The 72,089-nt window shown below is 51.0% G+C and overlaps 1 long non-coding RNA gene across 1 annotated transcript; it reads left to right on the top strand.

Moving 5' to 3' along the window:
* Positions 1-9,746: 9,746 nt before the first annotated feature.
* Positions 9,747-16,314, top strand: LOC140391387 (uncharacterized). The gene is made up of 3 exons (XR_011935036.1): positions 9,747-9,807; positions 10,636-10,698; positions 14,376-16,314. It is a non-coding gene; the product is annotated as an uncharacterized lncRNA (long non-coding RNA).
* Positions 16,315-72,089: the final 55,775 nt, after the last annotated feature.

Below are 72,089 nucleotides of genomic sequence, written 5' to 3' on the forward strand. Positions count from 1 at the left end.
GCGCACCACAAATATGCTCCAGTATAAGGTGGAGGTAGGAACTCCCAAGGGGGCGGAGGGTCGGAGGGCGGGCCAACCTCAGGGTCAAGCTGTCTTCCAGATGGGTTTTGGGCTTCTCGAACGGACAATCCCATTGATTGTAATAATAATAATAATAACAACAACAATAATAATCTTTATTGTCACAAGTAGGTTACATTAACACTGCAATGAAGTCACTGTGAAAAGCGCCTGGCCACCACATTCCGGCTCCTGTTCGGGTACAGTGAGGGAGAATTCAGAATGACCAATTCACCTAACAGCACGTCTTTAGGGACTTGTGGGAGGAAACCGGAGCACCCGGAGGAAATCCACGCTGCCACGGGGAGAACGTGCAGACTCCACACAGACAGTAACCCAAGCCGGGAATCGAACCTGGGACCCTGGAGCTGTGAAGCAACTGGACTAACATCTGTGCTACATTGCTGCCTCGTAGAGATACAGTCACAGAGCCAGGGACTACATGAGGGGTTGTCGTCGTGCATCCAGCACCACACAGGCCAACACTGCATGGGTGGTGTCCGCGATGGAGGCCTTGGGGGGCAAGGGTTTTGGCAATGGAGCAGCATGTCCAAGGCCTGGGGCACTCTGTGCACATGCTGGCTGAGGCCCAGGAGAGGGCTGCCCTCTCACAGGCAGCCGTGTGGCAGAACAACCTAGATATTGCTTTGGCGCTTCTGAGCATGGCTCACTCACAGCCGGCCATAGCTGAGAACAGTAGCAGCATTGCCCAGACGCTGGCCGGCGTGGCACGGACACAGATGGAGATGGCACAGTCACTGCCTAAATGTGTCACAAATTCAGAAAGTGGTGGCACAGTCGCAGCATGATGTGGCGCAGTCCCAGACAGTGATGGTGCACTCCCTGTGCTCCATAGCCGCGGGTATACAGACCTTGGTCAAGACTAGAGCGTACCTCCAGGACTGGCAGTGCCAGGTGGCGGGGGTGCCTCAGGGAATAGCTCCGCTTGCACTTCTATCCCATGGAGTAGTCCAGGGACCATTGGGCAGCCCGAAGGAGGAGAAGGCAATGGGACCCGTGCCGGTGACACCCGCAGGCAAGGTGCCTGAACACCGCAGCATCCCAGACTCCCTCCCACTCCTGTCCCTGGAGCATCTGGTGGGCAGCAGGCAGAATAAGGCAGCACCACGCCACCTGGGACACCCAAGCAATAGCCGGGCCCATCCAGGCCCAGTCGCCTCAGAAGACAGCCATCAACAGGGATCCAGGTCACAGTGCGGGAATTACAGCAGGCTGCCTCCACTCCTAATGTACAGTTTAGGGATCCACCTATTCATAGCGTTAGGCCCGTAAGGCCAGAAAGTTAGGCACCAGTTAAGTTGGCACGGGTGCAGGGCACAGATTAGTTATAGGGGCGAGGGCATGTTTATGTATATATTTATGCACATTAAACACCTGTTGTAACTGTCCTGGGTGCTCTGTCAGATGGGTGTGAGGGGTGCGCTGGTCTGGCCAGAGAGGGGGGGGTCGGAATGGGCGGATGTTGTGGGTGGGCTGGGCTCCCCAGGCTGGGCTCCCCAGCCTCACCCCAACTGTCCCCACCATCACCCTGGCAATCGATGGCACCGTGTGATGGAATGGCCAGCTCGCATGCAGGGCTCACCCAGGTGGATGGTGGAAAGTGCTACAGTGGGCAGGAGTCTGACGTTGTCAAACGATGTGGAGCACCAGAGCTCATCGCAGAGCAGGTTGGCATCATTACCCATCCCATGGGGCAGACCCACTGTAACTGCCAACCCAGGGCTCGCACCCCGCAGTGTGGCAGGCAAGTATCACAGAGGGGGTTGCAGGTGGGGAGGGTGGCCGGGTTTGGGGGGGGGGTCAGAGGGAGGGAATGCGGTGACCGTGCCCCTGGCCAGTTCCCCCCTAGGTCGGTGAACCTGGAGACGATCAGAGCATCCCATGCGCATTGGCGCAGGCGCACATATCATAAGGCCTCCCATGCCTGCCTGTGCCCCATGCCCTGATCATCCTCACCCCATCTCCTGCATTTTCCTCATTAGATGAGGACTGGTGTTCACCTTCTCCTCCAGCATGTCACCCCTCTGCTGCAGTGCTGTGGAGAACGCAGTAGGCCGCCACGATGCGGACAACCCTCTCAGCGTCATACTGAAGGGACCCTCCAGACCGGTCCAGGTACCTGAACTGCATCTTCAGGAGGCCGAAGTACCGCTCCGCCACGCCCCGATCGCTGCAATAGCGGTCGTTGCATCAGGTATCGGGGGGGCATCTCAAAGAGGCCGGGAATCGGCGAGTGTGCCAGGATAAGTGCGTCGTGCACACTGCCCGGGTATCGGGTGCAGACGTGTATGATGCACAGCTGATAATGACATATCATCTACATGTTCATCGAGTGGAACCCCTTTCAGTTGGTGTAGAGTGGCGTGTCACCTGCAGGTGCTCGTAGGGGGACATGCGCCCCATCGATCACCCCCTGGGTCTGGGGCAGCTCTCCGATGGTGGCGAACCCCGCTGCCCGGACATCCTGGTGGGCCCGTCTCTATTGAAATGGATGTATTGTGCTGACTGGACATATAGGGCTCCGTGATGGCACGGATGCACCTTTGCACCGAGTCTGTGAGATTCCGGACAGGACCCCACTTGGCACCTGGAAGGAGCCAGAAACTTAAGTTCAGAACGACGTCACCTTGATGGTCACTGGGAGCGGGTGTCATCCTCCATTCCCCCGCGGTGCCAGGTGTGCCATGATCCAGAACTGTCTCCCTGCTCAACCGGAGTCTTTGACAGCAAGCCCGATCTGGCAGGTCCTCAAATGACAGGCACTGCCGGTACACATAAGGCTTAATGCGGCGCCTCCTTGACACCTCCTCCTCCTCGGCCTCTTGGGCGTCCAGCTCTCCATCCTGAGTGGCAGGATGACAGTGACATGCTCCGCTGCTGCATGCTCCGCTGCTGCATGCTCCGCTGCTGCATGCTCCGCTGCTGCATGCTCCGCTGCTGCATGCTCCACTGCTGCAGCTTCCTCCTCTTTGAGCAGCTCCAGCTCATACAGCCGCAGGGCTTCTCCCAGGGCTGCGGCGACTAGGTGGAAGGCCACTATTGCTGGGTGTATTCCAATATCAATTGCCTGCAGGGGGCCCGACATGTCAGCATGGTGCGTACCCCCGTGTCCGACCAGGTTCACCGGGCTACATGGTGGTCCCGGCTGGCACTGGGGACCCTGCTCCCACATGTCCCCCTACTACCCTCCTCTCCACACCCGGGACCCGTCAGTTCCTAGCACCATGTGGGCCACTGGCCCTGGCGCCGTCCCTGGGGGTACCGTCGGCTGGTGCTGCCCTTGCCATCAGTATGCTACGCGCCCCCTGTCAGCACCCACATGGGGGCTACAATGGACATTGTCCTTGGGTGGGCTGCTTGATGCCCAGCTGGTGGGTACGGCAGGCGATGGAGTGCGGGGGTGGGGGAACCCATAAACCTGGTGTCACTCTGCAGAACCAAGGCCAAGGTGCGTGGTCAGTGCATTGTGTAGCAAGATGGCTGCCTTATGAGCCGCAGCAATGGCGGTCCGTGCCTGGACACCACCCTAGTCCAGTGGGGGCCACCTTAGCCCCACGGCCCTTCCCCCCGCCGGCACTAACCCTCACCCCCAGGCAGTGTCAGGACCAGCAGCCTACGGTCGCACCTCTCCGTGTCCCACCTCCTCTCCCTCCCTCATCGCAAGGACATCAGATTCACGACATTTAAAAGCACAATTGTACCTCGCCATCAGGAATTCGGTCCATCGACTTCCGGGTGCGGCTATGCAGAGCTAGGTCGCATATTCGGCAGCTCCCGCTTGGAACGGACTTTTGGGCTCTTTTACAGGGCCCCCACGGCATTTGTTTGACATTTCCCGGTGTGGAAAGAAGACTGCAGCATTCCCCTGACAGTGTCCCCCAGGAGTGTTGTGTCTTTTGGCTACCAGACCCGGCAGCAACAGTAAAGATTTGGCTTGAGCTGCAGCAATAGACGAGGGCCTCTTCCAGTATGCAGGCGGGGGAAAGGCAAGCTTAAAGCTGCAATCTGGCTTGACTCTATCAAAGGTGAATTCTAGCAGCAGAGGGAACAACTGTGAAAAGATCTACCAGGGCCATTGAAGAAGCAGGGACGAGGCTTCTGGTGGCGGCCATGTAGGAGTATGTCGCGCATTCGGCAGCTCCCGTCTGGAGCCGACTCTCAGACCTTTTTCAGGAGTTTCCAGAGACTTTTTGGGGCAGACTGGTGGAGCAAACACTGCCAACTTCTATGAAACGGACCAGAAGTGTAACGGCCAAAGGAGCGGCACTGGAGCAACGGGAGAAGCGAGGGAAAGAAAACAAAATGGCGGCGGCCAGGGACAAAGGGGAGTTCATCAAGCGCTGCTTCGAGGAGCAGCGCGAGGAGATGCGCAAAGAGATGTTGGCGCCTATGCTTTCGGCAATTGAAGGTCTCGGGATCACGCAGAAGGCCCACGAAGCTAAGATCCAGGAGGTACAGAAAAGAGTCAGTCAGAACGAGGACGAGCTTGTGGGCCTGGTGGTGAGAGTGGAGCAGAACGAGGCGCTACACAAGAAGTGGGTGGGAAGACTCGAAGACCTGGAGATCAGGTCGAGGAGAAAGAATCTGCGAATCCTGGGTCTCCCTGAGGTAGTGGAGGGGGCTGATGCCGGGGCATACGCGAGCACGATGCTCGAGACGATGATGGGCACGAAGGCCCCTTCGAGGCCGCTGGAGTTGGACGGGGCACATCGGGTGCTGGCGAAGAAGCCCCAGGTAAATGAGCCGCCAAGGGCGATGGTGGTGAGGTTCCACCGGTTCACGGACAGAGAGTGGGTCCTGAGATGGGCCAAGAAGGAGCGGAGCAGTAAGTGGGACAATGCAGAGATCCGAATATACCCGGACTGGAGCACGGAGGTTGCAAAGCGGAGAGCAGGTTTCAACCGGGCAAAAGCGGCGTTGTACCGGAAAGAAGTGAAATTCGGAATGCTGCAGCCAGCACGACTGTGGGTCACATACAAGGGCCAACACTATTACTTCAAAACGCCTGAAGAGGCGTGGACCTATGTACAAGCTGAAAAGTTGGACTCTAACTGAGGGTTTGTGAGGGTGGGGGGGATGTTTTGGGGTTTGGTGTGTGATGGTTGTTGTATATAGGGGGTCAATCACGCGCAGGAAATGTTACATGGGCTGGGGGAGAGAGACAGGAGCTGCGCCAGAGGGGGCGGAGCGGGCTTTGGAAAGCGCGGGGTTTATTCCCACGCGCGGGAAGAAAGGCGGGAAGGGAAACAAAGGAATGCATATGGATTGGGAGACTCCCACGCAGGGAGGTCAATGGGACGGCGGGGGAAGCCGGGGTCAGCAGGCGTCAGCTGACTTACGGGAGTGACATGGGGGGAGCAAAAAAGCTAGACAGGGGTCTAGCGGGGGGGGGGGGGGAGGGGAGGGGGGGGGGGGAAAAAGGGTTGCTGCTGCACTGGCCGAAAGGGAATGGGACACAGAAGAGGTGGTCGGGATGGGGGTCCCCCCTCTGGGGGACTGGAGGGTGAGGGAAGCGTGGACACGGGACTGGCCCAGAAAAGGAGATGGCTAGTCGGTGGGGCGTGGTGGGGGTGAGAGCCCCTCCAATCCGGCTGATAACGTGGAATGTGAGGGGCCTGAATGGGCCGGTGAAGAGGGCTCGAGTGTTTGCGCACTTAAAGGGGCTGAAGGCGGACGTGGCCATGCTCCAAGAGACACATCTGAAGGTGGCGGACCAGGTCAGGTTAAGAAAGGGATGGGTAGGACAGGTATTCCACTCGGGACTGGACGCGAAGAATAGAGGGGTGGCAATATTGGTGGGAAAGCGGGTGTCATTTGAGGCCAAGACTATTGCAGCGGACAATGGAGGGCGATATGTAATGGTGAGCAGTAGGCTGAAAGGGACGTGGGTGGTGTTGGTAAACGTATATGCCCCGAACTGGGATGATGCAGGATTCATGAAGCGCATGTTGGGGCACATTCCGGACCTGGAGATAGGAGGCCTGATAATGGGAGGGGACTTCAATACAGTGTTGGATCCAGCACTGGACCGCTCCAAATCAAGGACTGGAAAGAGGCCGGCGGCGGCCAAGGTACTTAGGGGGTTTATGGATCAGATGGGGGGAGTGGACCCATGGCGGTTTGCAAGGCCGCAGGCCAGGGAATTTTCTTTCTTCTCCCATGTACACAAAGCCTACTCCCGGATAGATTTCTTTGTTCTGGGTAGGGCGCTCATCCCGTGGGTGGAGGGGACGGAGTATTAGTCTATAGCCGTTTCGGACCATGCCCCGCACTGGGTGGAACTGGAGCTGGGAGAGGAGAGGGACCAACGCCCGTTGTGGCGGCTGGATGTGGGACTGCTGGTGGATGAGGTGGTGTGTGGGAAGGTGAGGGGTGTATCGAAAGGTACTTGGAGGCCAACGACAACGGGGAGGTGCGGGTGGGGGTGGTATGGGAGGCGTTGAAGGCGGTGATCAGGGGAGATCTAATTTCCATTAGGGCTCATACGGAGAAGACAGAGGGTATGGAAAGGGAGAGGTTAGTGGGGGAGATTTTGAGGGTGGACAGGAGATACGCAGAGGCCCCGGAGGAAAGATTACTTGGGGAAAGACAACGGCTCCAGACGGAGTTTGACCTGTTGACCACAGGGAAGGCGGAGGCACAGTGGAGGAAAGCGCAGGGGGCGACCTACGAGTATGGGGAAAAGGCTAGTCGGATGCTGGCACACCAGCTCCGTAAGAGGATGGCAGCGAGGGAAATAGAGGGAGTTAAAGATGGAAGGGGAGCCACGGTTCGGAGTGCAACGAAAATAAATGAGGTATTCAAGGCCTTTTATGAAGAGCTGTACAGATCCCAGCCCCCAGCGGGGGAAGAGGGGATGAGACGATTCCTAGATCAGCTGAGATTCCCGAGGGTGGAGGAGCAAGAGGTGGCTGGTTTGGGGGCACCAATTGGGTTGGAGGAGCTGAGCAAGGGTTTGGGGAGCATGCAGGCGGGGAAGGCCCCGGGACCGGATGGATTCCCGGTGGAGTTCTACAGGAAGTACGCAGACCTGTTGGCCCCGCTACTGGTGAGGACCTTTAATGAGGCAATAGAAGAGGGGACCCTGCCCCCGACAATGTCGGAAGCGACAATTTCTTTGATCCTAAAGCGGGACAAGGACCCACTGCAATGTGGATCGTACAGGCCGATCTCACTCCTCAATGTGGATGCAAAGTTGCTGGCAAAAGTGCTGGCCACGAGGATCGAGGACTGTGTCCCGGGGGTAATCCACGAGGACCAGATGGGATTTGTAAAGGGCAGGCAACCAATGTGCGGCGGCTCTTAAACGTGATAATGATGCTATCGGAGGAGGGAGAGGCAGAGATAGTGGCAGCTATGGACGCGGAGAAGGCCTTTGACCGAGTAGAGTGGGAGTTCCTCTGGGAGGTGCTGCGTAGGTTTGGGTTCGGGGTAGGGTTTATCAATTGGGTTAAGCTCCTTTACAGAGCCCCGATGGCGAGTGTAGTGACGAACCGGCGGAGGTCGGAGTACTTTCGACTGTACCGAGGGATGAGGCAGGGGTGCCCCCTGTCCCCCCTGTTGTTCGCATTGGCGATCGAACCATTGGCCATGTCATTGAGGGAGTCTAATAAATGGAGGGGGGTGGTCCGAGGGGGAGAAGAGCATCGGGTGTCGCTATATGCGGATGACCTGTTGCTGTACGTGGCGGATCCAATGGAGGGGATGGTGGAGGTCATGCAGACTCTAAGGGAGTTTGGGGAGTTTTCGGGCTGTAAGCTCAATGTAGGGAAGAGTGAGCTCTTTGTATTACAGGCGGGGGACCAAGAAAGAGGGATAGGGGACCTACCGCTGAGGAGGGCGGAGGGGAGCTTTCGGTATCTGGGGATCCAGATAGCCAGGAGTTGGGGGACCCTACATAAACTGAATCTGACGAGGTTGGTGGAGCAAATGGAGGAGGATTTCAAAAGATGGGACATGTTACTGCTCTCGCTGGCGGGTAGAGTGCAGTCGGTCAAAATGGTGGTCCTTCCGAGGTTTCTGTTTGTGTTTCACTGCCTTCCCATGGTGATCACTGAGGCCTTTTTTAAGAGAGTAGGCGGGAGTATTATGGGGTTTGTGTGGGCGAATAAGACCCCGAGAGTAAGGAGAGGGTTCCTGGAACGCAGTCGGGACCGAGGAGGGTTGGCGCTGCCAAACCTGGGGAGCTACTACTGGGCAGCAAATGTGGCGATGATCCGCAAGTGGGTTATGGAGGGAGAGGGGGAGGCATGGAAGAGGATGGAGATGGCGTCCTGTAAAGGAACGAGCCTGGGGGGCGTTAGTGACGGCACCGCTGCTGCTCTCGCCGACAAAGTATACCACGAGCCCGGTGGTGGCGGCAACGCTAAGGATCTGGGGCCAGTGGAGACTGCACCGGGTGCAATGGGAGCATCGGTGTGGTCCCCGATCAGGGGTAACCACCGGTTTGTCCCGGGGAAGATGGACGGGGGGTTCCAGAGCTGGCATCGGGCGGGGATTGGAAGAATGGGGGACCTGTTCATTGATGGGACGTTTGCGAGCCTAGGGGCACTGGAGGAGAAGTTCGAGTTACCCCAGGAAATGCCTTTAGATATATGCAGGTGGGGGCTTTTGTGAGGTGACAGGTGAGGGAATTCCCGTTGCTCCCGGCACAAGAAGTTCAAGATAGGGTGATCTCGGGTGTATGGGTCGGGGAGGGCAAGGTGTCGGAAATACACCAGGAGTTGAAAGAAGAGGGGGTAGCGGTGGTAGAAGGGTTGAAGGGTAAATGAGAGGAGGAGCTGGAGGAGGAGATCGAGGAAGGTCTGTGGGCTGATGCCCTAGGTAGGGCTAATTCTTCCTCCTCGTGTGCCAGGCTCAGCCTGATACAATTTCAGGTGGTCCACAGAGCGCACTTGACGGGGGCGAGGTTGAGTAGGTTCTTTGGGGTAGAGGACAGATGTGGAAGGTGTTCAGGGAGCCCGGTGAACCATGGCCATATGTTTTGGTCATGCCGGGCACTGGAGGGGTTCTGGAGAGGAGTGGCGGGAGCAATATCTCAGGTGGTGAAAGTCCGGGTCAAGCCAAGCTGGGGGCTAGCAATATTTGGAGTAGTGGATGAACCGGGAGTGCAGGAGGCGAAAGAGGCCGGCATTCTGGCCATTGCGTCCCTAGTAGCCCGGCGAAGGATCTTGCTAATGTGGAAGGAGGCGAAGCCCCCCAGCCTGGAGGCCTGGATAAATGATATGGCTGGGTTCATAAAGTTGGAGAGGATTAAGTTCGCCTTGAGAGGGTCTGCTCAGGGGTTCTACAGGCGGTGGCAACCGTTCCTAGACTATCTCGCGGAGCGTTAGAGGAAGGTCGGTCAGCAGCAGCAGCAACCTTGGGGGGGGGGGGGGGGGGGTGGGGGGGTGGGGGGGGGTGGAGGGGACGTCCTGGGAGGGGGGGGAGGGGGGGGGGAAAGGGGGGACTGCCTGGGGGTGTGGATGAGCAAGAGATAACATGAAGGGTTGGGGAAACTGGCACGTACGGGTGAGGGCCAGTGTACAAAGCTGTGTAAATATATCATTTTGCCATGTTTATATCTTGCTCTGCGCGATTTCTCGTTTTTTTTTGTTATGGGGGGGGGTGGTTATTGTTTGTAAGGGAGAAAAATTGTGTTAAAAAACTTTAATAAATATATTCTTTTTTAAAAAGGAATTCGGTTCATCGGAGGTGGAGAATCACAGAGGCCCTGGAGAATACCAGGTCAGACCCGCTAATGATATGCCAATGGCGTTTACTGTACATGCGTTCTGGAACGCATTGGCGTCGCTGTCGAGGCGACGGAGAATTGCGATTTGGCGTGAAATTGACGCCCGCCACCATTTTGGCATCAGAACCAATTCGTCGCCGGATTCGCGCCGCTGCCAATTGCAATTCCCATTGAAGCCACCCACACTGCCTTGATACCCGCAGGCGGGGTGCGCTGCCAGCGGAACCAGAGAATCCCGCCACCAGCAAACGGCCGGAGAATTCCGGCCCAGATTGGCGGCGTATAACTGATATAAAATGCTTTATTATATATTATTTATATATTGGGTTGTTTTCTGTTGTTATTATTACTCGTTTTATTATTATCGACCATGGCGATCATTATTCTTTCAGTTTTCCAATGGATGGGTTTGTTCAAAAAAATGTGTTAGAAAGAGAAACTTGGCCAATTATTCATTTTGTGTTTCTCTCGTAGCTCTACATCACCAAACAGTCACATTTCAGAAACATCTGTGTTTCTATTGTTGAATTAATTACAGCTCAGTGAATGCGATCATTCCGATGCAGCTGTTTAAACTTCCTCAAAGCAAAAACTACCCCACCTTTCGATGAAAATTACCTAACTAGGCCTCAACAAAAAAACACTTTTAAACATAAACTTCAGTTGCCACGGCTTCCATCAGCTGTCCCAACATTTCTGTGACGTCTCACCAGAATATGACAACGATTCTCAACGTGAGCACACGCCAAGGTGAACATGCTTGCACAAGTGGAGGGCATAAGGGCAACATGATGTGACAGTGTATCCTCTATGTCTTCCAGGACCTCATTCTCAGAAGTGGACTGCAGAGAAATGGATGACGGAGCAGGACATTCCTCTGAAATGTGAGAACCTGCATCGGAGAACACAAAGGGCGTCATTCTCCGACCCCCCGCCGGGTCGGAGAATCGCCGGGGGCTGGCGTGAATCCCGCCCCCGCCAGTTGCCGAAGTCTCCGGCACCGGATATTCGGCGGGGGCGGGAATCGGGCTGCGCCGGTTGGCGGGCCCCCCCCCGCTGGATTCTCCGGCCCGGATGGGCCGAAGTCCCGCCGATAAATTGCCTGTTCCGCCGGCGTGGATTAAACCACCTTTTGAACGGCGGGATCAGGCGGTGTGAGTATGCGGGGTGATCTGACCCCGGGGGGTGCCCCCACGGTGACCTGGCCCACGATCGGGGCCCACCGATCCGCGGGCGGGCCTGTGCCGTGGGGGCACTCTTTCCGTTCCGCCTCCGCCACGGTCTCCACCATGGCAGAGGTGGAAGAGACTCCCTCCACTGCGCATGCGTGGGAAACTGTCAGCGGCCGCTGACACTCCCGCGCATGCGCCGCCCCGAGATGTCATTTCCGTGCCAGCTGGCGGGGCAACAAAGGCCGTTTCCGCCAGCTGGCGGGGCGGAAATTCCTCCGGCGCCGGCCTAGCCCCTCAATGTTGGGGCTCGGCCCCCAAAGATGCGGAGCATTCCGCACCTTTGGGGCGGCGCGATGCCCGTCTGATTAGCGCCGTTTTGGGTGCCAGTCGGCGGACATTGCGCCGTTTCGGGAGAATTTCGCCCAAAGAGTTAACTGCACAGACGGTATTCTCCGTTCCCTGTTGGTAAAATCGGGAATCCCGATCGGCTGTAGAATCCCGTATTGACCCAAAAACAGGGGGCAGGATTCTCCAATAATGGGTCTATGTCCCCACTCCAGCGTCAAACAAATCCAGAGTGATTCTCCTGTCTGAAGGGGGCTAGCAGGACCCCGGAGTACTCCTGGCAACTCTGGCTGCCGATACGGGGCCCTGCACTTCCGGTCGGGAGTCCGTGCATGTGCATGGCGGTGGCCTTTGGTGGCCGCCACGTGCGACTCAGACTGTGGACCGGCCCCAAAAATATAGGCCCCCCCCAAGATCGCGCGTCCGCGGAACGGTGGCCCCCAATTGCTAGCCTGGCCGTCCGTGAGGCCGTGAAGGATCCCCCACCAGGGTGGCCGCGGATTGACTCCGCAGTCGCCACTGGCCGTTCCCGACAGACAAAACTTGGTTAGAACCACGCCTTCAGGAACTCGCCCAGTTTTCGCCAGTGAATCGCAGGGGGCGGGGGGGACCGGACAATCGCGTGAGCGGCATCACGCCAGTTTGCGGCGTCAATGCCCATTCTCCGCCCCATGCCGATCGTGATTTTGGCATGGAGACTCGGAGAATCCCGCCCTTGATCGGTGCTGAGCAGCAGACCCATCCCCAATCTCCGGCCCTGCTCCACCGGCCAGAGCAGACTACCCGCCCTGACTGGCAGAACATGCAAACAGCTGATATGCATTTGTTTGAATGCAATTATTGGGCTGGAAGCCCGAATCTACATGCCCCGTTATGTTCTGACACCCAGTACAGGGACTCCATGGAAGGGGTTTAGTGCAGGTATAGACAAATGCTGTCCTGGCGCAATGGACCCCAAGGGGGGGGTCAAGGGGGTTAGCCGTTACTCATCTGCCCCTTTGCCGCTGCCATGCTGCAGAGGGAGGGTCCCCCAAGGGTCCTCGGTGTTGAGTAGGCTCGGCTGTGAGCAAGGAGTTTACTCCAGGACTCTCCCCCTGGATGGGGGTCCCCCCCTTCCAGTCCTGGAAACCTGAAGATCACTTTTGGCGTGGTGATCTCATCTGATGTCCCCTCCATCATTTCCTAATAGCAATGATTATAATCATTCTTGTTCTGATTGACAGCTGCTGGCCATTTCAACTATGGTAAGTACTTTCTGCGGTTAGAAAAGAGGAAGCAAAATCACTGAGCTGCTTTGAAGTGGCCAGCATCTGTCAATCTGTGGGTGGCACGGTAACACAGTGGTTAGCACTGCTGCCTCACAGCACCAGGGACCGGGTTTGATTCTGACCTTGATTGACTGTGTGGAGTTTGCACATTCTTCCCATGTCTGCGTGGGCTTCCTCCGGGTGCACCAGTTTCCTCCCGCAGCCCAAAGGATTTGCAGGTAAGGTGGATTGGCCATGCTAAATTGCCCCTTAGTGGAGAAGGGGTTGCAGGTTAGTGGGATTACAGGGATAGGGCAGGGGCAATGGGCCTAGGTAGGGTTCTGTCAGATGGTCGGTGCAGACTCAATGGGCCAAATAGCTTCCTTCTGCACTTCAGGGGTTCTATGGATAACTAAACAAACCTCCTGGCAGCTTTGTTTAAACCTTTCAGCTGCCAATCAAATGATTTTTAAAGGTACTGCACTGTGGAATTGAATGAACGTTTAGCATTTCAAAGGATCTCTGGGGATTTCAAGGCTTTTCAAGTGTTGTTGGCTTCCTAGGAAGGCTCTGACACTTCAAAAGCAGCAGTTTTAAAACATTGGGCTGAGGGAGTAGATGTGAGGAAAGGGAAAGTCTTCTTGACTTGAATCTTCAATGATCTGTCTGATCTGCTCATCAGTTGTCAGGCAGAGCATTTCAAAGTGAAAAGGCCATTTCAGAGTTTTAACAGGTCAGACCAGGACGATGATGTTGCCTGAGATCACCGTGCCAAGAGTGATCTTCAGGTGCCAGGGCTGGGAGGGACAGTCCAGACGCGGGACCCCCATTCCGGGGGAGAGTCACGGGGTTAATCTCTTACCCACAACCTGAGCCCATCCAACCCCCAGGGCCCTTGAGGAACCCTCCCTCTGAGTTTGGCAGCGGCAGAGGGGCAGATGACCAATGGGCTAATCCTCTTGGTCCACCTCAGAGTCCAGCTGGTCAGGCCAGGGTGTCAGTGCCATGGTTGGATGGAATTGTGCACCACTGGACATGCCAGGGGCAGGGACTGAAGTGGGTGACTGAAGTGGGGGGGGCGGAAGGAAGGGCCTGGGGGGAGGTGGGAGAGTGGCTGAAGCAGGGTTTGGATGGCTGAAGGAGGAGGTTGGTTGAAAGGGGATTGAGGTCACCCTCCTGTGTACATGATGGGGTGGGGTGACCCTGTTATTCCTGTGGTAGGGGGGAGGATGCCCCTCCATGATAAGGGTTGGGGGTGCTCCCCATGCCAGCTTTGTGAGTGGGGGGAGGGGGAGGCATGTTTCTGGATGCTGGGATTGGGGCGCCCGTTCACAATGGCGGCTGGACACCAGTAAATGCTGGGAAATGTAATGTTTGCCACAATGTATTATTTTGCACCGCAAATATCTGAAATTTCCACCTCAGCGGTGCTCCTAGCACCAGCGAGACACCCGATTAGTCTCTGGAATGGAGAATCCCGCCCTTGTTATTAACAATATCACTTCCCATTGTTATGATCCTCATCGACATTAATAACCTGAAAGAACTGAAATTACCAAATGTCCCCAATGGAAGACACAGAGGAACAAGATGTCACCTTTTATACTTTAATAATCAGGCCAAAATCAACAAAACGTAAACATAAATTACCAGGCAAATTGTGTTCAATGGAGCTATAAATCAAACCATAAGTAGCCATGGCAACATCGATGGGTCTCAGATATTTGCTGGCAGTTCTCTTAATACAAATGTCACCACACTCAGTGAGAAAGTCATTCATAATTCTTTCCTCCACAGGAGGAGTTCCACACCTTTTCTTCACGCAGGGTTCGGTTATCCAGTCACCTCCGACAGCAGCTTTCACACATCCAAGTTGCATGGAGACAGTCATCATCAAAAAGAGACATTTCTGCAGAACCTCTTTTGCTCGGCTCATGACAACATTGATGGCAGGGATTTCCCAGAGGGACCTTCATCTGATTACTCAGTCACACCCTGGCGCACTATATGGCCAGTTCTGGTAAAACAACTGAAGGAATGGTGGTCACTTGGTTTCACTTCCCTGCTGCTAAATTCAGCCTTCAGATTTTCATCTTTTTCCCTGTCCCACGTGCACACGGTCCTCAACCTGCCTGTACTGGACCTCATGACTCCTAACTTCAGTTGCAATCTCTGTTCAGGCTTCCTTGGTCAGGCAGGACAGTCTCCTGTTCTCATTGGTGGGACCCAGCAAACCCTGCCATTCCCAGAGAGCCTGGCTGAGAACCTGCAGGGAGGTATCAAAGGAGCGGGTCAGGCTCATGGGGCAGGGCCTGGTGTTACGATGATGGTGGATAAGAAGGGAGGGGGGGGACGAGAGACCGCTGGTTAGGATAGTTACGTGGAACGCGAGGGGATTGGGTGGCCCAATCAAGAGATCAAGAGTGCTGGTGCATCTGAAAGGTTTGAAGGCCGATGTGGCGATGCTGCAGGGGACTCACTTGAGGGTGAAGGACCGGGTGACGCTTAGGAAGGGTTGGGTCAGCCAGGTATTTCATTCAGGATTTGATTTGATTATCACAGAATTCTCGGGCTCCCAACAGCCCCAGATCTAATCTCCACCCCGGCAGGGCTCGAGGGGTAGTGATCCTGGTTAGCAAAAGAGTACGGTTCCAGATGGAGAAAGTGGTTGCAGACCAGGGAGGCAGGTATGTTACAGTGACAGGGGCATTGGAGGGGAGGCTGGTGGCGCTGGTAAGCGTGTATGGTCCCAACTGGAATGATGTAGGATTTGTGAAGGTGTGTGGGGCCATCCCCGACTTGGATTCACGCAAATTGATAGTGGGTGGAGACTGGAACCTGTTGCAGGAGCCGAGATTGGACAGGTCATGGCCGCGCTCACTTGTCCCTTCAGGGGGGTGAAGGCATTGGCTGGACTGATGGCGGATATGGGAAATTTAAAGATAAGTTGGCGCCGCTGATGGTGGGGATGTTTGAGAAGGTGATAAGGAAGGGGGTGTAGCCACAGACTTTGGGGCAGGCGTCGATCTCCCTGTTGCACAAGAAGGATAAGGGTCCGACAGAATGTGGGTCATAAAGGCCCATATTACTTTTGAATGTGGACGCAAAGGTGTTGCCAAAGGTATTGGCGGGTAGATTGGAGGAGTGCCTCCCGAAGGTGATAGGGGAAGATCGGACAGGATTTGTGAAGGGGAGACAGCTTTTTTCGAACATTAGGAGGGTATTGAACGTGGTTATGATGCCGGGGAGGGGAGGGAGACAGGTGGTTGTGGCATTGGATGCCGAGAAGGCATTTGACCGAGTAGAGTGGCGGTATTTGATCGCAGTTCTGGGGCGGTTTGTGATTGGGCCACGATTTGTAGATTGGGTAAGGCTGCTGTACAGGGAGCCAAGGGCGGGTGTCCGCACGAATAACATGAATTCAGGATATTTTGCTCTGAACCATGGGTCAAGGCAGGGACGTTGGATGTAATAATCCTCCCTGTTGTTCGTGCTTGCGATTGAGCAGTTGGCCATCACATCTTTTATCTCCTGCTCCGCTATCGGCACATCCAATATTTCCCTATCGCATTGAGGCATTTGGAGGTGTGGAAAGGGATTGTACATGGGGGGACGGGGGTGTAGAGCATAGGGTATCTTTGTAAGCGGATGACTTGCTGTTGTATGCATCGGAAACGAGTGGGTCGATGGGGAGCATATTGGAGCTGCTTCGAGTATTTGGGTCTTTTTCAGGATATAAACTTAATTTAGAGAAAAGTGAATACTTAGTGGTGTCTTGGCCAAGGGTGGGGGCATGGGTCGGGGGGGGGGGGCTACCATTCCGTAGGGCGGAGACTCACTTCAGATATCTTGAGGTGCAGGTGGCACGGGATTGTGGGAGGGGGCTCCATAGGTATAACATTACTAGTTTGGTGGGGAGAGTGAAAGCAGATCTGATATGGTGGGATGGTCTCCGTCTGTCACTGGCAGGTCAGGTACAGGCAATTAAAATCGTGTTGCCGCGATATTTGTTTATTTTTCAGTGCCTGCCGATCTTCCTGCCAACGGCATTTTTGAGAGAGGTTGAAAAGATGATTACCTCATTATATGGAAGGAAGGTGGCTAGGATTAGGAAGGTGCTGTTGCAGAGAGGACAACAGTCAGGGGGGTTGGGTCTTCCGAATTTACTGTATTATTACTGGGCAGCGAACGCAGAGAAGGTGAGGAGCTGTGTTAGAGGGGGGTTAGAATGAAGGGGAGTCTGTGCAGGGGGGTTGGGGCTGAGGGCGTTGGCCTCTCCCGATGGGCCCAGGGAAATACTCAGGGAGTCCGGTAGTAGTGGCGACGTTGAAAATCTGGAGGCAGTTGCGCCAGCACATTCGACTGGGGGGCAGGGTCAAGAGAAATGCCGATTCGGGGGAATCACAAATTTGAGCCAGGGAAGTGGGATGGAGTTTTCGGAGATGGGAGGTGAAGGGAATTAGGGCACAAAATAATTTGTTTCTGGATGGCCGGTTTGCGGGAATAAAAGAGCTGGAGGCGAAATATGTGTGGGGGCAGGGGAAATGTTTAGGTATATGCAAACAAAGAACAAAGAACAAAGAAATGTACAGCACAGGAACAGGCCCTTCGGCCCTCCAAGCCCGTCCCGACCATGCTGCCCGACTAAACTACAATCTTCTACACTTCCTGGGTCCGTATCCTTCTATTCCCATCCTGTTCATATATTTGTCAAGATGCCCCTTAAATGTCACTATCGTCCCTGCTTCCACCACCTCCTCCGGTAGCGAGTTCCAGGCACCCACTACCCTCTGCGTAAAAAACTTGCCTCGTACATCTACTCTAAACCTTGCCCCTCTCACCTTAAACCTATGCCCCCTAGTAATTGACCCCTCTACCCTGGGGAAAAGCCTCTGACTATACACTCTGTCTATGCCCCTCATAATTTTGTATACCTCTATCAGGTCTCCCCTCAACCTCCTTCGTTCCAGTGAGAACAAACCGAGTTTATTCAACCGCTCCTCATAGCTAATGCCCTCCATACCAGGCAACATTCTGGTAAATCTCTTCTGCACCCTCTCTAAAGCCTCCACATCCTTCTGGTAGTGTGGCGACCAGAATTGAACACTATACTCCAAGTGTGGCCTAACTAAGGTTCTATACAGCTGCAACATGACTTGCCAATTCTTATACTCAATGCCCCGGCCAATGAAGGCAAGCATGCCGTATGCCTTCTTGACTACCTTCTCCACCTGTGTTGCCCCTTTCAATGACCTGTGGACCTGTACTCCTAGATCTCTTTGACTTTCAATACTCTTGAGGGTTCTACCATTCACTGTATATTCCCTACCTGCATTAGACCTTCCAAAATGCATTACCTCACATTTGTCCGGATTAAACTCCATCTGCCATCTCTCCGCCCAAGTCTCCAGACAATCTAAATCCTGCTGTATCCTCCGACAGTCCTCATCGCTATCCGCAATTCCACCAACCTTTGTGTCGTCTGCAAACTTACTAATCAGACCAGTTACATTTTCCTCCAAATCATTTATATATACTACAAAGAGCAAAGGTCCCAGCACTGATCCCTGTGGAACACCACTGGTCACAGCCCTCCAATTAGAAAAGCATCCCTCCATTGCTACTCTCTGCCTTCTATGGCCTAGCCAGTTCTGTATCCACCTTGCCAGCTCACCCCTGATCCCATGTGACTTCACCTTTTGTACTAGTCTACCATGAGGGACCTTGTCAAAGGCCTGACTGAAGTCCATATAGACCACATCTACTGCCCTACCTGCATCAATCATCTTAGTGACCTCCTCGAAAAACTCTATCAAGTTAGTGAGACACGACCTTCCCTTCACAAAACCGTGCTGCCTCTCACTAATACGTCCATTTACTTCCAAATGGGAGTAGATCCTGTCTCGAAGAATTCTCTCCAGTAATTTCCCTACCACTGAAGTAAGGCTCACCGGCCTGTAGTTCCCGGGATTATCCTTGCTACCCTTCTTAAACAGAGGAACAACATTGGCTATTCTCCAGTCCTCTGGGACATCCCCTGAAGACAGCGAGGATCCAAAGATTTCTGTCAAGGCCTCAGCAATTTCCTCTCCAGCCTCCTTCAGTATTCTGGGGTAGATCCCATCAGGCCCTGGGGACTTATCTACCTTAATATTTTTTAAGACACCCAACACCTCGTCTTTTTGGATCACAATGTGACCCAGGCTATCTACACCCCCTTCTCCAGACTCAATATCTACCAATTCCTTCTCTTTGGTGAATACTGATGCAAAGTATTCATTTAGTACCTCGCCCATTTCCTCTGGCTCCACACATAGATTCCCTTGCCTATCCTTCAGTGGGCCAACCCTTTCCCTGGCTACCCTCTTGCTTTTTATGTACGTGTAAAAAGCCTTGGGATTTTCCTTAACCCTATTTGCCAATGACTTTTCGTGACCCCTTCTCGCCCTCCTGACTCCTTGCTTAAGTTCTTTCCTACTTTCCTTATATTCCACGCAGGCTTCGTCTGTTCCCAGCCTTTTAGCCCTGACAAATGCCTCCTTTTTCTTTTTGACGAGGCCTACAATATCACTCGTCATCCAAGGTTCCCGAAAATTGCCGTATTTATCTTTCTTCCTCACAGGAACATGCCGGTCCTGTATTCCTTTCAACTGCCACTTGAAAGCCTCCCACATGTCAGATGTTGATTTGCCCTCAAACATCCGCCCCCAATCTATGTTCTTCAGTTCCCGCCTAATATTGTTATGATTAGCCTTCCCCCAATTTAGCACATTCACCCTCGGACCACTCTTATCCTTGTCCACCAGTACTTTAAAACTTACTGAATTGTGGTCACTGTTGCCGAAATGCTCCCCTACTGAAACATCTACCACCTGGCCGGGCTCATTCCCCAATACCAGGTCCAGTACCGTCCCTTCCCTAGTTGGACTGTCTACATATTGTTTTAAGAAGCCCTCCTGGATGCTCCTTACAAACTCCGCCCCGTCTAAGCCCCTGGCACTAAGTGAGTCCCAGTCAATATTGGGGAAGTTGAAGTCTCCCATCACCACAACCCTGTTGTTTTTACTCTTTTCCAAAATCTGTCTACCTATCTGCTCCTCTATCTCCCGCTGGCTGTTGGGAGGCCTGTAGTATACCCCCAACATTGTGACTGCACCCTTCTTATTCCTGATCTCTACCCATATAGCCTCATTGCCCTCTGAGGTGTCCTCTAGCAGTACAGCTGTGATATTCTCCCGAACAAGTAGCGCAACTCCGCCTCCCCTTTTACATCCCCCTCTATCCCGCCTGAAACATCTAAATCCTGGAACGTTTAGCTGCCAATCCTGCCCTTCCCTCAACCAGGTCTCTGTAATGGCAACAACAACATAGTTCCAAGTACTAATCCAAGCTCTAAGTTCATCTGCCTTACCCGTAATGCTCCTTGCATTAAAACATATGCACTTCAGGCCACCAGACCCGCTGTGTTCAGCAACTTCTCCCTGTCTGCTCTGCCTCAGAGCCCCACTGTCCCTATTCCCTAGTTCTCCCTCAATGCTCTCACCTTCTGACCTATTGCTCCCGTGCCCACCCCCCTGCCATACTAGTTTAAACCCTCCCGTAATGCAGGTCCAAGATTTTGCTAAGAAGGAGATACAGAGCTTTCCAGTGGCGCCGGCCTCCACACTGTTGGAGGAGGTTCTGACAACAGAGGGAGGGGAGACGGGGGTGGTGTCAGCGATTTATGGGATGATTCTGGAAGAGAAGGCTCCGCTGGAGGGGATAAAGACAAGGTGGGAGGAGGAGTTGGGAGAGGGCATGGAGGAGGGGTTGTGGTGTGAGGTGCTCCAGAGGGTGAATGCCTCAACTTCGTGTGTGAGGTTGGAGCTGATAAGGCTGAGGGTGGTGTATAGGGCACACCTGACAAAGGCGACTGTGTATGTTGTTGATGACTATGTATGGGTGGATGGTGGATTCCTGATTCCTCTTCTTTGATCTTTGTATTTAAAATGTAGGAGGCTGTTTGTGGGTTGGTGGGAGGAGGGGATTGTTGACCAGGGGTTTCTCATTGTATTTGTTATTGTTGATTGTTTGTTTAAATTTGGATGAAAATGTGAAAAAGGAGGAGAAATAAATATACTTTTTTAAAAAAGGATAGGAGAACCTTCCATGGTTGGGGAAGGTGGCATTGTTTTTGCAAGCCATATTGGCTGGGGTTTGTTAGTTATCATAGATTATCATAGAATTTACAGTGCAGAAGGAGGCCATTCGGTCCATCGAGTCTGCACCGGCTCTTGACCCTACCCAAGCCCGCACCTCCACCCTATCCCCATAACCCAGTAACCCCACCCAACACTAAGGGCAATTTTGGACACTAAGGGCAATTTAGCATGGTCAATCCACCTAACCTGCACATCTTTGGACTGTGGGAGGAAACCAGATGCACCCGGAGGAAACCCACACACACACGGGGAGGATGTGCAGACTCCGGGCAGACAGTGACCCAAGCCGGAATCGAACCTGGGATCCTGGAGCTGTGAAGCAATTGTGCTAACCACAATCATAGGGGCTGGTTTAGCACACTGGGCTAAATAGCTGGCTTGTTCAGCAGAACAATGACAGCAGCGCAGGTTCAATTCCTGTACCAGCCTCCCCGAACAGGTGCCGGAATGTAGCGACTAGGGCCTGTTCACAGTAACGTCATTGAAGCCTACTTGTGACAATTATTGTTGTGTTTTTGTTTTTGTTGAAATTTGATGTTTAAAATTGTCAAAGTTATAAATGCCTCAATAAAATATTTTCTAGAAAAAAAAGGAAGGCTAATGGAATGTTGGTTCTTATTTCAAGGGGGTTGGAGTATAACATTTAGGAAGTCTTGCTGAAACTGTACAAAGTACTGGTGAGAACACATCTGGAGCAATGTGAGCAGTTTTGGTCCCTTTATTTCAGGAAAGATATTATTTCATTGGATGCGGTTCAGAGAAGTTTCACTAGGATGATCCCTGGCAAGAAGTAATTGTCTTATGTGTAAGGATCCTCCTGTTTAAACCCTGTTTTCTTCTTTTAATTTCTGACATTTATGCTACTACAATTTTTGTCCATGGATGATTAATGACTTTAAGCAAATTGGTTTACCTTCAATTCGAGCACAAGCCTGGGTTAGGTTGGGTAAACTGAAGATTGACCTGTGATCTCATGGCAAAGCAGTCTCCATGAAGCCGTCTGCTTTTCAATCTGGCAGATTCCAGAACGATTTGACTGGCACCAGTGCTGACTCATCTTGATGGACTTGGCTGGCGACCAATGGATTGGCTCAAATTGCTGGGCTTATCTAATAGCCTGTGCTGATTGGTTCTGATTTCTCCAGAAAAGGAAGGCTGGTTTCTTCTTTCAGTTTCGCTTTGAGTTCAGGGCTAGGAGCTGCTTCTCTGATTTTCTCTCTCTGAGAATCCCGTGTGGGGACTCTGTTCTTTTCTCAGTAAGGCTTGAGGTCATTTTGGTGAAAATGAAAACAATTAAGGTCAAAACTCAGGTTGGAGACTGGTTTGAGGTGAGACAAAGAATCTTAAGAAAGGAACAGGCCTGAAGCTGATCCTTTGAGTGAAGGCCCAGTTTAATAAATGTTAAAGTGACTCTCCAGAGGAAATCCTACTGCCTGGGAATATTGAATGAATGTTCGTAAAAGAAAACCATCACTGGCAGTACACCAATAGCTTTGATTACTTGTGACAGCCTACTACAAAGTATTCAACATCGAAAGCAAGGACCCTTATCTTTTTTTTACCTTATTCCCAATTATTTCCATTCCTTCCCAATCCTCTATGTCTGTCTGTCTTGTGTGTGTGTGGGTAGAGGATGGATTGCCAAAAGGGGGGTAGTAGGTTAGCTGGCCATTATTCCATTGTAAATACTACATTTTCCAACATGATTTCTGTTACAAATAAACAATTAGTGTTTCATAAAACAAACCTGGTGACTGGACATTGTTGGGCAGCCAAGGGCCAAAGATTTGGGGAATTTCGGGAATTTTATACAGATTATCAGTTAATTCATTGTGTTGGGACTCGGGGTCTGTGGGGCTGGAATTGACTGCGCAGTAGCGCAGGGTGTAGTAACACATGAGCAAAGATTAAACATGTTGGGACTCTACTCATTGGAATTTAGAAGGATGAGGAATGATCTGATTAAAACATAGGATTCTTCAGGCAATTGACAGGGTAAATGCTGAGAGGACCCAGGTAGTTGTCTGCATGCTTTACTGATGGGGTAAGAGTTGGCTCCTATTCATCTCTTTCAAAGCAACTGTTCCAAGCACCTTTGCAGACAGGCTATCTCCATTTCAATCAGCATGGAATGCAGAAGGTACAGTGATGTAAATGTGCAGCCATCTGTGACTGATCCCCAGTCACTGGAATGCGACTTTAGTTCTTCTTTAAAATAAATTGATTAAGGGTTTCCAGCCTGTATATCCCCAAAAAACATTTCTTGATAGAAAGCAAGGTCTCTTGTTGGGAAGAATGGGCTGTTTGCTCAAGTGAATACGAAGACTATGATCTTCAGCAGCTTGTGTGTAGTTTGAGCTGCTCAAGCCAAAATGTAAAGTATTTCTCGTTCCACATATCAAAATATATATATTGCATTAGGATTAGAATTGGGACTGAACCTCCCTGTTTAACCCAGCTAGTGCAACATTTATAAAATGAGGAATTTTGCACTGAATTGTGTCATGCACCTAACTTGCCCCTTGCTGCTGTTCTATCTAGTTCACAAACACCACCAAATTTATGTTGTGGCTGGTATTTTAGAAACTGGAATGAATTCTGGCGCTCACAGGTGAGCACACCAAAGGGCTGTAGAGCAATCTAACAAACATGTTAGTTTTGTTCACAAGATAGGATAATAGCATCTCAGGTGCACACCCAGTGCCAACAATATAATCCTCAAATGCAAGCTTCACTCGGATGGCGCATCTCCATGCAGAGACACAACACTGAAAAACAACTTGGATGTCAGATCAACCAAAGCATATTCACTAGGAGCAGCCTTCTTACTGATGCTGTGGGTTGCACCAGGATTTTCACAGGCCTCTCAATCTGCTCAGGGATTTCTGTTAAATCATATTTAATATATCAAATGCAAAGCACAAAATCTGATAGAAATGTGTCAGAACTGTTGACAGCATGACGCACAAATAATTGCAATTGAGTTCAAGCGGTGCTTATTGTTTCAGTAGCTGCAAATGAGTCGGTTTTCAATCGGATTGGACCAGTCTGAAATCCTTCCCAGCTTCTTGCTAGAATGATCCGGACAAAGTGAGGTTTGCAAATAACAAACCTGCATCTCCGTGACTGAAAATCGACTGACAGCCAGAAAAACAAGATGCAACCCATCTGCAATCTTTCTCATGATTGTAGCTTTGCACAGAATCGTTGGAGCAATGGTGGCCTCACTTAAATAGATTATTAATGATGTGGAGATGCCGGCGTTGGACTGGGGTGAGCACAGTACGAAGTCTTACAACACCAGGTTAAAGTCCAACAGGTTTGTTTCGATGTCACTAGCTTTCGGAGCGCTGCTCCTTCCTCAGGTGAATGAAGAGGTCTGTTCAGGAAACACATATATAGACAAATTCAAAGATGCCAAACAATGCTAGGAATGCGAGCATTAGCAGGTGATTAAATCTTTACAGATCCAGAGATGGGGTAACCCCAGGTTAAAGAGGTGTGAATTGTCTCAAGCCAGGACAGTTGGTAGGATTTCGCAGGCCAGATGGTGGGGGATGAATGTAATGTGACATGAATCCCAGGTCCCGGTTGAGGCCGCACTCATGTGTGCGGAACTTGGCTATAAGTTTCTGCTCGGCGATTCTGCGTTGTCGCGGGTCCTGAAGGCCGCCTTGGAGAACGCTTACCCGGAGATCAGAGGCTGAATGCCCTTGACTGCTGAAGTGTTCCCCGACTGGAAGGGAACATTCCTGCCTGGTGATTGTTGCGCGATGTCCGTTCATTCATTGTCGCAGCGTCTGCATGGTCTCGCCAATGTACCACGCTTCGGGACATCCTTTTCTGCAGCGTATGAGGTAGACAACGTTGGCCGAGTCGCACGAGTATGTACCGTGTACCTGGTGGGTGGTGTTCTCACGTGTAATAGTGGTATCCATGTCGATGATCTGGCACGTCTTGCAGAGATTGCCATGACAGGGTTGTGTGGTGTCGTGGTCACTGTTCTGAAGACTGGGTAGTTTGCTGCACACAATGGTTCGTTTGAGGTTGTGCGGTTGTTTGAAGGCAAGTAGTGGGGGTGTGGGGATGACCTTGGCAATGTTCATCATCATCAATGACGTGTTGAAGGCTGTGAAGAAGATGACGTAGTTTCTCCGCTCCGGGGAAGTACTGGACGACGAAGGGTATTCTGTCGGTTGTGTCCCATGTTTGTCTTCTGAGGAGGTCGGTCCGGTTTTTCGCTGTGGCGCGTTGGAACTGTCGATCGATGAGTCGAGTGCCATATCCCGTTCGTACGAGGGCATCTTTCAACGTCTGTAGATGTCTGTTACGCTCCTCCTCGTCTGAGCAGATCCTGTGTATACGGAGCGCTTGTCCATAGGGGATGGCTTCTTTAATGTGTTTAGGGTGGAAGCTGGAGAAGTGGAGCATCATGAGGTTATCCGTGGGTTTGCGGTAAAGCGAAGTGCTGAGGTGACCGTCCTTGATGGAGACGAGTGTGTCCAAGAATGCAACTGATTTTGGAGAGTAGTCCATGGTGAGTCTGATGGTTGGATGGAACTTATTAATGTCATCGTGTAGTCGTTTCAGTGATTCGTCGCCGTGGGTCCAAAGGAAAAAAATGTCATCGATGTATCTGGTGTATAACATCGGTTGAAGGTCCTGTGCGGTGAGTAGGTCCTGTTCAAACTTGTGCATGAAGATGTTGGCGTATTGGGGTGCGAATTTGGTCCCCATGGCTGTTCCGTGCGTCTGGATGAAGAACTTGTTGTCGAAGGTGAAGACGTTGTGATCCAGAATGAAGCGGATGAGTTGCAGAATTGCGTCTGGAGATTGGCAGTTGTCGGTGTTGAGTACTGAGGCTGTTGCAGCAATGCCGTCGTCATGGGGGATGCTGGTGTAGAGTGCAGAGACGTCCATTGTGACGAGGAATGTTCCTGGTTCAACTGGTCCATGGGTGCTGAGTTTCTGTAGGAAGTCCGTCGTGTCGCGACAGAAGCTGGGTGTACCTTGTACGATGGGTTTCAAGATGCCCTCGATGTAGACAGAGAGGTTCTCACACAGGGTCCCATTGCCTGAAACGATAGGGCGGCCTGGTGTGTTGGCCTTATGTATTTTTGGGAGACAGTAGAGATCTCCAATGCAGGGAGTACGTGGGATGAGAGCACGTAGGGTGCTCTGAAGATCTGGATCCAAGGTCTTGATCAGTCTGTTAAGTTGGCGGATGTGTTCCTTGGTCGGATCTGCGGGTAACTGTCTGTAGTGTTCTTGGTTGTTCAGTTGTCGGTATACTTCTTTGCAGTAATCCGTTCTGTTCAGTACGACAGTGGCCCCCCCTTTGTCTGCTGGTTTGATGACGATGCTGTGGTTGGTCTTGAGAGCGCGGATGGCATTGCGTTGTGCTTGGGTGACGTTCGGGGTTGTCTTGTGAATGCGACTGATGAATCTGGCATTGACACGACTCCTGACGGCTTGAGCATACATGTCGAGTCTAAGGCAGCGGCCTTCCGGAGGGGTCCAATTCGACTCTTTCCTCTTCGGTTGCCGCACCGCAGATCTCTCGGTCTGCTGTTCCGGTTCATTGGTAGTCTGCTTGGGTTCGCTGTTGGCCTCTTGGGGTCTGTGGAAGAATTCCCGGAGCCTCATTCGCCTGATGAATTCCTCCGTGTCTGCCGCGAGACTGGTGGGGTCCATTTTGGTGGTGGTGCAGAAAGTAAGCCCTCTGCTGAGGACTTCGATTTCGTCTGGTTGAAGGGTGTAGTCTGACAAGTTGACAATAGATTTCCCTGTATTGTTTTCTACTGTGACACCGGGGGTGGCTTGGTTGCTGCCGGTGGTGATGCCAAGTTTCTCAAGCTTTCTGTTCTTGGTATGCATATAGGTGGCATAGTATTGTTGTCTCATCTGTTTGGCGGTGTTCCGCAGCTGGTCTGCTGCATCCTGAGCGCAAGTTGAGAATATGGCCTCTATCTTGGTTTCCAGGTTGCGTCGTCTGCTGTAGAGCTGGCGGACGAGGTGGTCGAGGAGTGTGAGAGAGGTGCGACGGCATAGATTATTAAGGTGCGCAACCACCAGCCCTGGCAACTTTTGGAATTCTTGATGCTCAGAAAACTTTGATGGAGTCGAATCTGCTCCGGGAAAGAATTGTTTCCATTTTTATTCTGGCAATAGTACAAGGGCCTTCGGCCCTCCAAGCCTGCGCCAACCATACTGCCCGTCCAACCCAAAACCTTCTACACTTCCAGTGTCCGTATCCTTTTTCCCCATCCTATTCATGTATTTGTCAAGACGCCCCTTAAACGTAACTATCGTACCTACTTCCACTACCTTCCCCGGCAGCGAGTTCCAGGCACCCAAACCTAAATGTGATCAAAAGTGTCTATAAAGCACCCCAGCTGTGAAGTGCTCGCCCAACTAACCAAGCCAATTCTTTATTAGCAATAGCCTTTAGCTGTGAAGCTAGAGGGTGCTCACAGTCAGAGGGAGTTAAAGTGACCGCCAGCATATCACTAAGAACTGGGTGCTGCCCTGGAAGTGTTTGGTGGACAGACATGAAGCAGCTGTAGTTGCCCCTGTTTTGGGGAATCCACAATATTTAAAGATGGGTTGAAGGTCCCACAGACGAAAAGCCCCTCACCCTCTCCCACAGGAACGACCCCCAACCTGGAACACTTCAATCCCCCAACCACACCCAATTCCTCACCCCCCCCCACACCCCTACCGCCCCCCCCCCCCCCCCATGTCCCCCCACCCCCACCTAGCCTCCACCCCACCCCCATCCCCCGAGAACTGGCTCAGCAGCTCCAGTGTCCTTGAGCTGCATGTCCGAAAATGGAAATGGCTACTCACCTCCTCACTTCCCCTGAGCAGCCACTGCACCAGCTTCATGTTTTTAAAAAGGAATACCAAACGACACCCACACGATTTCTCGCTGGGAAGCCGTTTAATTCCCAGGAGGCGATTACAATCGACTTCAATCTCGCCAATGAGATTGAAATCGATGCAAATTGGGGTTCATGATATCTTTGCCATATTCGGGCGAGATCTGGAACTCACCATCGGGAGGGTTAGATGGCAAACTGTTTTCCGGCTGGCGTGAATCTTGATTTTGGTCTTTCCCGCTATTTAACCGGAGCATCCAGATCCGCAGCAGACACAATGCGGTGGTTAAATCACATCCCCTGTCACACTGTGCGCCCTCTAGTGACCTGATAGTGAACTTCTCTGACCAACTAAATTAGCAGAGGTTGAGAGAGGAAAAAAAGCCAGTCATCCTCTGGTATGAAAACAATCAGATAGTTTACTTACCGACGACATTCCTCCCAATATTCTTAATTTGTTCTTTTCTCTTCCCTTACCTTCCCTTACCAATGCCCCCCAGGGCATTTCTTTGGTCAATAGAATGACTGCTACCGGCTCTCCATTCTTTCCCAGTACTACACTCAATGGCATGTGCAGTCCATGAAAACAAAGATGTTTGACTTAATCTTTCTCCCACAATGAAGCTCTTCACTTGTATTTGCTACCTGCCCTGTACAGTTCAGATAAGAATGAAATCTCACTGTGAATTCAGCAGGCCTACACTGCATTACAAGAATGCTACATCCAGACAATCAGTCCATTTATATTTTTTAAAAAGCTTCTATTTTCCGTGCCTTTAATGTCGTTGCCGCTTAAGTCCATCTAAAATACCACTATTACTTTTTTATTTATCTGTCATGATTGGTTACAAGGGGCGTCATTCTCCGACCCCCGCCGGGTCGGAGAATGGCCGTTGGCCGCCGTGAATCCCGCCCCCGCCGAAGTCTCCGGTACCGGAGATTGGGCGGGGGCGGGAATCGGGCCGCGCCGGTTGGCGGGACCCCCCCGCTCAATTCTCCGGCCCAGATGGGCCGAAGTCCCGCCCAGAAATTGCCTGTCCCGCCGGCGTAAATCAAAGCTGGTATTTACCGGCGGGACCAAGCGGCGTGGGCGGGCTCCGGGGTCCTGGGGGGGGCACGGGGTGATCTGACCCCGGGGGGTGCCCCCACGGTGGCCTGGCCCGCGATCGGGGCCCACCGTTCCGCGGGCGGGCCTGTGCCGTGGGGGCACTCTTTCCCTTCTGACTCTCCCCACTGCGCATGCGCAGGAAACTGTTGGCGGCCGCTGACGCTCCCACGCATGCGCCACATTTCCGTGCCAGCTGGCGGGGCAACAAACGCCATTTCCGCCAGCTGGCGGGGCGGAAATCCCTCCGGCGCCAGCCTAGTCCCTCAATGTTGGGGCTCGGCCCCCAAAGATGCGCCGATTTGGGCGCCAGTCGGCGGACATCGTGCCGTTGGGGAAGAATTTTGCCCCTGATTTCATTTTATTTTTTGCCGCTGATAATTCTACCCACGATCTTTCATTCGGATCAGCTCCACTCTGAAAGAAAAATGCAGTCGTGAGCGTTTTGTTCACCTCTATAGTATAGACTAGTGCCGGGCGTTTGCGGCACGGTGGCGCAGTGGTTAGCACTACTGCCTCACGCACCGAGAACTCAGGTTCAATCCCGGCCCTGGGTCACTGTCTGTGTGGTGTTTGTACGTCTTTCCCGTGTCAGCGTGGGTCTCACCCCACAACCCAAAGATATGCAGGATAGGTGGATTGGCCACACTAAATTGGCCCTTAATTAAAAAACAATTATAGACAAGTGCCAAAAGCAAAATACATGGTTAAAAAATGAACATATTTTGGAAGGTACAATGAATACATTTTTGATTGATAAAGTTATCTTGCAACATGACTAAAGTCTTGCTTCTCATTCATATCTGTGTGATATTGTTCCTCCAAAGTCCCCTTGAGTATAATAAATATGATTGGCTTAAATCGCCCACTGATTAGCAAAACATGACAAATCTATTTAAGTGAAATTTTTTTTTTTTTTAATAAATATTTTATTGAGAATTTTTGGTCAACCAACACAGTACATTGTGCATCCTTTACACAACATTATAACAATACAGATAACAATGACCTATTTTATATAAACAAAAAACAAAAAATAAATAAATATTAAATAACAAAAATAAAAACTAGCCCTAATTGGCAACTGCCTTGTCACAAGCTACACCCCCCCCGCCCACCCCCCCCCCCCCAAATCCTGGGCTGCTGCTGCTGCCTTCTTTTTTCCCCCATCTATCTGTCCGCAAGATATTCGACGAACGGTTGCCACCGCCTGGTGAACCCTTGAGCCGACCCCCTTAGGACGAACTTAATCCGCTCTAGCTTTATGAACCCCGCCATGTCATTTATCCAGGTCTCCACCCCCGGGGGCTTGGCTTCTTTCCACATTAACAATATCCTGCGCCGGACTACTAGGGACGCAAAGGCCAAAACATCGGCCTCTCTCGCCTCCTGCACTCCCGGCTCTTGTGCAACCCCAAATATAGCCAACCCCCAGCTTGGTTCGACCCGGACTCCTACTACTTTTGAAAGCGCCTTTGTCACCCCCATCCAAAACCCCTGTAGTGCCGGGCATGACCAAAACATATGGGTATGATTCGCTGGGCTTCTCGAGCACCTCGCACACCTATCCTCCACCCCAAAAAATTTACTGAGCCGTGTTCCAGTCATATGCGCCCTGTGTATTACCTTAAACTGAATCAGGCTTAGCCTGGCACACGAGGACGACGAGTTTACCCTGCTTAGGGCATCTGCCCACAGCCCCTCCTCGATCTCCTCCCCTAGCTCTTCTTCCCATTTCCCTTTTAGTTCATCCACCATAGTCTCCCCTTCGTCCCTCATTTCCCTATATATATCTGACACCTTACCATCCCCCACCCATTTCTTCGAGATCACTCTGTCCTGCACCTCTTGTGTCGGGAGCTGCGGGAATTCCCTCACCTGTTGCCTCGCAAAAGCCCTCGGTTGCACATACCTGAATGCATTCCCTTGGGGCAACCCATATTTCTCGGTCAGCGCTCCCAGACTTGCGAACTTCCCATCCACAAATAGATCTTTCAGTTGCGTTATTCCCGCTCTTTGCCACATTCCATATCCCCCATCCATTCCCCCCAGGGCAAACCTATGGTTGTTTCTTATCGGGGACCCCCCCAATGCTCCAGTCTTTCCCCTATGTCGTCTCCACTGTCCCCAAATCTTCAGTGTAGCTACCACCACCGGGCTTGTGGCGTAGTTCCTCGGTGAGAACGGCAATGGGGCTGTCACCATAGCCTGCAGGCTAGTCCCCCTACAAGACGCCCTCTCTAATCTCTTCCACGCCGCTCCCTCCTCCTCTCCCATCCACTTACTCACCATTGAAATATTAGCGGCCCAATAGTACTCACTTAGGCTCGGTAGTGCCAGCCCCCCCCTATCCCTACTACGCTGTAAGAATCCCTTCCTCACTCTCGGAGTCTTCCCGGCCCAAACAAAACCCATGATGCTCTTTTCTATCCTTTTAAAAAAAGCCTTCGTGACCACCACCGGGAGGCACTGAAACACAAAGAGGAATCTCGGGAGGACCACCATCTTAACCGCCTGCACCCTCCCTGCCATTGACAGGGCTACCATATCCCATCTCTTGAAATCTTCCTCCATCTGTTCCACCAACCGTGTTAAATTTAGCCTGTGCAATGTGCCCCAGTTCTTAGCTATCTGGATCCCCAGGTAACGAAAGTCTCTTGTTACCTTCCTCAACGGTAGGTCCTCTATTTCTCTACTCTGCTCCCCTGGATGCACCACAAACAGCTCACTCTTCCCCATGTTCAATTTATACCCTGAAAAATCCCCAAACTCCCCAAGTATCCGCATTATTTCTGGCATCCCCTCCGCCGGATCCGCCACATATAGTAGCAAATCATCCGCATACAAAGATACCCGGTGTTCTTCTCCTCCCCTACGTACTCCCCTCCATCTCTTGGAACCCCTCAGCGCTATCGCCAGTGGCTCAATCGCCAGTGCAAACAGTAATGGGGACAGAGGACATCCCTGCCTTGTCCCTCTATGGAGCCGAAAATATGCCGATCCCCGTCCATTCGTGACCACACTCGCCACTGGGGCCCTATACAATAGCTGCACCCATCTAACATACCCCTCTCCAAAACCAAATCTCCTCAACACCTCCCACAAATAATCCCATTCCACTCTATCAAATGCTTTCTCGGCGTCCATCGCCACTACTATCTCCGTTTCACCCTCTGGTGGGGCCATCATCATTACCCCTAACAGCCTCCGTATATTCGTGTTCAGCTGTCTCCCCTTCACAAACCCAGTTTGGTCCTCGTGAACCACCCCCGGGACACATTCCTCTATTCTCATTGCCATTACCTTGGCCAGGACCTTGGCATCCACATTTAGGAGGGAAATTGGTCTGTAGGACCCGCATTGTAGCGGGTCCTTTTCCTTCTTTAAGAGAAGCGATATCGTTGCTTCAGACATAGTCGGGGGCAGTTGTCCCCTTTCCTTTGCCTCGTTAAAGGTCCTCGTCAGTACCGGGGCGAGCAAGTCCAAATATTTTCTGTAGAATTCAACTGGGAATCCGTCCGGTCCCGGGGCCTTTCCCGTCTGCATGTTCCTAATTCCTTTCACCACTTCTTCTACCTCGATCTGTGCTCCCAGTCCCACCCTTTCCTGCTCTTTCACCTTGGGAATTTCCAGCCGATCCAAAAAGTCCATCATTCTCTCCCTCCCATCCGGGGGTTGAGCTTCATATAGTTTTTTACAAAATGTCCTGAACACTTCATTCACTCTCTCCGCTCCCCGCTCCATCTCTCCATCCTCGTCCCTCACTCCCCCTATTTCCCTCGCTGCTCCCCTTTTCCTCAATTGGTGTGCCAGCAATCTGCTCGCCTTCTCCCCATATTCATACTGTACACCCTGCGCCTTCCTCCATTGTGCCTCTGCAGTGCCTGTAGTCAGCAAGTCAAATTCCACATGCAGCCTTTGCCTTTCCCTGTACAATCCCTCCTCCGGTGCTTCCGCATATTGTCTGTCCACCCTCAAAAGTTCTTGCAGCAACCGCTCCCGTTCCTTACTCTCCTGCTTCCCTTTATGTGCCCTTATTGATATCAGCTCCCCCCTAACCACCGCCTTCAACGCCTCCCAGACCACTGCCACCTGGACCTCCCCATTGTCATTGAGTTCCAAGTACTTTTCAATACATCCCCTCACCCTTAGACACACCCCCTCATCCGCCATTAGTCCCATGTCCATTCTCCAGGGTGGGCGCCCTCCTGTTTCCTCCCCTATCTCCAAGTCCACCCAATGTGGGGCATGATCCGAAATGGCTATAGCCGTATATTCCGTTCCCCTCACCTTCGGGATCAATGCCCTACCCAGCACAAAAAAGTCTATGCGCGATTAGACTTTATGGACATAGGAGAAAAACGAGAACTCCTTACTCCTAGGTCTACTGAATCTCCACGGGTCCACACCTCCCATCTGCTCCATAAAATCTTTAAGCACCTTGGCTGCTGCCGGCCTCCTACCAGTCCTGGACTTCGACCTATCCAGCCCTGGTTCCAACACCGTGTTAAAGTCTCCCCCCATTATCAGCTTTCCCGTCTCTAGGTCCGGAATGCGTCCTAGCATTCGCCTCATAAAATTGGCATCATCCCAGTTCGGGGCATACACGTTTACCAAAACCACCATCTCTCCCTGTAGTTTGCCACTCACCATCACGTATCTGCCCCCGTTATCCGCCACTATAGTCTTTGCCTCGAACATTACCCGCTTCCCCACGAATATAGCCACCCCCCTGTTTTTCGCATCCAGCCCCGAATGGAACACCTGCCCCACCCATCCTTTGCGCAGCCTAACCTGGTCTATCAGTTTCAGGTGCGTTTCCTGTAACATAACCACATCTGCTTTAAGTTTCTTAAGGTGTGCGAGTACCCGTGCCCTCTTTATCGGCCCGTTGAGCCCTCTCACGTTCCACGTGATCAGCCGAGTTGGGGGGCTTCCCACCCCCCCCCCTTGCCGATTAGCCATCATCTTTTTCCAGCTTCTCACCCAGTTCCCACGCAGCTGTATCTCCCCCAGGCGGTGCCCCCCCGCCCATCCTCTCCCGTACCCACTCCCCCCTTTCCCCAGCAGCAGCAACCCAGTAATTCCCCCCTCCCACCCCCCCCCCCGCTAGACCCCCCGCTAGCGTAATTACTCCCCCCATGTTGCTCCCAGAAGTCAGCAAACTCTGGCTGACCTCGGCTTCCCCCCGTGACCACGGCTCGCACCGTGCGACGCCCCCTCCTTCCTGCTTCTCTATTCCCGCCATAATTATCATAGCGCGGGAACCAAGCCCGCGCTTCTCCCTTGGCCCCGCCCCCCATGGCCAACGCCCCATCTCCTCTCCCTCCCCACCTCCCCCATCACCACCTGTGGGAGAGAGAAAAGTTACCATACCGCAGGATTAGAACATAAAACCCCTCTTCGCCCCCCACATTCGCCCCACCACTTTGTCCAAACGTTCTTTTTAATAGTCCACTCATTCCAGTTTTTCTTCTACAATAAAAGTCCACGCTTCATCCGCCGTCTCAAAGTAGTGGTGCCTCCCTTGATATGTGACCCACAGTCTTGCCGGTTGCAGCATTCCAAATTTTATCTTCCTTTTATGAAGCACCGCCTTGGCCCGATTAAAGCTCGCCCTCCTTCTCACCACCTCCGCACTCCAGTCTTGATAAACGCGGATCACCGCGTTCTCCCATTTACTGCACCGAGTTCTCTTCGCCCATCCAAGGACCATTTCTCTATCCTTAAAACGGAGGAATCTCACCACTATGGCTCTGGGAGTTTCTCCTGCTCTCGATCCTCGCACCATAACTCGGTACGCTCCCTCCACCTCCAACGGACCCGTCAGGGCCTCCGCTCCCATTAACGAGTGCAGCATCGTGCTCACATATGCCCCGACGTCCGCCCCCTCCACACCTTCAGGAAGACCAAGAATCCTCAGGTTGTTCCTCCTTGCGTTGTTTTCCAGTGCCTCCAACCTCTCCACACATCGTTTCTGATGTGCCTCCTGTATCTCCGTCTTCACCACCAGGCCCTGTATATCGTCCTCATTCTCGGCTGCCTTCGCCTTCACGACCCGAAGCTCCTGCTCCTGGGTCTTTTGTTCCTCCTTTAGCCCTTCGATCGCCTGTAGTATCGGGGCCAACAGCTCTTTCTTCATTTCCTTTTTTATCTCCTCCACGCAGCATTTCAAGAACTCTTGTTGTTCAGGGCCCCATATGAAACTGCCACCTTCCGACGCCATCTTGGTTTTTGCTTGCCTTCCTTGCCGCTGTTCCAAAGGATCCGCTGCAATCCGGCCACTTTCCTCTCCTTTTTCCATCCGTGTCCAGGGGGAATTCCCTTCTGGTTTACCGCACGGTGTTTTTAGCCGTTAAAATTGCCGTTGGGGCTCCTATCAAGAGCCCAAAAGTCCGTTCCACCGGGAGCTGCCGAAACGTGCGACTTAGCTGGTCATCGCCGCACCCGGAAGTCCCTATTTAAGTGAAATTGACTGAAAGTGCCCTATTCACTTAAAACATTGAAAACTCCTTTTAATTTAAAACAAAACCTCTTGACAAACACTTGTTTTATCCAGAAGTAATGGAAGAAGATTTATTTTTCATTAGCGGTGTGCCTAATGTGCTTGGGAGCTCAGCACAACACATTAAGTGTTTATAAATGAAGCTACTGAGAAATCCACACTAGTAAATGTTCTGCTAACCTGTTAATCAGTACACACCCTCAGAGGGACAATCCTCAATTACTTAAATTCAGACAGTGTATGTACAGGTAGACAGAGTGTAGTCTTAACCCGTTAAGTAAGAGGCATTGCTCGAGTTTAACCAGCTAAAACTAGTCAATTTACCATTTTGGAACATTGATAAGTGTAGTTCCACTTGTCCAGCTCAGATTATCCTATTAATGATTGACTTGCAGAGTTATCTGGAGGGGAGTAGGAAATACCTCCAGGTCACCCCGATTCAGAGTTGCCAAACTCAAATACCAACCTTTCTGCAATCGCTTTCTGTGTCCCCAAAACAATAAATTCAAAGGTTTGTTGCAAAGCTGACACATTCTACGAGCCACATTCAATTTGGCCCATATTCTGAGTTAATTCCTCAGCAGTTCAAAAGCCGTTTCCTGAAGTCCAGTGCAGCTACAGCCCCTACTTTTCTCCACTGCTACCAAACATTAAGTAGCTAACTCTAACCCGCTAAATCTCACAAATCATCTGCAGTGCATACTAGACTTTTCAGAAGGCAAGGGATAGAAATGAAGAACAGAAAAGAATGTACAACAACAACCAAGGCCACGCATCGTTAGCTGTCATTGAAAATGGACAGATGCACAATTTGAGATTCAACGCATTGCTAAAAAGCACAGAATACAATAAGAATGTAAGTATTAAGAACAGAATTTGACTTATTTTTTCACCCTAAGTAAATGGCCTTGACTATGGCATTGTGTGTATTTCTCGGCATTAAACATCTGTTACAAACCAGCATTTCCTCCAACTTATTGTGAACAGCACTCGAATACCATTCTGAACATAAATCTAAACATTAATTGGTTTATTTGCAAATATAAGGAACGTGTGAAAACCTCTATTCATGCAGATAGATGTACAGTAAAATAGATGCACAGAATTCCATACATACATGATTTCAAAAATGTAAATGAAATGTGTGGAAATGTACAAACATTGTGCATTATATTGCAAAGAATTATAGAGTCAGAGAATCTTACATCGCAGAAAGAGATGTTTCAACCCTTCATGCCTCAGTCAAGTGCTTTGATGAAATTTAGTCCCACAGTCCAGCTTTTCCCCACAACCCTGCAAGTTAGTCCATGTAAAGCACAAGTTCAATTGCCTTTTGAAAGTTTCTATGCAACTTGATTCCTCCACACTTTCACATGGTGCATTCCAGATCCTAAAACCCTTCCATGTGAAGATATTTCTCCTCATTCTTCCAGAGGAGCAGGGAGAGAGGGGAGTGATTTTTTGGTAAGGAGAGCGGAGGGTAAGCTGAATTTTTATTTTTAACTAACTTTTTTTCGGAGTGGTTTTTGTTTCAGAGCAGCAGGAAACCGGAAGTCGGCCGTGGGGTGATGCGACCATCAATTCCCTCGAGACAAGAGTAGAAATAAACTGTGGCTTTAATCAACTAGAACAGTGCCTTCCTGCGACTGATCTAACACTGAGAGCCGCCTACAGGTTGACTGCTCTTTATACCTCCCTTCAAGGGGAGGAGCCATGGGCGGAGCCCATACAGGCCCCAACATGTTACCTTATGGATAATGCCATACACTGGCCCATAGGTGAAGCCCACAAGGACAACAGCATAGCACAGATACAAATGGTAGATTATTAATATAATACACTCACCACATTCACCTCCTGTTAAAAAATGAAGTCCGGCGGGGGTGACGGGTTCATACGTTCAGCCGGTCCAGCGCACGGATTGTGCGCTGTGATCGCCGAAGCTCTGGCATTTTTGCTAGCCCGGCTGTCGAACTCGTCCGTGCTGGCATCGGTAGTGAAGGCGCCGGTGAGGGTACAGATATGGACTCCGGGAGTGTCTCTTCTGGAGCTTCATTCCTGTGGATCGGTGAAAGGGGTATGGCGGGCGGGAGGGGGTGCGGGAGCCATATAGGGGCAGGGGTGCTGGTCATGGTAGGTTGGGCGGAATAGGGTGGAGTGGCGGTGGTGGTGGTGGTCGAACCGGCGGGTGCCAGGTCCCGGAGGGAGACCGTATCCTGTCGGCCATCGGTTCGATGTATGCGTACTGGGGGTTGGAGTGTAGGAGCTGGACCCTCTCTACCAGAGGGTCGGACTTATGGCTCCTGACGTGTTTTCTGAGTAGGACTGGCCCCGGTGTCTTCAGCCAGGACGGAAGTGAGGCCCCTGAGGTGGATCTCCAGGGGAAAACGAATAGGCGGTCATGAGGGGTATCGTTTGTGGCCGTGCAAAGTAGGGACCTAATAGAGTGGAGCGCATCGGGGAGGACCTCCTGCCAGTGGGGAACTGGGAGATTCCTGGACCTCAGGGTCAGTAGGACGGTCTTCCAGACCGTCGCGTTCTCCCTCTCCACCTGCCCGTTTCCCTGGGGTTATAACTGGTAGTCCTGCTCGAGGCGATGCCCTTGCTGAGCAGGTACTGACACAGTTCGTCGCTCATGAACGATGAGCCCCGGTCACTGTGGACATAATTGGGGAAACCAAACAGGGTGAAGACACTATGTCGGGCTTTAATGACGATGGCCGTGGTCATGTCGGGGTAAGGGATTGAAAAGGGGAAGCGGGAGAACTCATCGTTAATGTTGAGAAAATATGTATTGCGGTTGTTGGAGGGGAGAGGCCCTTTGAAATCGATACTGAGGCGCTCAAAGGGCCGGGATGCCTTCACCAGCTGGGCCTTATCTGGTCAATAGAAGTGCGGTTTACACTCCGCACAGATCTGGCAGTCCCTGGTCATGGCCCTGACCTCCTCGGTGGAGTAGGGCAGGTTGCGGGCCTTGATGTAGTGGGATAAGCTGGGTGACCCCTGGGTGGCAGAGGTCATCGTGGATAGCACGTAGTCGGTCATCTTGCGCGCTGGTGCATGTGTCGCGAGACAGGGCATCTGGGGGTTCGTTGAGCTTCCCAGGATGAAATACTATATCGTAATTATAGGTGGAGAGTTCGATCCTCCACCTCAAGATCTTATCGATCATGATTTTGCCCCAATGCGTATTATCAAACATGAAGGCTACCGATCGTTGGTCAGTGACAAGGGTAAAACTCCTACCAGCGAGGTAGTGCCTCCAGTGCTGCACGGCTTCCACGATGGGTTGGGCCTCCTTTTCGACTGAGGAGTGCCGAATTTCGGAGGTGGTGAGGGTGCGTAAAAAAAACGCTACTGGTCTGCCTGTTTGATTGAGGGTAGCAGCGAGAGTGACCTCTGATGCGTCGCTCTCCACCTGGAAGGGGACGGACTCGTCAACTGTGCATCGCGGCTTTGGCGATGTCCGCCTTGATGCAGCTGAAGGCCTGGCGGGCTTCAGCTGCCAGTGGGAAGATGGTGGCCTTGATTAGTGGGCGGGCTTTGTCCGCATAGTTGGGGACCCACTGGGCATAATATGAAAAAAACCAGAGGCACCTTTACAGGGCCTTGGGGCAGTTGGGGAGGGGGAGTTGCAGGAGGGGGAAGCATACGGTCGAGATCGGGTCCGTTTTCTACGACGTAGCCGAGGATGGCTAGTCTGGTTGTGCGGAAAACGCACTTCTCCTTGTTGTAAGTGAGGTTAAGGGTTTGGGCGGTTTGGAGAAATCTGTGGAGGTTGCATCATGGTCCTGCTGATCATGGCCGCAGATGGTGACATTGTCCAAGTACGGAAATGTGGCCCGCAGCCCGTACCGGTCCACCAAACGGTCCGTTGTTCTTTGGAACATCGAGATCCCGTTCGTGATGCCAAAGGAGGAAGTGGAAAAGGCGGCCGTTTGCCTCAAAAGCCATGTTGTGGTGGTCCTCTGGGCGGATTGGGAGCTGGTGGTATGCAGATCCACCGTGGAGAAAACCCGGTAGTGTGCGATCTGGTTAACTATGTCTGCAATCTGGGGAAGTGGGTACGCATCGAGTTGCGTGTACCAGTTTATGGTTTGGCTGTAATCTACAACTATCCGGTTCTTTCCCCCGGTCTTGACGACCACCACCTGAGCTCTCCAGGGGCTATTGCTGGCCTCGATGACTCCCTCCCGCAAGAGTCGCTGGACCTTGGACCTGATGAAAGTCCTGTCCTGCATGCTGTACCGCCTGCTTCTGGTGGCGACTGGTTTGTAGTCAGCGGTGAGGTTTGCGGAGCATGGGAGAGGGTCGACCTTTAGGGTCGCGAGGCTACATACGGTGAGTGGGGGTAGGGGCCCTCCCGAATTTCAGGGTTAGGCTCCTGAGGTTGCATTGGAAATCTAGTCCCAATAGGAGAGGAGCACAGAGGTCTGGGAACACATATAATTTAAAATTGCCGTACTCGGCGCCCTGTATTGCTAGGGTTGCGGTAGTGCACCCTCGGATTTGCGACCCAGAGGCGAGGGAGATGGTTTGGTACGCCGGGAAAATTGGGAGCGAGCAGCGTCTTACCATGTCCAGGTGAATGAAGCTCTCTGTGCTCCCGGAGTCGAAGAGGCAAGGCGTTTCGTGCCCGTTTACCCGGACGGTCATCATGGAACTCCGGAGGTGTTTGGGTCGCGATTGGTTCAGGGTGACTGCGCTGAGTTGCGGGTAGCCGGCGTGGTCGGAGGTGCTGGGGCAGTTCCATGATGGCTGCTCTTGTTGATCGCACGTGTTGAGCGGCGTAGCAGATGGTGGCCAAGATGGCGGCCCCCTTTGGTCGAGCGTGTCGGGCGGTGAGGAAGATGGCGTCCAAGATGGTGGCCCCCATGGATCGCACGTGGCTGGCCGCGTGGGGGAGGATGACCAAGATGGCGGCCCCCGTGAGTCGCACATGTTGTGTGGGCTGGAAGATGGCTGCCCCCACGGATAGCACGAGGCTGATGACGCGCCTACAGGGTGTGGAGTCGGCAGACACGCTGCCACACTATGGGGTATGTGGGCCTGTGAGTCTGAGGGTCGGGCCTGCGGTTTAGAGTTCTTGGACCTGGCCAGGCAAACTTTGGCGAAATGTCCTTTTCTCCCGCAGCTTCTGCAGTTCGCGTTACGGGCCGGGCAGTGCTGCGGGGGGTGTTGGAACTGGCCGCAGAAATAGCAGGGTAGCCCCGCATGGTGGGCGGGCGTGCGGCACAGGCCTGTGGTAGCCTTTGGTCGGGGGTCCACGTGGGGTTCGCGTGGTCAGACGGGAACGCGTTAAGGCTCTGGAACGCTACTTCCAGAGAGGAGGCTAACTTTACCGTCTGATCCAGGTCCAGGGCCCTTTTTTCGAGGAGGAGCTGTCTCACGTAGTTGGACCGGACTCCCGCCACGTAGACGTCTCAGACGGCGACTTCCATATGTTGTGTGGCCGTAACGGCCTGGTAGTTGCAGCTGCGAGCAAGTACTTTGAGGTCACGTAGGTAGTCTTCTAGCGATTCTCCGGGACGCTGGCGGCGGATGGTGAGGATGTGTCGCTCATATACCTCATTCACGCGCCTTCCATAGAGGCATTTGAGCATCGCGAGGGTGTCTGCGTAGGAGGAGGCCTCATCGAGTTGAACAGAGATTCGATGGCTCACCCGTGCGCGGAGGAGGCTCAGCTTCTGTTCGTCGGTGACGGAAGGCGTGGAGGAGGCGGCGAGATAGGCCTTGAAGCAGCGGAGCCAGTGCGAAAACATTTCTTTCGCCTCCGCGGCCTGCGGACCGAGTTCCAGTCGGTCAGGTTTGAGGGCCGACTCCATAGTTGCATTGTAGTTGATTAAATTGATGCGACCATCAATTCACTCGAGACAAGAGTAGAAATAATCTGTGTGTGGTATTATCAGGTATTGCAGTACCCGAGAGGCTGTAGACCATTGGGTAAACCTCGGAGTTTACCATTGGCTGTTTGGTATGTAGCTCCACCCTGTCAGGCGGGGTATAAGAACCGGTGCCGTCCCAGCAGCTCTCATTCCGTACCAAAGCTGCTGGGGAACAGATCTAGTCTATTAAAGCCTTCAGTTATGTTACAACCTCGTCTTTGAGTTTAATTGATCGTGCACCAATTTAATAGACTACATTTAAGCTGAAAGAATGGATCTCCGAATCAAGCCGGAGTGTCTACAACTCAGCCCCCACGCGGAGAACGTTGCGGCGATATTTAAGCACTGGCTAGCGTGTTTTAAAGACTACCTCGAGACGGCCAGAAGCACCCCCTCAGGAGAATAGAAACTGCATCTCCTGCACTCTAGAGTAAGCCCGGGGATCTTCACCCTCACCAAGGAGGCGGAGAACTACGATGCTGCGATCGAACTGTTAAAAGAACATTATATCCGCCCTGTAAACCAGGTCTACGCACGTCACCTGCTCTCAACTAGACGACAAAGCCCCGGGGAATCGCTGGAGGAATTCTACCGTGCGCTACTGGTGCTGGGCAGAAACTGTGGCTGCCCGCAAGTTTCGGGCAGTGAGCACACGGAACTTCTAATTCGGGATGCCTTCGTAGCAGGTATAAGTCCTCAGAGATCCGCCAAAGACTCTTAGAAAAGGACACCCTGCGACTGAGAGAGGCACGATCCCTGGCAGGGTCCATGGATGCTGCCTCCAGAAACGCGCAGTCTTATGCCCCCGATCGCGTGGTGACCCCCTGGGCTGCATGGCATCCCGCAGCGGCAGCCCCACTGACCTTCCCCGTGTCCCCGCAGGCCTGCGCTGTAAGACGGCCCACTAACTCCGTCGGGCCCCGCTGTTTTTTCTGCGGGCAGGCGAAGCATCCCTGCACGTGTTGGCGGCCCGCACCTCCACCTGCAAAGGGTGCGGCAAGAAGGGCCATTTTATGGGGGTCTGCCAAGCACGAGCCATGGCCGCGGTTTCCAGCAACTCCGGACCGCCACGGCAATCTTCCCCTCGGGCCCCAGGCCGCCAGCACTCACTGCCACTCCCCTATCGTAGGGCCACATCCGACCCACGGGCGCGGCCATTTTGCCCCTCGGACACCATGCTGGACGGATGGGCGCCGCCATTTTGTCCATCCCCACCGCCATTTTGTCCATCCCCGACCACCATGTCCGATCCATGGGAGTCGCCATCTTGGATGGGGCCCCAGGCCCCCAGCACGGCCGACTACATGCTGCCCGATCACAACCCACAACTGCTCCATCTGTCCTCTGGACGCTGGACCAAAATTGACCTCGGACACTCGCAACTGCAACGACGTCGGTGTTCATCAACGGCCACGAGACCATTTGCCTGATCGACTCTGGGAGCACGGAGAGCTTTATACACCCCGACACGATAAGGCGCTGTTCACTTGTTACCCACCCTGTAAACCAAAGAATCTCCCTGGTCTCCAGGTCACACTCGGTGGCGATAAAGGGGTTCTGCCTAGCAGACCTCACTGTCCAAGGCAGGAAATTCAACAATTTCCGCCTTTATGTTCTGCCGCACCTCTGCGCGGCTACACTCCTGGGGTTGGACTTCCAATGTAACTTGCAAAGCCTGACCTTCAAATTCGGTGGCCCTATACCTCCCCTTACTGTCTGCGGCCTCGCGGCCCTTAAGGTCGACCCGCCTTCCCTGTTTGCGAACCTCACCCCGGATTGCAAACCCGTCGCCATCAGGAGCAGACGGTACAGTGCCCAGGACCGGACCTTCATTAGGTCGGAGGTCCAAAGGCGACGAAGGGAAGGGGTCATTGAAGCGAGCAACAGCCCCTGGAGAGCCCAAGTAGTGGTGGTAAAGATCGGGGAGAAACATAGGATGGTCATTGACTACAGTCAGACCATCAACAGGTTTACGCAGCTGGACGCGTACCCTCTCCCCCGCATATCCGACCTGGTGAACAGGATCGCGCAATACAAGGTCTTCTCCACGGTGGATCTCAAGTCCGCTTACCACCAACTACCCCTCTGCATTAGTGACCGCAAGTACACTGCCTTCGAAGCAGATGGGCGGCTGTACCAATTTTTAAGGGTTCCCTTTGGTGTCACTAATGGGGTCTCGGTCTTCCAACGCGAGATGGACCGAATGGTTGACCGATACGGCTTACGCGCAACATTCCCGTATCTGGATAATGTCACCATCTGCGGCCATGACCAGCAGGACCACGACACCAACCTCCGAAAATTTCTCCAGACCGCGAAAATCCTCAACTTAACGTACAATAAGGATAAATGCGTATTTAGCACCGACCGCCGACCCATCCTCGGCTACGTAGTGCGAAATGGAGTTATAGGCCCCGACCCTGCACGCATGCGCCCCCTTATGGAATTCCCCCTCCCTCACTGCCCCAAGGCTCTGAAGCGCCGCCTCGGGTTTTTCAGTTATTACGCACAGTGGGTCCCCAACTACGCAGACAAAGCCCGACTCCTAATCCAGCCCACAACCTTCCCCCTGTCGACGGAGGCCCGCCAGGCCTTCTGCCGCATCAAAACAGACATTGCAAAGGCCACGATGCGCGCCATCGACGAGTCCCTCCCCTTCCAGGTCGAGAGCGACACGTCCGACGTAGCTCTGGCGGCCACCCTCAACCAGGCGGGCAGACCCGTGGCCTTCTTCTCCCGTACCCTCCATGCTTCAGAAATTCGCCATTCCTCGGTCGAAAAATAGGCGCAAGCCATAGTAGAAGCTGTGCCACATTGGAGGCATTACCTGGCCGGCAGGAGATTCACTCTCCTCGCTGACCAACGGTCGGTGGCGTTCATGTTTGATAATGCACAGCGGGGCAAGATAAAAAACGACAAGATCTTATGGTGGAGGATAGAACTCTCCACCTACAATTACAAGATCTTGTACCATCCTGGGAAGCTAAACGAGCCTCCCGATGCCCTGTCCCGCGGCACGTGTGCCGCCGCACAAGTGGACCGCCTCCGAGCCCTCCACGAGGACCTCTGCCACCCGGTGGTCACTCGTTTTTTTCACTTCATTAAGACCCGCAACCTGCCCTACTCCATCGAGGAGGTCACGACAGCCACCAGGAACTGCCAAATCTGCGCTGAGTGCAAACTGCATTTCTACCGGCCAGAGAGGGCGCACCTGTTAAAGGCTTCCCGTCCCTTTGAACGCCTCAGCATGGACTTCAAAGGCTCTCTCCCCTCCACCGACCGCAACACGTATTTCCTGAACGTGATTGACGAGTACTCCCGGTTCCCATTCGCCATCCCCTGCCCCGACATGACCGCAAACACCGTCATCAAGGCCCTCCATAGCATCTTTACACTGTTCGGGTTCCCCGCTTACATGCACAGTGACAGGGGGTCCTCCTTTATGAGCGACGAACTGCGTCAATTCCTGCTCAGCAAGGGCATCGCCTCAAGCAGGACAACCAGCTACAACCCCCGGGGTAACAGACAGGTCGAGAGGGAGAACGGAACGGTCTGGAAGACCGTTCTACTGGCCCTACGGTCCAGGAATCTCCCAGTCTCCCGCTGGCAAGAAGTCCTCCCGGAGGCCCACCATGCCATCCGATCGCTGCTCTGTACAACTACCAATCAGACACCTCATGAACGTCTCCTTGTCTTCCCCAGGAAGTCCTCCACCGGGACCTCGCTCCCAACCTGGCTAGCGACACCCGGACCCATCCTGCTTCGAAAGCACGTGCGGGCACACAAGTCGGACCTGTTGGTCGAGAGGGTCCACCTGCTGCACGCTAACCCCCAGTACGCCTACGTGGCGTTCCCTGACGGCCGGCAAGATACAGTCTCCCTCCGGGACCTGGCGCCCGCCGGAACCCCACGCACACCCGGACCATTACCCCCACCACCACCCCTCCACAGCACCTCACAGGGAGGTCAGTCCTCCCGCCGCTCCTGCCTAGGCCCTTCCACCCACCGATGCCCCCTACAGGCACCCCCCTCTCGTGTCAACCATTTGCCCCACCAGCGCTGTCTAGGGGTGATGAAGCGGCCATGGAGGCCGAGGCCACGCTCCCGGAGTCGCAGACACCCCGGACCCCCACCAGAATCACCACCGAGCCTCAGACGATCCAGGAGGACGACCAGGCCACCCGACCGACTGATTGCTTCACTGTAACAGTAACTGTAAATGAACACTGACAGTATATATCTTCCACACTTGTAAATATTCTCGACAACCCTGTAAGGAGGTATCACGGTACCTCCATATCTGATCACACCATGTTAAATGCAATTGTAACCACTGGCCACCACCCCCGCCGGACTCTTTTTTAACAGGGGGTGAATGTGGTATTATCAGGTATTGCAGTACCCGAGAGGCTGTAGACCATTGGGTAAACCTAGGAGTTCACCATTGGCTGTTTGGTATGTAGCTCCGCCCTGACAGGCGGGGTATAAGAACTGGTGCTGTCCCAGCTGCCCTCATTCCGCATCAAAGCTGCTGGGGAACAGATCTAGTCTATTAAAGCCTTCAGTTATGTTACAACCTCATCTTTGAGTTTAATTGATCGTGCATCACTGTGGCTTTAATCAACTAGAACAGTGCCTGCCTGCGACTGATTTAACACTGAGAGCCGCCTACAGGTCGACTGCTCTTTATACCTCCCTTCAAGGGGAGGAGCCATGGGCAGAGCCCATACAGGCCCCAACATGTTACCTTATAGATAATGCCATACACTGGCCCATAGGTGGAGCCCACAAGGGCAACAGCATAGCACAGATACAAATGGTGGATTATTAATATACATTCACCACATGGGGATTTCTGGGTAGGTGTGTAGTTTTCTTTAAAAGGCACTTACCTCCGAGGTTCAGACCTCATTCTTGCAGTGGAGCAGAGAGGGGAGTGATTTTTTGGTAAGGAGAGCGGAGGGTAAGCTGAATTTTTGTTTTTAACTAAATTTTTTTCGGAGTTGCTTTTGTTTCAGAGCAGCAGGAAACCGGAAGTTGGCCGTAGGGATTCATGGGAAGGTGTGTAGTACCTGTATATAAGTTGGGCGGTTGCTAAACCCGAGACACTACACTTGTAGTGTCCCCCATCCTTCCACCTACTCTAACCAAAGTGGTTGAGTGAATATCAGGTAAGCTCTTTCTTTCTTTTTCTTGTTTTTATTGCTAGTTATCTAGGGGGGAAGGCAGTGCAATGTTCCGACTGCAGAATGTTTGAGGTGAGGGACTCCGTCAGTGTCCCTGCTGATTTCACCTGTGGGAAGTACACCCATCTCCAGCTCCTCAGAAACCGCATTAGGGAACTAGAGCTGGAGTTGGATGAACTTCGGATCATTCGGGAGGCAGAGGTGGCCATAGATAGAAGCTTCAGGGACGTAGTTACTCCGAAGAATGAAGATAGATGGGTGACGCTGAGAGGGGCTGGGAGGAAGCAGTCAGTACAGGGATCCCCTGTGGCCATTCCCCTTAGTAACAAGTAACTAACGCTTTGGATCCTGGTGGGGGGGGGGGGGGGGGGGGGGAGGGGGGTAAGCCATGGGGTACAGGTCTCTGGCGCAGAGTCTGTCCCTGTTGCTCAGAAGGGGAGGGGAGAGAGGAGTAGAGCATTAGTCATTGGAGACTCCATAGTTAGGGGATAGATAGTAGATTCTGTGGGAACAAGAGAGACTCACGGTTGGTGTGTTGCCTACCAGGTTCCAGGGTCCGTGATATCTCAGATCATGTTTTCGGGATCCTTAAGGGAGAGGGGGAGCAGCCCCAAGTCGTGGTCCACATAGGCACTAACGACATAGGTAGGAAAAGGGATAGGGATGTAAGGCAGGAATTCAGGGAGCTAGGGTGGAATCTTAGAGCTAGAACAAACAGTGTTATTATCTCTGGGTTCTTACACGTTGTAGCACACAATGACTCCCGGCAGCTCAGCAACAGAATGAAGCTGCGGGGAGAAGCTCGGGTTCTAATACTCCGCCTTCAGGGCGGAGCCAGAAGTCGGCAGATCCAACCAGGACCCGGGATCTGTCAGCCAATAGCATCTCGGCTTCACAGGTCCCACATGACCCCTAATACATACCACCACATTCACCCCTTGTTAAAAAGGAACCCGGCGGGCTGGTGGTTCGCATGGTGGTAGGGGTTTACAAGGCTGGCCCTGGAACAAATTTCGGACAGAATTACTAAAGCTTTAGCCCTACACTGGGCTATGTACAAGTTTGTGAGAACTATTTACGATATGAGCAAAAAAAAATTTTTTTGTTACAACATTCTTGGTGTCACGCGGATTCCCCGAGTCGAGCAGGCGGTCTGGTCTTCCTCGTCGATCGCCTCAGCCCCGGTGGTGGTGCAGGTGCTTGCTCGGGCGTTGTCATCTCCGGGAGCGTTTCGCTGTTTGTTCCTGTTTTACTCCTGGGCGGGCACGGGAGGAGGACCGATCCCCCCGGGAAGGGGGCGGTCGCGGGGTGCGCCGGTGGCAGGGAGGGGATGATCGGTGTCGGGGGTGTGTGTGTGTTTCCGGCAGGCGCCAGGTCTCGCAGGGAGACCGTGTCCTGTCGGCCGCCGGGGTACGTCACGTAGGCGTACTGCGGGTTCGCGCGGAGAAGGTGAACCCTCTCGACCAACGGGTCCGATTTGTGCGCCCGCACATGTTTCCGGAGCAAGATGGGTCCTGGGGCCGCCAGCCAGGTCGGCAGCAACGTTCCGGAGGAGGACTTCCTGGGGAAGACAAGGAGGCGCTCATGAGGCGTTTGGTTAGTGGCGGTACACAGCAGCGACCGGATGGAGTGGAGAGCGTCCGGGAGGACCTCCTGCCACCGTAGGGCCAGTAGGACAGCTTTCCAGACCGTGCCGTTCTCCCTCTCTACTTGCCCGTTCCCCCGGGGGTTGTAGCTGGTCGTCCTGCTCGAGGCTATGCCCTTGCTGAGCAGGAACTGGCGCAGCTCGTCACTCATGAAGGAGGACCCCCTGTCGCTATGGATATACGCGGGGCAACCGAACAGTGTGAATATGGTGCCAAGGGCTTTAATGACTGTGGCCGCTGTCATGTCGGGGCAGGGGATGGCAAAGGGGAAATGAGAGTACTCGTCCACCACGTTCAGGAAGTATGCGTTGCGGTCGGTGGAGGGGAGCGGCCCTTTGAAATCCAAACTGAGGCGTTCAAAGGGGCGGGAAGCCTTGATCAGGTGCGCTCTATCCGGCCTGAAAAAGTGCGGTTTGCACTCTGCGCCAATGTGGCAGTTCCTGGTGACTGTACGGACCTCCTCCACAGAGTAGGGGAGGTTGCGAGACTTTACGAAATGGTAGAATCGAGTGACCCCCGGGTGGCAGAGGTCCTCGTGGAGGGCTTGGAGGCGGTCTATTTGTGCGTTGGCACATGTGCCGCGGGATAGGGCATCGGACGGCTCGTTCAGCTTTCCGGGACGATACAAGATCTCATAGTTGAAGGTGGAGAGCTCGATCCTCCACCTGAGGATCTTGTCATTCTTAATTTTGCCCCGCTGTGCATTATCGAACATGAAGGCTACCGACCGTTGGTCGGTGAGGAGAGTGAATCTCCTGCCGGCCAGGTAATGCCTCCAATGTCGCACAGCTTCCACTATGGCTTGGGCTTCCTTTTCCACTGAGGAGTGGCGGATTTCTGTGGAGTGGAGGGTCCGGGAGAAAAAGGCCACGGGTCTGCCCGCTTGGTTAAGGGTGGCCTCCAGAGTTACGTCGGATGCGTCGCTCTCGACCTGGAAGGGGAGGGACTCGTCGATGGTGCGCATCGTGGCCTTTGCGATATCCGCTTTGATGCGGCTGAAGGCCTGGCGAGCCTCTGTCGACAGGGGGAAGGTAGTGGACTGTATTAGCGGGCGGGCCTTGTCTGCGTACTGGGGGACCCACTGGGCGTAATATGAAAAAAAACCCAGGCAACGTTTCAGGGCTTTGGAGCAGTGGGGGAGGGGGAATTCCATAAGGGGGCGCATGCGTTCAGGGTCGGGGCCTATTACTCCATTGCGCACTACGTATCCCAGGATGGCCAACCGGTTTGTGCTAAAAACGCATTTTTCCTCGTTATATGTGAGGTTCAGGGCATTAGCGGTCTGGAGGAACTTTTGGAGGTTGGCGTCATGGTCCTGCTGATCGTGGCCGCAGATGGTTACGTTGTCGAGATACGGGAACGTGGCCTGCAACCCGTGCTGGTCAACCATTCTGTCCATCTCCCGTTGGAAGACCGAGACCCCGTTCGTGACGCCAAATGGGACCCTTAGGAAGTGGTATAGACGCCCGTCTGCCTCGAAGGCGGTGTACTTGCGGTCACCTGGGGGGATGGGGAGCTGGTGGTAGGCGGACGTGAGGTCCACGGTGGAAAAGACCTTATACTGGGCAATCCGATTGACCATGTTGGATATGCGGGGGAGAGGGTACGCATCTAGCTGCGTGTACCTGTTGATGGTATGACTATAGTCTACGACCATCCTTTGCTTCCCCCCGGTCTTTACTACTACACCTGGGCTCTCCAGGGACTATTGCTGGCCTGGATTATGCCTTCCTTCAGCAACCGCTGGACTTCAGACCGAATAAATATCCGGTCCTGGGCGCTGTACAGTCTGCTCCTAGTGGCGATGGGTTTGCAATCTGGGGTGAGGTTTGCAAACAAGGACGGCGGTTCAACCTTGAGAGTTGCGAGGCCGCAGATCGTGAGTGGGGGTATTGGGCCGCCGAATTGGAATGTTAGGCTCTGCAGGTTACACTGGAAATCTAATCCCAGTAATGTGGGCGCGCAGAGTTGGGGAAGGACGTAGAGCCTGTAGTTTTTAAACTCCCTCCCTTGCACCGTTAGGTTTGCGATGCAGAACCCTTTGATCTCTACGGAGTGGGATCCTGCAGCTAGGGAAATCTTTTGCATGCTTGGATGGATGGTCAGAAAACAGCGTCTTACCGTGTCTGGGTGAATAAAACTTTCAGTGCTCCCGGAGTCGATCAGGCATGGCGTCTCGTATCCGTTGACCAGCACCTTTGTTGTCGTCGTCTGGAGCGTCCGGGGCCGCGATTGATCCAGTGTCACCGAAGCCAGTCGTGGTAGCAGTGTCGCGGCGTCTTCTTCGGACCCTGTGGAGCCGTCGACGCTGGGGTCCTTTGTTGTCAACCAAGATGGTGGTGTCCATGAATCGCACGCGGCCGGGGGTGGACAAAATGGCCGCCCCCATGGATTGCACGTGGTCTGGGGTGGACAAAATGGCCGCCCCCATGAATCGCACGTGACTGGGGGGGTCACAAGATGGCGGCGCCCATCCTCCCCTCGTGGTGCCCGGGACCCAAAATGGCGATGCCTGTGGGTCGCACATGGGGCGCTGGGGGGGGGTTGGGGGGGTGTTTGGGATATGCTGGGCTCGTTCTTCTCCAGGGATTGCGGCGACCCCCCGGGACCGGCACACTGCCGCGTAATGGCCCTTTTTGCCGCAGCTTTTACAAATAGCTGCGCGGGCCGGGCAGCACTGCCGGGGGTGTTTCGCTTGTCCGCAGAAATAGCAGCGGGCCCCCCCCGGGATGGTCAGGCGCTTTAACCGCGCAAGCTTGCGAGGGGGGGGGTTTGTCGCGACGGGGGTCCACGGAGCCCAAGGGGCTGCCACGCGGGCGTTTTGCGAGGCCACATCAAGGGAGGCTGCAAGGACCCGTGCCTCTGAGAGTCCTAGCGACTTTCTTTCCAAAAGTCTTTGACGGATTTGGGGAGAGTTCATACCTGCCACAAATGCATCACGAATTAGCAAGTCCGTGTGTTCGATCGCGTTCACCGGCGGGCAGCTACAGCCTCGTCCCAAAATTAGCAGCGCGGCGTAGAATTCCTCTAGTGATTCTCCGGGACTTTGCCGTCTCGTCGCGAGTTGGTGGCGCGCGTAGACCTGGTTAACGGGCCGAACGTAGATGCCCTTCAGCAATGCGAGCGCCGTCGGGAAATCCTCTGCGTCTTCTATGAGAGGGTAAATTTCCGGGCTTACCCTCGAATGCAGGACCTGCATTTTCTGGTCTTCTGTGATCCGGCCGGGGGCCGTTCGGAGGTAGCCTTCAAAGCATCCTTGCCAGTGTTTGAATACTGCTGCCGAGTTCGCTGCGTGGGGGCTGATCCGCAGGCATTCCGGGGCGATCCGGAGCTCCATAGTCTTTTAAGCTCGCTTAATAAATTGTAACGCACAATGACTTACGAGAGACGAGAAGTGATGAAGTCGATCCAGGCTTTATTAAGAGATGCTTGTCCCCGGCAGCTCAGCAACAGAATGAAGCTGCGGGGAGAAGCTCGGGTTCTTATACTCCGCCTTCAGGGCGGAGCCAGAAGTCGGCAGATCCAACCAGGACCCGGGATCTGTCAGCCAATAGCATCTCGGCTTCACAGGTCCCACATGACCCCTAATACATACCACCACACCTGTGCCACGTGCTAGCGAGACGAGGAATAGGGAGAGAGAGCAGTTGCTACACGGATGGTGCAGGAGGGAGGGTTTCAGATACCTGGATAACTGGGGCTCATTCTGGGGTAGGTGGGACCTCTACAAATGGGATGGTCTGCACCTGGACCAGAGGGGTACCAATATCCTTGGGGGGAAATTTGCTAATGCTCTTCGGGAGTGTTTAAGCTAGTTCAGCAGGGGCTTGGGAACCTGAATTGTAGCTCCAGTATACAGGAGGTTGAGAGTAGTGAGATCATGAGTAAGGTTTCAAGGTTGCAGGAGTGTACCGGCAGGCAGGAAGGTGGTTTAAAGTGTGTCTATTTCAACGACAGGAGCATCCGGAATCAGGTGGGTGAACTTGGAGAATGGGTTGGTACCTGGGACTTCGATGTTGTGGCCATTTCGAAGACATGGATAGAGCAGGGACAGGAATGGATGTTGCAGGTTCCGGGGTTTAGATATTTCAGTAAGCTCAGGGAAGGTGGTAAAAGAGGGGGAGGGGCATTGTTAGTCAAGGACAGTATTATGGTGGCAGAAAGGACGTTTGATGAGGACTCGTCTACTGAGGTAGTATGGGCTGAGGTTAGAAACAGGAAAGGAGAGGTCACCCTGTTGGGAGTTTTCTATAGGTCTCCGAAAAGTTCCAGAGATGTAAAGGAAAGGATTGCAAAGATGATTCTGGATAGGAGCGAAAACAACAGGGTAGTTGTTCTGGAGGACTTTAACTTTACAAATATTGACTGGAAACGCTATAGTTCGAGTACTTTAGATGGGTCCATTTCTGTCCAATGTGTGCAGGAGGGTTTCCTGACACAGTATGTAGATAGACCAACAAGACGCGAGGCCACAATGGATTTGGTACTGGGTAATGAACCAGGACAGGTGTTAAATTTGGAGGTAGGTGAGCACTTTGGTGATAGTGACCACAATTCGGTTACGTTTACTTTAGCGATGGAAAGGGATAGGTATACACCACAGGGCAAGAGTTATATCTGGAGGAAAGGCAATTATGATGCGATGAGGCAAGACTTAGGATGCATAGGATGGGGAAGGAAACTGCAGCGGATTGGCACAATTGAAATGTGGAGCGTGTTCAAGGAACAGCTACTGCGTGTCCTTGATAAGTATGTACCTGTCGAGTGAGGGAACCGTGGTTTACTAAAGTAGTTGAATCACTTGCCAAGAGGAAGAAGGAGGCTTATGTAAAGATGGGAAGGAGGCTTATGTAAAGATGAGACGTGAAGGTTCAGTTAGGGTGCTCGAGAGTTTCAAGTTAGCTAGGAAGGACCTAAAGAGAGAACTAAGAAGAGCCAGGAGGGGACATGAGAAGTCTTTGGCAGGTAGGATCAAGGATAACCCTAAAGCTTTCTAAAGATATGTCAGGAATAAAAGAATGACTAGGGTAAGAGTAGGGCCAGTCAAGGACAGTAGCGCAAAGTTGTGCGTGGAGTCCGAGGAGATAGGAGAGGTGCTAAATGAATATTTTTCATCAGTATTCACACAGGAAAAAGACAATGTTGTCGAGGAGAACACTGAGATACAGGCTACTAGACTAGAAGGACTTGAGGTTCATAAGGAGGAGGTGTTAGCAATTCTGGAAAGTTTGAAAATAGATAAGTCCCCTGGGCCGGATGGGATTTATCCTAGGATTCTGTGGGAAGCTAGGGAGGAGATTGCTGAGCCGTTGGCTTTGATCTTTATGTCGTCATTGTCTACAGGAATAGTGCCAGAAGACTGGACGATAGCAAATGTTGTCCCCTTGTTCAAGAAGGGGAGTAGGGATAACCCCAGTAACTATAGACCAGTGTGCCTTACTTCTGTTGTGGGCAAAGTCTTGGAACGGTTTATACGAGATAGGATTTATAATCATCTAGAAAGGAATAATTTGATTAGGGATAATTAACATGGTTTTGTGAAGGGTAGGGCGTGCCTCACAAACCTTATTGAGTTCTTTGAGAAGGTGACCAAACAAATGGATGAGGGTAAAGCAGTTGAAGTGGTGTACATGGTGTTATGGGTCCTGATTTACAGAACCCCAAAGTGTTTCACGGAGTTCAACCGACCCACAACTTTTAATAGATTGTGGTGTGGGGAGCACACAGCGTACTCTCCAGGTGTGATACAGCAATTATGGACAAATGGTTTTTAAAATGAAACAATGTTTATTCTCTGAACTCCATTTAACCTTTTAAAAACAAACATTGAATATCTGAACACCCATTACTTCAAAGATAACCCCAAAAGACTACAACTCTAAATAATCCTTCAAACTGTTCCTTTAAACATCCAAAAAACTTCAACCTTCAAAAATTGACATGAGGTTACATTCAATATATTTATAGTCTTTGGATTTGCAGACATCAACAGACCAACTCTGTGTTTTCTTCCTGCAGCTCTCAGCAAAACACATAGACACTCCCAGCTTTCTCCTCAAACTGAAACCAAAAGCAGAAGTGAGCTCAGCTCCCCCCACCCTCGGCCATCACTTCAGTAATATGATCAGCTCCATTTCTTAAAGGTACATTGCTTAAACATCCATTTCTTAAAGGTACTCACAAATGACAATGAATTTCAGTAAAGCATTTGATAATGTTCCCCACGGTAGTCTATTGCAGAAAATACGGAGGCATGGGATTCAGGGTGACTTAGCGGTTTGGATCAGAAATTGGCTAGCTGTAAGAAGACAGAGGGTGGTGGTTCATGGGAAATGTTCAGCCTGGAGTTCAGTGGTGCACCACAAGGATCTGTTTTGGGGCCACTGCTGTTTGACATTTTTATAAATGACCTGTAGGAGGGCGTAGAAGGATGGGTGAGTAAATTTGCAGATGACACTAAAGTCGATGGAGTTGTGGACAGTGTGGAAGGATGTTGCAGGTTACAGAGGGACATAGATAAGCTGCAGAGCTGGGCTGAGAGGTGGCAAATGGAGTTTAATACAGAAAAGTGTGAGGTGATTCATTTTGGAACGAGTAACAGGAATACAGAGTACTGGGCTAATGGTAAGATTCTTGGTAGTGTGGATGAGCAGAGAGATCTCGGTGTCCATGTACATAGATCCCTGAAAGTTGCCACCCAGGTTGATAGGGTTGTTAAGAAGGCGTACGGTTAGCTTTTATTGGTAGAGGGATTGCGTTTCGGAGCCATGCGTCATTGTATGCTGCAGCTATACAAAACTCTGGTGCGGCCGCATTTGGAGTATTGCGTGCAGTTCTGGCCGCCGCATTATAGGAAGGATGTGGAAGCATTGGAATGGGTGCAGAGGAGATTTACCAGAATGTTGCCTGGTATGGAGGGAAGATCTTATGAGGGAAGGCTGAGGGACTTAAAGCTGTTTTCGTTAGAGAGAAGAAGGTTAAGAGGTGACTTAGTTGAGGCATACAAGATGATCAGAGGATTAGATAGGGTGGACAGTGAGAGCCTTTTTCCTCGGATGGTGATGTCGAGCACGAGGTGACATAGCTTTAAATTGAGGGGAGATTGATATAAGACAGATGTCAGAGGTAGGTTCTTTACTCAGAGAGTAGTAAGGGCGTGGAATACCCTGCCTGCAACAGTAGTGGACTCGCCAACATTAAGGGCATTTAAATGGTCATTGGATAAACATATGGATGATAAGGGAATAGTGTGGATGGGCTTTAGATTGGTGTCACAGGTCGGCGCAACATCGAGGGCCGAAGGGCCTGTACTGCGCTGTAATGTTCTATGTTCTCTGTTCTCTAGTAGCGTTGACAATTATTTGGGATCAATAACCTCTAGTTACCAATCCACTTGCCTGAGGAAACAGTTTATCACCATTTTGATAACCTCTGCCAGTTCTCCCCTTAACCTTCACTGCACTATTGTAATGTCGCTTTAACTTATACGAATCCTTGAACGGCCCAAAACGAAAGAGAAAATTATGGAGTAAGTGATTTACGTAATTAATTATGCCACACCATATTTTCCTGGGATTTGCAACACTCGGCCATTGCCGTGGCCGACAGCCATTAGAATACAGTATAAACATCATAAATCCTCCGCCCCCATTCAAATGAAGGGTGAATATGATTTACTTGCGTTTAAATCAGTTTTCATACTACAGTCAATTAGACTTAAAAATAATGGAGCTAGTGGTTTGACAGAAGAGTGATTTATTGCTCCAGGATCAAATTTAAACACCCAGTTGTTAAAAATGTATTAATGTTACAAAGATTAAACAACAAGGTTCTTTGAGTATCCACTTTCCACATCTGTGATTTTGAATTTTAATATTGCAAAACTATATGTCCGGAGCAAATTCAATTGATGAGATCATCTGCAAAGCTGCAACTGCTCTTTCTGTTTGCCACACGGCTCACATTCCCGAAAACCACCAACACAACAAACATGCTTTAAATTATAACTTTAACTTTCTGATTGATCATGATTGGTTCAATCAGTTACGAGTGAATCGATATAAATGTATCTCAAATTCATTTCAAGCCCATCCTCGAGAAAACACACCGCATGTCATGTCAATTTATGCTTTTCACAAACTGTGAAATTCAATCTCATTTGATCAGAGATGACAATTAATGTTTTCAATATGGTAAATCACAAGATTAGCATGTTTAGTTAATAAATGTCCTCATAATATACAAAAAGTAAACGATAACATCTATTTTATTTTTAAATAATTAATACTTTATGCTGTAATGCCTGGGAGTGGCCTGAAATCATAGCTCACACACTGTACCGAACAATATCAAAACTCAAAAAACTGGCACCTCATTTTAAAATTATGGCAAAGTTTATTAATGAAGTCATAAGTTGCACCTTCAGTCACTTAAACCCTCCCAAATGGTGATGTCGTCGTAATGTCACTGGACTAGCAATATAGAAGCCCAGGGTAATGGCCTTGGGACACAAGTTAAAATCCCACCACAGGAGCTGGTAGAATTTAAATTCAATTATTCATAAGACAGAATTAAAAGGTAGTCTGACCATAAAACAAATGTCATTAAAAATTTGGTTCACTAATGCCCTTTAGGGAAGGAATCCGATGTCCGTCCTGACCTGGTCTTGCCTATGTGTGCCCTCTGACCCACAGCCCTCTGAAATGCTCGAGCAAAGCCACTCAGTTATAGTAAACTACTAGAGAAATTTAAAAACGAATAAAATCGGACAGACAACCGAGGCACCAGAAATGAAAACTGCACACCCAGGCCAGTCAACCCTTCAAAGTCCTCCTTTCTAACATTTGGCGACTTGAGCCAAAATTGGGAGGGTTGTGCCGCAGACTAGCCAAACAGCAGCCATAGTCATGCTCATGGAATATTACCTTACAAACCATGTCCTCAACTCCTCCATGACCATTCCTGTATATGCCCTATCGCACCTGCTGGGCAGACCCACCTAAGTTGGTGGCACTGTGGTCTAAAGGAAGCTCGCTGGGAGCCCTTAACATTGACTCTGGATCCCTAAAAATCCCATTCATCGGATAAAACATGGGGACTGAAACCTCCTGCTGATTATAGGTAGGAATACCCACTGCGCAAGCGTTATGGAGATGAGGTCCTATCTTCACACTGAGGATACCCTCCATCATGCTCTGTGGCACTAACACTGCGCTAAACAGAATAGATTCAGAATAGAGCTAACAGCTCAATACTGGGCATCCAAGAGATGCTGTGGATCATTAATGGGAAGAGAATTGCATTCAACCACAATCTGTAATCTCTTGACATAGCATATCCACCACTCTATCATCGCCATTGAGTAATAGGCTGCAAAGTGGTTAGCACTGTTGCCTCACAGTGCAAGGGGCCCAGGTTCAATTCCGACCTTGGGTGACTGGCTGTGTGGAGTTTGTACATTCTCTCCGTGTCTGCATGGGTTTGCTCTGGGTGCTCCGGTTTCCTCTCATAGTCCAATACATCAATACAAAAGACAAGCCTGAAGCATTTGGTGCCACCTCAGGCCAGATGTGTCAAGGGGATGATCTATCTCGGTCTCCCCCTGAGATGCCAAACATCACTGTTACGATTCTAGCTGATGTCACTACGGGACAAGCAAGTCCCAGAATGGAAGCCTGGCTGAATAGGCCGTAACTTTTATACTTTTGTTTAGAGATCTTGATGGGCTGCCAATTAACTTTAATAAAAGAATAAAACATTTATTAAACATGAAAAAATTGACTATAACACAACACTCCTTCACCCCACCGATATCTCCACAGATGTACACAGGTTTTTAAGGATAACACAAGTTGCAAAATGTACCTTATACAAGAATGATCTCGGTGAGCACACAGTCCAACTGTGGTCAGACACACCACACTCTGAAACCAAATGACACATGCCGCCCAATACAATGTTTGTGGATTTCTCGTCAAATCCCCCAGATACTTGTCACACTGCGAGCCATCTTGGTCTCACTGGAACTCTGACTTCCAACCGAGCATTTCCAAACTCCACTCTCGGAAGAACACACCTTGGAATCTTCTCCTAAACAACGTTTTCTCTCAGATTCCTTCATCGAGTATTTCCCAGATTTCAATCTCTTATTTCAGTGTTCCTCTGCCTTGGGTTGTCATGTACATTCAAGGTTCCGCACAATCTCTCAGATCTTCAGCCATGACAACAGAACACTGCTGCTTCACAGGCGGTATTAATATGTCACCATACTACTGCCCGCGGCGCTGTGGACCTTGGTTCGAATCCAGGCCCCGGGTCACTATCCATGTATAGTTTGCACATTCTCCCCGTATCTGCGTGGGTTTCACCCCCACAACCCAAAGATGTGTAAGTTAGATGGATTGGCCCTGTTAAATTGCCGCTTAATTGGAAAAAAAATAATTGGCTACTCTAAATTTATTTATTTTTTAATAAAAAATTAATATGTCACCAAGCGTTGCTTGCCTTTCTATCTAGCTGACTTTAATCCTGGTTCCCGAGCTGTCTCTTTAACTCAGAGCATTTTCACTGCCTTTTACTTGACTTCTCCTGAACAGGCCCTTTTTCAAATTCTTGTTCTTTGTTCCTTCACCTTAACTGTTATTGTCATCACAGGGAGTCCCAAAAAGGTTTGGAACAGAATAATTTGACCCGTAACCTCCTGTCCATTTTCGGACTTAAGTGGATTGTCCGCCGCACATGTGCGGCACGACCAGTCGGAAGTGTCCGTGTAGGGGTATGAGCGCAGGAAGCGTGCCACGTTTAAACTTCTGGTGCAGATTTTCTCACCTACTTTCCACTGCTGTGCTGAACCTGCTGCATTAAAAATCCACAGGCAGCGCTAACTTGGCCGACTTGCCCCGATGTTGGTGCATTTAAAAAATATAGATTTTTGTTCTCCTTTTTGACATTTTCATCACAATTTATAACAACAGATAATCAACAATAACAACAAATACAATGGCAATCCCGTCACCAACAATCCCCTTATCCCACCCACCCTCAAGCAGCTTCCAACATTTTGAATACAAAACACCAATGAAAAAGAATCATCAATAACTGATGCATTCCAAACCCCCCGTCCCAACCACCCCCATCCCCGAATGTTCAATGTCATCCAATTCATGAAAATGCATGATGAACAAGGCCCATGAGTTGTAAAACCCTATACACCACCTTCAACTGTATCAGCCCCAACCTGGCGCACAAAGTTGGCGCATTCACCCTCCAGAGCACGTCACTCCATGACCCCTCCTCAATATCTTTCCCCAGCTCTTCCTCCCACTTCGCCTTAATCCTATCTAGCGATACCTTATCTTCCCCCAGAATCACCCCATAAATCACCGACTCCGCCCCCCCCCCTTCTCCATTCCCCCTGCCATCAATATCTCTTCCAACAGTGTGGGAGCCGAGGTGCATTTTAACATTTTTTTATTTGTTTTTTTTGCCGGTCCAGAATCATCGAGCAGAGGCAGGAGACATCGGGAGCCATTTTTAGATGGGTCAATGTTTAATAGTATTCGTGTTTGGCATTTATAAATATGTTTAAAATGCAAATAAAATGAAAGGAAGATATCTTTTTTTAAACTTTGGTTTATCTTGAGGCTGTTAATTCTATTAAAAAGGTACTTTACTGTACAAAGTGAGTTTGGAGTCATAGAAAGTGAAAGAAGGATTTTTTAATAACATCTGTTTGTCATGAGGGTGTTAATTCCATTGAAGGATTTATAATGGATACAATGGAATTAGCGATCACTCACTAACAGGTATGATTGTCCACCTAAGATATTCAGTGTTAGTGGTCACGGGTTCTGTGGGTCCTTGTGTGGCTGATGAGGCCAAGACTAGAGCCACATCTTCAATGACTCAGTTGGAAGGAATTTCCAAAAAGGTTGTATTGGTCCTTGGAGGCTAGGACGCGGGTATTCCTTTCTCAGGCTCCTAGGTCTTCTCTAACAGTCGGATGTCCTCGAAGGATTGTGTCCCTTCAATCTGGAAGTTCCTCCAAGTAGGTCTCACCTGAGCACAGGTCTCCCAGGCATTGACGTCTATGTTCCATTTCTTGAGGTAAAGCCTTCAAGGTGGCTTTGAAGAGCTTCCTATGTCCTCCTCTTCTTTGGGATCCTTCCTTAAGCTGGGTGAAGAAGATTTGCTTTGCTAGTCGGGACTCTGACATCATAAGCATATGGGCGGCCCAGTTGAATTGGTTTCAGATGATCATGGCCTTGATACTGATGCGATTGACTCCATCAAGGGCACTAATATTAGTATGCCTGTCCTCCCAGCTGATTCAGAACTAAAGTACATTTGGATTTTGCAAGATATTTTAAGCTGTGTTGTCTAAGAATCTCCCTGATATATGGTTCATCCTTACAAGTCTCAGTGATTATTTCAGGTTTAATGCCTTTGTACACATAAGCAAGCCTCCTGTAAGCTAATGTGGACTATCTCTTTGAAATGCATTGCAGAATCCAGTGCAGTTTCAAAACCTGTAGTCATGCTTCACCTCCGTCGGGGCATAACACGTATAGCTTGGCTTCTTAAAGTTCTTGAACTTCTTTTGAGGCTTCGACGTAGGCGCAGGGATCATGAGAGTCAGGCATCGTCTCCGCCTGGGGAGGAAGCAAATCAATTACCCAACCCTAAGAATGTACAGGCAAAGGACATCATTTGAAATGATATCAGAGGAGATGTGTGCCAGGAAACTGCCCTTTAGCAAGGAAGCAATAGGGCGCCTTTGTGACATGTTGAAGGTAGACCTGAAAGCGAACTCTAACTGTCGCACTGCCTTAACAAAGTAAATTAAACTCACAACAACAATGAATTTTTTAGCGTTTGGGTCCTTTCAACATAGGCATGCAGGTAATGAATGCAATTTATCGTAAGGCTTTCGAGCTTATTATTTTTGACACATCCCCTGCGAAGATGAAGGAGAGGTCCATCGCATTTTGCAGGATTGCTGGTGTCCCAAAAGTAATTGGGGCTGTTGATGGAACACATATTGTATTGAAGGCACTAAGAAATGACACTGTTTCATTCATCAACAGGAAGGGGCTACATTCTTTAAATGTAATGATAGTGTCTGATGCTCAAATGAGGATCATCACTGTAAATACAAACAAACAAGGAAGTGCCCATGACTCATTTGTCCTTGAAAGCTCAATATTACTCTGGTCCATACCAGCACCACCAAGAATTAAAGGATGGTTACTGGGCGATAAGGAATACCCATTGAGAACATGGCTCATGACACCATTCCGGAGAACCAACAATGAAGCACAGGAACGATACAATCGTGCGCACGTAGCAAATGATCAGATAGTGCAGAGGACAACTAGTGTTTTGAAATCATGCTTTATATGTTATATATGTTATATACGCAAAGGATATAATCTCAAAGATTGTTGCGTGCTGTGCATTGCGCCACTTTGCCATTCAGCACGGACTGAGCATTCACCCAGAAGGTGTCTTGCCATCAGAAATGGACGAGCTGGAGGAAGGTAACATGGAGCCTGATGCAGGCATACAATCTGGTACAGGTGTGCAAGCCCAGGTTCCAGGTGACGCAAGGGTCATTTGAGATCACCTGGCAGATTCTGCTTTCGAATGTTGAGCTTGTAAATTTAAGAATTGATATGTCAAAACCCTCCCTCCCCCACTCTTCCCTCCCCTCCCCTTCCTCCCATTGCTCCCTCTTCCCTCCCTCCTTTCCCGTTCCCCCTTTTCCCTCCCTTCCTCTCTCCCCTTGCCCCCTCTTCCCTCCCCTCCCATTTACAAATAGACAGAACCGTTGTGTTTATGTGGAAACATATATTTTGTTGCAAGAAATTTGTAAAAGTTGAGGTAGTTTCTGTCGTTGTTCAGCTGATAAAGTTAAATGTTAACTGTTTTCAAAGTTTTGTATTTATAAAATGATTTATTTAAATAACGTTGTACATTAAACTTTACAAACTTCTACAAATGTCTTACTGAAACATCAAAACATAACGTTTAATTATGAGAAAATTATAAATGAATAAGATAATTGATGTAAACAAGGCAGAAATATAATAACATGGTTGCACACTGCTTAGCACTGCTGCCTCACAACACCAGGAACCCATGTTGAATTTGGACCTTGGGTGACCATGTAGCGTTTGCACATTCTCCCCGTGACTGCGTGGGTTTCCTCCGGGTGCTTCGGTTTCCTCCCACAGTCCAAAGATGAACAGTTGAGGTAGATGAGCCTTGCTAAATTGCCCCATAATGTGCAACGGTTCGGTGGGGTTACGGGGATAGGGCAGGGGTTTGGGCCTGGGCAGGATGCTGGTAAGGGGCGTCGGTGCCAACTCAATGGGCTTTCACTGCAGTCATAGAATCATAGAATCTACAGTGTAGAAGGAGGCCATTTGGCCCATCGAGTCTGCACCGACCCTTGGAACGAGCACCCTACCTGAGCCCCTACCTCCACCCCAAACTCGCAACCCAGTAATACCCCCTAACCTTTTTGGACACTAAGCGTAATTTAGCATGGCCAATCCACCAAACCAGCACATCTTTGGACTGTGGGTAGAAACCGGAGCACCCGGAGGAAACCCACGTACACATGGGGAGAACGTGCAGACTCTGCACACACAGTGACCCAAGCCGGGAATCGAAGCTGGGACCCTGGAGCTGTGGAGCAACTGTGCTAACCACTGTGCTACCGTGCCGCCCAGTTATTATATGAATCTATAAACACAAATCTAAAATATATCAGATGTTACAAGGACAGTGTCAGCTAAAAACACTGGGGCACTTTTAAAATCTTATGACCATAATTAAATAAAAACGTATGAACATTTTTCAGCATGCCACACGTAAAGTTATAAAATAATATAGTGCAGATTTAAATAATTTCACAGATTTAGAACAAATAACAAAAGCTATGTTCACTTATAAATAATCACCTTTAATCATAAAAAAATTAAAAATTACTTTAAAAGAACCAACAACAGCAATGCCTGGATAAAAGAGCAAAGAAAATCTGTTTATTATCGTTTCCCATGACCTCCTTCTGGCTATCATTTCCCTGGTTCTCCTCTATTGTTCCCTGTCTCTTCCCTCTTACCCCCTCACCCCCGCTTCTGCCCCCTCCCCCCCCTCCTGTGGTTCGCCTTTCTTTTCTCTTAGGTTTAGCTGTTCCCCCCCCCCACCCCCCCCCCCCCACCCTCCGCCCCCGCCTCCCCCCCGCCCCCGCACTCCCGGTCTATCTCTCCCTCTCATGCTTTGGCTACTTTCCCCTTATTCTTGGCCGCCTGGCTATTCTTCTGCTTGTCCGTTGGCCACAAACAGGTCCCAAAACAATTGGGTGAATGGCTCCCACGTTCTGTGGAAGCTGTCGTCTGACCCTCGGATGGCGAATTTGATTTTCTCCATTTGGAGCGATTCCGAGAGGTCGGACAGCCAGTCTGCAGCTTTGGGTGGTGTTGCTGACCGCCAGCCGAGCAGGATTCTACAGTGGGCGATCAGGGAGGCAAAGGCAAGGGCGTCTGCCCTCCTCCCCAGAAATAGATCTGGCTGGTCTGAAACCCCGAAGACCGCCACTTACACTTGGCATCAACAGGAACAGAGAACAAGGAGAATACAGGCAAAAGACGTGAGGAACGGCTGAAGCGGAGGTGAGCACGAGACGACAATGGCAGCGAAATCCGTCCGGGAGAAGCAAGTGACAACACCAGCACCAGACCCATTCGAGTATTGCCCTCTGTGATTGTTTCTCTAGCACCCAAATGTATATCTACCGCCCCAGTCTCCCCCCCCCCCCACCCCCAAACAAACAGTTGCCTACTTATGTGTTGCAAATAATTTTGCCAGTTGTACAGCGTTGCTGCTGTTGAGCTGGTGCACAATACCCTACCAGTTATTTTATTTTTTATGATTACTTTTTTTTTTATTTTATTTTTTATTATTACTTTTTTTTTTGTATGTTTGTGTGTGCCCTTCTCTTCTATATATATATCTCTTATTCTGTGTACATAACAGTAAATATACTTTGTCCAAAAACCCAACAAAATTTTTTTCTAAAAAAACAAAATCTGTTTAAAAAACTTCTACACACCTTTAAAACATCTATAGACATTGCCTGTTGTCTTCAAGATAAACCTGCAGTTTAAATGCCCAACCTCTATGGGCATTCCCGTAGCTGCTGCATCACAAGGGGGCATGGCTACATTGAAACTACGCCACGCTGGAACCTGCGCAAAGTGTTGTACTGAAGGCCTGAGGCTGCTGCTGGTTCCCCGTGATTTCGGAGCGCAGGTAAATGTGCACATTTCTCTTCCAGCATCGACGGGCCATGGCGTTCCGCCAATACTCGGACGTTGTGGGCAATTATTCCCAAGGAAAGTAAACCTGCAAAGCAGTGAAAAGTACAACTAGTCCCAGCCGGGACCATCCAAAAATGACGGTTCCCTTCTGGGCCGACTTTTACCTGTGGAATTAACGAGCCCTGTAGTTGGGCCTTCGCCCCTCTATGGGGGAGCTCGCATTCCACCAGCCCCACAGGGAGATCAATCGGGTCGTCTCCATGAGTCACATGGGGGTTACAACATCCCTCCCGAAGTTCGTAAGACCTTGAGGCATAGGGGTGCAGGAGGCCTCCTTCTTCGCTTCGCCTGCAGTTGCGGGGCTTGGTCGGGGGGGATGTAAAGCATTGGGGAGCATCAATTCCATGCCAGTTGGCGAAGGGGTGGGTCGGTGACCGCTCCCTAGTGAGAAGTGGCACGGTGGCACAGTAGTTAGCATTGCTGCCTCACAGTTCCAGGGACCCGGGTTCAATTCCAACCTCGGGTCACTGTCTGTGCGGAGTCTGCACACTCTCCCCGTATCTGCGTGGGTTTCCTCTGGGTGCTCCGGTTTCCTCCCATAGTCCAAAGATGGGCAGGTTAGGTGGATTGGCCATGATAAATTGCCCTTAGTATCCAAAAGGTTAGGTGGGGTTACTGGGTTACGGTGATAGGGTGGAGGCACCCTTAAGTGGGTGGTTTAGCTCAGTGGGCTAGACAGCTGGTTTGTAATGCGGAACAAGGGCAGCAGCGCGGGTTCAATTCCCATACCACCTTATCCGAACAGGCGCCGGAATGTGGCGACTAGGGGCAACGTCTTGATGGCAGCCCTTGAAATGGTGGACGGCATTCGATGGATGTTTAACCATTTGGAATGGGCATCCACTATGAGCAGGAACATCAAGCGTTGAAAAGGTCCGGCGAAGTCAGCATGTAGGTGTACCCAGGGTCAGCACGGCCCCTCCCGGGGTGAAGGGGAGCTGCTGGTGGGAGCATTTGATGTTCCTGACACGCGGTGCATTGCTGCACCAACCGCTCAATGTCACCATCCAAACACGGCCACCATACGTAGTTCCTGACGAGCATTTTCATCTTTGACACACACATGTGACCATTGTGTTGGTCCTGCAATATAGACTTTCTGCCTTGCCTCAGGGTCAGAACACGAGCTCCACCCAGGAGGATGCCGTACTCGACATTAAGCTCTTGCTGCTTAGTCGCGAAAACCCACAGAACCTCAGGCAGTTTCCCCTGTTGACCTTCGTGTGGGACGATCAGAAATAATTTCACTAATGTCGGGTCCTTCTGCGTCCATTCACGAATCTGTGAGGCAGTCCATGAAATTCAAGACCAATATGACTTCATTTGTCACTGGCAGAAATGGGTGTGTGTGTTGGCAGTGGGAGTTGGCTCAAAGCGTCCGCGTCTGCGATCTGCGTGCCCGGGTGATACTCAAACATATAATCGTATGCTGCCAACAGCAGCACCCAATGCTGTATCCAGGCTGATGCTATTGCCCTGTCCCCCTTGAACAAACCAAGCAATGGCTTATGGTTTGTTATAATCATAAACGTATTGGTGGAATTTCTTCACTGCGAAAACGCCAGCCAGCTCTTCAGTCTCGATCTGGGTCTATTTGCTTTCTGCATCATCCAAAATCCTCGATGCAGAGACGATTGGCCTCTGCGTCCCGTCGTCCATCTGGTGGGATAACACGTTTGCAGGCGTGGGGGCTTGTTTGATGGCCTGTACTTTCTCCTCCATCGGTTGAGACTTCAACTTCCCCAATATTGACTGGGACTCACTTAGTGCCAGGGGCTTAGACGGGGCGGAGTTTGTAAGGAGCATCCAGGAGGGCTTCTTAAAACAATATGTAAACAGTCCAACTAGGGAAGGGGCGGTACTGGACCTGGTATTGGGGAATGAGCCCGGCCAGGTGGTAGATGTTTCAGTAGGGGAGCATTTCGGTAACAGTGACCACAATTCAGTAAGTTTTAAAGTACTGGTGGACAAGGATAAGAGTGGTCCGACGATGAATGTGCTAAATTGGGGGAAGGCTAATTATAACAATATTAGGCGGGAACTGAAGAACATAGATTGGGGGCGGATGTTTGAGGGCAAATCAACATCTGACATGTGGGAGGCTTTCAAGTGTCAGTTGAAAGGAATACAGGACAGGCATGTTCCTGTGAGGAAGAAAGATAAATACGGCAATTTTCGGGAACCTTGGATGACGAGTGATATTGTAGGCCTCGTCAAAAAGAAAAAGGAGGCATTTGTCAGGGCTAAAAGGCTGGGAACAGACGAAGCCTGTGTGGCATATAAGGAAAGTAGGAAGGAACTTAAGCAAGGAGTCAGGCGGGCTAGAAGGGGTCATGAAAAGTCATTGGCAAATAGGGTTAAGGAAAATCCCAAGGCTTTTTACACGTACATAAAAAGCAAGAGGGTAGCCAGGGAAAGGGTTGGCCCACTGAAGGATAGGCAAGGGAATCTATGTGTGGAGCCAGAGGAAATGGGCGAGGTACTAAATGAATACTTTGCATCAGTATTCACCAAAGAGAAGGAATTGGTAGATGTGGAGTCTGGAGAAGGGGGTGTAGATAGCCTGGGTCACATTGTGATCCAAAAAGACGAGGTGTTGGGTGTCTTAAAAAATATTAAGGTAGATTAGTCCCCAGGGCCGGATGGGATCTACCCCAGAATACTGAAGGAGGCTGGAGAGGAAATTGCTGAGGCCTTGACAGAAATCTTTGGATCCTCGCTGTCTTCAGGGGATGTCCCGGAGGACTGGAGAATAGCCAATGTTGTTCCTCTGTTTAAGAAGGGTGGCAGGGATAATCCCAGGAACTACAGGCCGGTGAGCCTTACTTCAGTGGTAGGGAAATTACTGGAGAGAATTCTTCGAGACAGGATCTACTCCCATTTGGAAGCAAATGGACGTATTAGTGAGAGGCAGCACGGTTTTGTGAAGGGGAGGTCGTGTCTCACTAACTTGATAGAGTTTTTCGAGGAGGTCACTAAGATGATTGATGCAGGTAGGGCAGTAGATGTTGTCTATATGGACTTCAGTAAGGCCTTTGACAAGGTCCCTCATGGTAGACTAGTACAAAAGGTGAAGTCACACGGGATCAGGGGTGAACTGGCAAGGTGGATACAGAACTGGCTAGGCCATAGAAGGCAGAGGGTAGCAATGGAGGGATGCTTTTCTAATTGGAGGGCTGTGACCAGTGGTGTTCCACAGGGATCAGTGCTGGGACCTTTGCTCTTTGTAGTATATATAAATGATTTGGAGGAAAATGTAACTGGTCTGATTAGTAAGTTTGCAGACGACACAAAGGTTGGTGGAATTGCGGATAGCGATGAGGACTGTCTGAGGATACAGCAGGATTTAGATTGTCTGGAGACTTGGGCGGAGAGATGGCAGATGGAGTTTAACCTGGACAAATGTGAGGTAATGCATTTTGGAAGGGCTAATGCAGGTAGGGAATATACAGTGAATAGTAGAACCCTCAAGAGTATTGAAAGTCAAAGAGATCTAGGAGTACAGGTCCACAGATCACTGAAAGGGGCTACACAGGTGGAGAAGGTAGTCAAGAAGGCATACGGCATGCTTGCCTTCATTGGCCGGGGCATTGAGTATAAGAATTGGCAAGTCATGTTGCAGCTGTATAGAACCTTAGTTAGGCCACACTTGGAGTATAGTGTTCAATTCTGGTCGCCACACTACCAGAAGGATGTGGAGGCTTTAGAGAGGGTGCAGAAGAGATTTACCAGAATGTTGCCTGGTATGGAGGGCATAAGCTATGAGGAGCGATTGAATAAATTCGGTTTGTTCTCACTGGAACGAAGGAGGTTGAGGGGCGACCTGATAGAGGTATACAAAATTATGAGGGGCATAGACAGAGTGGATAGTCAGAGGCTTTTCCCCAGGGTAGAGGGGTCAATTACTAGGGGGCATAGGTTTAAGGTGAGAGGGGCAAAGTTTAGAGTAGATGTACGAGGCAAGTTTTTTACGCAGAGGGTAGTGGGTGCCTGGAACTCACTACCGGAGGAGGTAGTGGAAGCAGGGACGATAGGGACATTTAAGGGGCATCTTGACAAATATATGAATAGGATGGGAATAGAAGGATACGGACCCAGGAAGTGTAGAAGATTGTCGTTTAGTCGGGCAGTATGGTCGGCACGGGCTTGGAGGGCCGAAGGGCCTGTTCCTGTGCTGTACATTTCTTTGTTCTTTGTTCTTTGGGTGCAAGCCGTCCGTCCCTGTCGATCTGGTAGTCGGAATGCGTGAACAACACACCTGCCCGTTTTAAGGCGAACATCTGCCTCAGAAAAGCGGCGGAGGACAAGAAGACTGAGGATGTGTAAGTTGCTCACTCTGAAGAGGCAGTTCTGAAGTTATAATATTTAAACCTGTTGTTAGAATTCGGAAATCATTTGAACTTAATGGCTTTAGGCCGAGATTCCCACCACTTGGGAAACCCAGCAGGTAAAGGGAAACAGGATTTGCTACATCAGTGCTCTTCCAGCATAGCTGATGGGCCAAGGAGTATGTTTGCTCAGTTCCCCCAGCAAATTTTCTGCTGTAATCAGTTGATCACCCTTCCATACTGATCATCTATCCCCCGACAGTCTCTCTGCTCTGTCGCTTGCTCCCTCCCTGTGATCTCTTCTCTAACAATTTGTTCCCCCGTGATTCCCCCCCCATTTCTTTCTCCTCAACCTCTTCCCCCAGATCTCTCCCACCACAATCTCTAACCACCTTAAATTCTCCCTCAGTGCGTCTCTCCCTCACTGTCATCTTTCCCCAACAATCACTCCCCTTGATTCTCCTTCCGGGATCTCTCCCCTACAACAATCACTCCCACCTCATGACCATCTAACCATCATTCCCCTTCCTCATCATCTCTCCTCCTATCAGATGGAGTGCAATGTAGATTAATCAGAAAAATATATGGACGCAAAGTGCTAGATTCTAAAGAAAGATTACGCAACAAGGATGTATTCCTTAGACTTCAGAGGGTTACAGGATGATGTAATTGAGGTTTTCAAGGTATTGTGGGAAATAGATAGGGTAGATTGTGAGAAACTATTTTAGCTGGTTGGGGAGTATCGGACATAGTGAAAACATTGGAGCTGGACTTTTCAGGAGTACAATTAGGAAACATGAAGGGGGTAGGAATTTGCAACACAAAATGGTAACTCATATCAAATCAATTTTGAATTTCAAAGCTGATATTAATAGATTTTTGTTAGCCAAAGGTGCTAAAGGATATGGGTCAAAGGAGGTACATAGAGTTAGGTCACAGGTCCATGATCTCATTGAAGGTTAGAACAGGCTCATGGGATTAAATGGCTTATTCCTTTCTTACGTTCCTACCCTCCTATGTTTCCCACAATCTCTCCCCACAACTCATTCTACCACCTCACTTTCAGCCCGTGATCTGTCCTCCATTGTGATATACTTCCCCGAATGAAACCTTCCCCGTCAAGCTGCAGCTCTTGTTAGTCCGCATGACGGCTCTGGAGCTGCGGATGGACTCACTTTGGAGCATCCGCGATGCTGAGGAGGTCGTGGATAGCATGTTTAACGAATTGGTCACACCACAGATTAGGATTGCTGAGGGAGAAAGCGAAGGGTGACCAAAAGGCAGAGAAAAAGCAGGAAGGCAGTGCAGGTGTCCCCTGCGGTCATCTCCCTCCAAAACAGGTATACCATTTTGGATACTGTTGGGGGAGATGGCTCACCAGGGGAAGGCAGCAGTAGCCAGGTTCATGGCACCATGGCTGGCTCTGCTGTACGGAATGGCGGAAAAAAGACGGGCAGGGCGATAGTCATAGGTTATTCAATCGTAAGGGGAGTAGACAGGCGTTTCTGTGGTCGAAAACGAGACTCCCGAATGGAATGTTGCCTCCCAGGTGCACGGGTCAGGGATGCCTCAGATCGGCTGACATTGGGACATTGGGACCGGTTCTGGGGAAGGTGGGACTACTACAAATTGGACGGTCTACACCTGGGCCGGACTGGAACCAATGTCCTTGGGGGTGCTTTTGCTAACGCTGTTGGAGAGGGTTTAAACTAATGTGGCAGGGGGATGGGAACCAAATGAGGAGGTTAGTGGACAGTAAGGAGGTAGTAACTAAAGCCTGTAAGGAACTAGATCTTGAAGTCAGCGTGACTAAGGGGAAGAGTAGGCAGGGAGCAGATGATGAACGCAAAGGGACTGGTGGTCTGAAGTGCGTTTGTTTTAATGCAGAAATGTAGTAGGTAAGGCAGATGAACTTAGGGCTTGGATTAGTACCTGGGAGTATGATGTTATTGCTATTACTGAGACTTGGTTGAGGGAAGGGCATGATTGGCAACAAAATATCCCAGGATATCGATGCTTCAGGCGGGATAGAGAGGGAGGTAAAAGGGGTGGAGGAGGTGCATTACTGGTCAGAGAGGGTATCACAGCTGTGCTGAAGGAGGGCACTATGGAGGACTCGAGCAGTGAGGCGATATGGGCAGAGCCCAGAAATAGGAAGGGTGCGCTAACAATGTTGGGCCTGTACTACAGACCTCCCAACAGCGAGCGTGAGATAGAGTTACAAATATGTAAACAAATTATGGAAAGATTTAGGAGCAACAGGGTGGTGGTGATAGATTTTAATTTTCCCAACATTGACTGGGATACACTTAGTGTTAGAGGTCTAGATGGAGCAGAATTTGTAAGGAGCATCCAGGAGGGTTTTCTAGAGCAGTATGTAAATAGTCCAACTCGGGAAGGGGCCATACTGGACCTGGTGTTGGGGAATGAGCCCGGCCAGGTGGTTGAAGTTTCAGTCAGGGATTACTTTGGGAATAGTGATCACAATTCCGTAAGTTTTAGAATACTCATGGACAAAGACGAGAGTGGTCCTAAAGGAAGAGTGCTAAATTGGGGGAAGGCCAACTATACCAAAATTCGGCAGGAGCATGGAATGTGGATTGGGAGGAGCTGTTTGAAGGTAAATCCACATTTGATATGTGGGAGGCTTTTAAAGAGAGGTTGATTAGAGTGCAGGACAGGCATGTTCCTGTGAAAATGAGGGATAGAAATGGCAAGATTAGGGAACCATGGATGACAGGTGAAATTGTGAGACTAGCTAAGAGGAAAAAGGAAGCATACATAAGGTCTAGGCGACTGAAGACAGACAAAGCTTTGGAAGAATATCGGGAATGTAGGACCAATCTGAAACGAGGAATCATGAGGGCTAAAAGGGGTCATGAAATATCTTTAGCAAACAGGGTTAAGGAAAATCCCAAAGCCTTTTATTCATATATAAGGAGCAAGAGGGTAACTAGAGAAAGGGTTGGCCCACTCAAGGACAATGGAGGAAAGTAATGCTTGGAGTCAGAGAAAATGGGTGAGATTCTTAACGAGTACTTTGCATCGGTATTCACCGAGGAGAGGAACATGGCGGATGTTGAGGTTAGGGATAGATGTTTGATTACTCCAGGTCAAGTTGGCATAAGGAGGGAGGATGTGTTGGGTATTCTAAACGGCATGAAGGCGGACAAGTCCCCAGGTCCGGATGGGATCTATCCCAGGTTACTGAGGAAAGTGAGAGAGGAAATAACTGGGGCCTTAACAGATATCTTTGCAGCATACTTGAACACGGGTGAGGTACCGGAGGACTGGAGAATTGCTAATGTTGATGTTGTCCCCTTATTTAAGAAGGGCAGCAGGGATAATCCAGGTAATTACAGACCAGTGAGCCTGACATCAGTGGTTGG

This window comes from Scyliorhinus torazame, chromosome 15 (genome assembly GCF_047496885.1).
Source record: "Scyliorhinus torazame isolate Kashiwa2021f chromosome 15, sScyTor2.1, whole genome shotgun sequence".
In the NCBI taxonomy this organism is placed as follows: Eukaryota; Metazoa; Chordata; class Chondrichthyes; order Carcharhiniformes; family Scyliorhinidae; genus Scyliorhinus; species Scyliorhinus torazame.